Source organism: Nannospalax galili, unplaced genomic scaffold (assembly GCF_000622305.1).
Source record: "Nannospalax galili isolate Female #2095 unplaced genomic scaffold, S.galili_v1.0 scaffold10, whole genome shotgun sequence".
Classification (NCBI taxonomy): Eukaryota; Metazoa; Chordata; class Mammalia; order Rodentia; family Spalacidae; genus Nannospalax; species Nannospalax galili.
Window position 1 is genome coordinate 3,965,797 of NW_008331140.1, and position 72,089 is coordinate 4,037,885.

General features: G+C 35.8%; 1 protein-coding gene across 1 annotated transcript; it reads right to left on the reverse strand.

Annotated features, from left to right (window-relative positions):
- Positions 1 to 33,958: 33,958 nt before the first annotated feature.
- On the reverse strand, positions 33,959 to 34,420 carry LOC103725549 (ubiquitin-conjugating enzyme E2 D2-like). Its single transcript, XM_008822844.3, has one exon. It carries the CDS (start codon positions 34,400 to 34,402, stop codon positions 33,959 to 33,961), a length of 444 nt encoding a protein of 147 aa, XP_008821066.1. The 5' UTR covers positions 34,403 to 34,420.
- Between the last annotated feature and the right edge of the window lie 37,669 nt (positions 34,421 to 72,089).

Here is a 72,089-nt window from a genome sequence, read left to right on the forward strand (position 1 = left end):
TTATTATACTATTTTCTTTCAGCAATCTCTTGGATATACTCATTCCTATCTTCAGTTCTTTGTATTGATTTGAATATCTTCTGCAAGGCTGGTTTGGTGGGCAAGAATTCATTCAGCACATAAAAGTCATGGGAAATTTTCCTTTCCCCTTCTACTATGATGAATAGTTATGCTGGATAAAGCACTTGGGGTTGGCCATTTAGAACTGGATGGTCATTTAGAACTGGATATACTTTGGTCCAGGTTCTTATGGTTTATTTGCATTGAAAAATCAGCTGTAATTATGATGGGTTTTCCTTTACATGTAACTTATTTTTCTCTAGTATATTACAGTACCCTCCCTATGTTCTGTACATTTAAAGATTTTACTGTGATATGCCATGGGCAGTTTCTGTTCTGATCATGAGTAGTTGGTGTTCTATTTGCTTCTTGAATCTGCATAGGCAAATAAGTCTTTACTTAATTTAGGGAAGTTTTTTTTTTTTCTTTTTCTATAATTCTGTTGAAGACCTGATCAATGCCATTGGCCTGAGAATTTTCTCCTTCCTACTATGTGAAAATTTGGTGTTTTCATGTTGTTCCACATTTCTTGAGTATTCCATTCCTGTGTTTTTTAAATTATGCACCTAGTTTTCCATTTTATTCATTCAATTTGTGAGGTGTTCTTCTTGTTGTTTCCAAATGGCTTACTGAGTTTTTCAGTTCCAGGTTCATTTCAGTTTGGCTTTTCTTAAGCATTTCTATCTTTTTTGTAAATTCAGTTTTCTTCAAGTCCTGAATTGTTTTTGATATTTCATTAAGCCACATACTTGTATTTTCCTGAGCTTCCATCACAAGTTTACTCCTATCCTCTTTGAGTTCTTTGAATTGTTTGTGTTTTCTCTAAGTTATTTTATCATATTTATGTTTGTTCTTTTAAATTTGTATCCTGGTGTTCCTCAGGGTGGTTTTCATTGTAGTGCCCTTCTATAAGACTAGTGTTTTTTTATTGGTGACATATTCTCTTCATTTTTTGTACTATTTGTATTTTTGCACTGCAGTTTGTGTACATGGATGTTCATTGTTGGTTGTGTGTCCTGCAGAAATTGTATTCTGCCTTTGTTTAATTGAATTTTGTTTCTGTTTATATTGTTATTTAGATTTGTTGCTTTTTGCTCATGTATAAAAAGTAAATCTGTATGTGTTTGAGGTCCTTGCAGGGTAGTAAGCTGGTCCGGGTAGTTGGTGGGATGACAGTAGGCAGGCCAGTCAGGGTAGTAGAAGGGCTGGTGTGTGTCAGGCAGATAAAGAGCTAGGGAAAGAGAGTGGTGGGGACCACCTAAAGAGGAACTTAGCAAAGTCTTTTAGGGGTTTAGTTCATCTTGGTTAGGAAATAGTCCATAGATCTGAGACAGAGGACTTGGAGAGGTCCTGTGTCCAAGGCTAACAGGCGACAGGGTGGAGGTAGGGGTAGATTGGAAGTATGGAGGCTGTAGAGGAGCTGGCCTACCCTGTAAGGCAAATCAGGAGTCAGGGGAAGATGGGGGTGGGGATCCCCTAAGGAGGATTTTAGCAATCTAAACTCAGCACTTCTCTAGTCTGGGTTAGGAAGCTAGCCCAGAGATCTGCTGCAGAGGAAATGGAGTGGGCCTTCATCCAAGGCTATCAGGATGAAGGGTGGGGATGGGTAAATTGACCACTACTCTAAATTACATATCAGATGTTTGTATTAAGACAATATTGCTGGGGCTGGAGAGATGGCTTAGCAGTTAAGTGCACTGGTGTGTTCTTTCTGGGACTTGACCTTCCTTAGTATCATTAATGGTCCATTTATTTATGCATTTATTTATTCTGGGATGCTTGTTTAGGATTCTTTTGGGGGAGAGGTGCTTTAAAATTGTTTGTTTTAAGGTATCCACTTTGTGTACTTGCTTAGAAAACATTTGATTTGTTATTTGTTTGTTTTTAGACTTCTGAAGCAGTTTGGTTTCTGACTATTTGGTTTGTTAATTTACTAGGATTCAGTCTATATTTTCTTGTGGCTCCTCCAATATATAATTTATAGAAACAAAAAGTGGAGGAAAATATATATTTTGTTCTCTAACACATATTATATCATTGAAAGTGTTAATTCAACTTTCAAGTATGTTTTTGTCTTTAATTGGAATATCTAACTAACATTTCCCTAAGTGGGAAACCTTTACTGCCCCTAAATTTGTTTGTTCTGTGAACCTAAACAAAAGACCTATGCAATAGAAAAAAAAAATTTAAGTGGGCAAGCGACTTTACTTGGAATTTATAAACACCTAAAAACTGTTAAAATTGGTGATTTACAGAAATTAATAAAAAACTCTATAAAATTATATCTAAGTTAAAAAGATGTTTAAAATAAATAGGCATTAGCAAAAATCATTAGATCAAAACAAAAATATTAAAAATAATAATTTTTGACCCCCTACACTTCGTCTATTAGTAGTACAAATTCTGTCTGTATCCAAGGACAAGATTGTTATGGCTGCTCTTAGTCTATAACCTACTGGGAAAAGACTACCCATATTTTATTAAAAGTTACCATTTATAAAAGTGGCTATCTCTGCTGATTTGCTCTTAAGCAGAGAAGATACTAATCTAATTCTGCATGAAAAATATCACCTTTGATTTTTTTGTTTCCTTTAACCAGGTTTTTCTTTCTTTTCTTTTTTTACATTTAGAATATTTTTATTATTCCAAAAAGAGGATACTTTTAACACATTTTTCCAGAAATAACTTGAAGCACGTTTTATACAAACACAAACACACACACACACACACACACACACACACACACACATATATGAAGTTTAAGGGCTTAAGCGGGGGGGAATAGGAATAAGATCAAAGGATTTGCCAACATGGGGTCAACTCTATTAGCTCTGTTCCTCTTCTTCTTCTTTTTTTTTTTTTTTTTTTTTTTAAAATTTTTATGTGTATGTGCTGCTAACAGAGCATATGGTGGCGGTTTATTTACAGAAGGGTGCCCCCCCATTTACGGCTGTGCTGGAAAGTTGACACTCAAATATAGATCACGTGACTTCCCTACAGCTGCACAGAATGGCAAGAGAGGTGCCTCATGGTGTTCTCAGCTTGTATATTCTTAGCTGCTCTCACACATGCAGCTAAGGTCGACTGATTGGGTGGGAGGGGTAACTGACTCTCCCCCGACCCCTTGAGAAGTGCGGGAAGGAGGTATGACTATAGCTTGCTAGCATAGTATTCAGAGGACACTTCTGGGCAACATGCCACACATTCCCACTGGCTCTTATATTATTTCTGAAAACTTCTTTTTCAAAAGTCCCTGAGATTTGGAGGGGGTGATAGGTGTGGGACAATCTTCATCTTGTTGTGGCAAGGCACTGAATTTTCAGGTCTCTGCATCACCTGTTTTTCATGGGCTATTTGCCCATTTCACTGGGATTCCATCTACTATAAAAAAACAAACAGCAAGTAGCAAAAACATCTAAATAGTGGCTTTTATAATAACTTAACCTATGGGTGTAAACACCAGTGCTTGGACTATATTTTAGCAGGTGAATCACATCCACCTAACAAACAATTGTAGTGGCTTCGCACTGGGGCTTATATTCTCTGCTGCCACAGGGGATTGACCTTGTCTACAGTACCAGATGTGTGTTCCACTCCTAGGAGTTGGCATTATATCCATTCTAAAATTTGCTGGTTGTATATAAAATAGATGCACCACTATTGTACTAGCAGGAACATCTTGTTTGGCATGTTAATAGTGCAGCACGTGGGGTCCATCATTGAGCAGAATTATAGGGGACATTTCTCCCCCAGCCATCTGCATATTGCCTTCTGGCACTATGAAAACCACCCATCCAGTGGCAGAGCATTTCCAGCTTAGTCCAAGCTTGATTTCTCCCTCTCCCACATTCACCAGGTTTTTCTTGCATTTGAAAAATATAAAAATGTAAACGTTATACAATGTTTTACTGTGCTATATGTGTTCAAGGTAGTTGTTTTCATGTAATTTTGCCTAATTGTGTTATAATTGTGCCTAATTTTGTGTTATAAAAACAGAGTAACAAAGCCTGTGATCACTTCTTTGTTTTATTTTGCTTTGTTTAAACAGTCACACTGTGTAGCCCTGACTGGTCTGAAACTAACTATGTAGACCAAACTGGCCTTGAACTCACAGGGATTTGCTTACCTCTCTCTACTCAGTCCTGGGATCAAAAACGTTCAGCTATACCATGTCTGTCTCTTCATTTTTATAACATTCATTTCTATTTTATGCTGCAGTTGATAATTAGTCATGTAAAAGTTGGCATACTCAAGTAAAATACATACACATGTACTTGTGTACTGTTACACTATGAAAACCCAAATGTGCATGTAGTTTTAAATATGGCTATTTTGGGGAAATAGTAAAAGACCTAAAAAGTGCATACTGCCATATAAACCTAAGTTATCTATACTTCTTTAAACTATAAAATGGTGTAATTATATCTTTGAGTCTATTAAATAATTTATAAAGCCATAAAATATTTGTTTATATAAAGCAGCATTCATTGCAGTCATAAGGTAAAATGTTCATTAGGGTGAAAAATGATGTTTCAGTTATTTAGGCTTTGAAAAGGCTTTTTATTTCCAAAATAGATTATAAAGTAGAAAATTAGTAACTAAAAATTTAGCTAATTTGTGTAATAGTCAGGGATCACATAAAAATAACACATAGATATTTTGTTAATCAAAATACCTCTAAGTAATGTAATATAAAATATTTTATTAGTTTAAATGAATATTTATTTTTCAGCAATATACTTAATATGCAAAACATAAGCACAAGTTTTTAAGTCCCTAATTTTTAAAAATTATATATATATAAACCCATATATATATGTTTCTGTATGTGTCAAAGGTCTTTTTTATTAAATGTGCATTTCACAATGAAATTTATGTGATATAATGCCAACAAATAGCAATACTCAGAGTCTAATTAACCTTACTTTGTATGTAATAAAATGTCTGTTAATAAGTATTAAAAATTATAAAGAGTCCAATTTTTAAAATTATTTAATAACCCCATGATTAGAAGAAGCATTTCATTACAGCATTAACATACTCAATAACAATTCCCAGAGCAAAGACGCATCTCTTTCAAAATTGGCTGCAAATTTTTAGGTTTACAGTTGAATTAATACAGTTATAAAATATTGAACTCAGTAAAAACCCTATAAGACATAAAATTGAATGAGATTTTAAACTTAAAAAATGATCTCCATTTCATTTCAAAATACACTGTTTCATACAAAAACTCATTTTAATGCTATTAACACTAAGATATTTGCACATATGTCTCTAATCACTAAGTATCCGATTATTATTAGTCACAGTTACTGTCTGAGATCCACTTGTGCATGGATATAAATTCATTGGGTAGATTTCAGTGGTAATATGTTTTACCTCTACTAATTAACATGGAGCAAATTTTTGTGTTTCTTCCTCAAATATAACTCTTTTTTTTTATTTGTTGATTTTTTTGGGTGTATTTCATATAGAACATTCAAAAAAACCTTATTCATCTATATAGCCACATTTCAAATGGCACCCTCACATAGTCTCCCTTACCCCCCACTGGAGCCCATATACTCTGTAATCATTATTAACGTCCACTGCGTTTTCAGTGCTCCCAGATGTTCTCCAGTGCATGTCCATCCACTGCATCTAGTCAGCCTGTCTAGAGTTTCTTGCTTTAGGGAGTTCTTCCTCATCTAGCAACAATCAGTTGCCAATATTCCTTTAGATAAGAATGGGGTCTGCTGTTCATTTTCCCAGTTCTATCCTGGGTTACCCATCTGGGAGGCTCTAGGGTCTCCCTGGCCAGTAAATCAAAGGAAGGTATCTCCTGTCTGGCATTTTTCTTGTTATGCAGCGTTTAGCTATACATATGGACTCTTAAAGAATTATATTGATCCCTTTAATCTTTGGTTATACTTTCTTTTTTGGTGTTTAAAACCATACAGTTGGCCCATAAAAACCAATTTATTTTTACTCCTAAAGTCATTTGAGGATCTGTTCCGCAGGGGTCAATTGGACTTGGGAGGATCCCCTGGCTTCTTTCTTCTACAAGTTCCTTCTTTATGAAGATAAGTCAAAGGTCCTACTTGACCATGTCTGGCTTCACTTGGAAGCATGAATGAGATGTTTCCTCTGAGTTGACCCTCCTCTTTGTAGACCAGACTCTGGTTCAAGCCCATTTGGTAGAGTCCCCATGGTCTCTTTGATCAAGAGGACGGGTGATGCACCAAAGTTACAGGACATTTTGAGAGATTCTCATAGCCCCCTGGAGGTTAGCCAACCTAGGAGGACAATTAGCAAAAATTGTCCTTTAAGTCCCTCTGACCAAATTAGTATAGGCCTCAAAGTATGGCTATCAGACATCCTAAAAGGTTAGTTCCACCAGTTTGGTACTTTTAATTACCAAGTGGTATATAGATAAAGCTTAGGCAGTGACCGAACGTTCTCAGATAAACCTTGCCTAGACATGTATTGTGTTCCGTGAGCTAGTTGTATATATAATTTGTCAGTATTAATGCCTATTTCCTACTGTTCTTCTATTTCAGATTCTTTTCTTTTCCTTTACCTCCCTGGCTCCTTTTCATTATCCTGGTTCCTATAGTTATGTCTGGATTTATACCCACTTATCAGGATTTGGGGCTAGGATCCACATATTGAGGGAGAATATGCGTAGTTTTTTAATTTTTTTCTGAGTCTGTGTTGCTTCACTTAGTATAACAGTTTCTAGTTACATTCATTTACTTGCAAGCTTCGTGATTTCATCTTTCTTTACTGCCGAGTAAAACTCCATCATATAAATGAACCACATTTTCATTATATACTCGTCAGTTGAAGGACACTTATTTGCTTTCATCTCTTAGCTATTATGAAAAGAGCAGCATCAAACATGGATGTACAAGTGTCTCTACAATAGGATGAGTTCTTTGGGTATATGCCAAGGATGGTATAACTGGGTTAAATGGTAGGTTCATTTTTAGTTTTTTTTTCTCCACACTGCTTTCCATAGAAGTTGAACAAATTTACAGTCCCACAAGCAGTGGATTAGCATTCCCCTTTCCCCACATCCCCTCCAAAATTTGGTATCATTTGATCTCTTGATGTTAGCCAGTCTAAATGGGTAAGAGGACATCTTAAAGTGATTTTAGTTTGCATTTACCTAATTACTAAAGATGTTGAACACCTTTTAAGATGCTTATTATCCATCTTTATTATTTCTTTTGAGAGCTCTCTGTTCAGCTCCTTAGCCCATCTTTTAATTTAGTTACTTCCTTTCTTGACTCTTTTATGTTTGAGATTGTTATATATTCTGGATGTTAAATCTCTGTCAGATGTGTTGCTGGTGAAGAATTTCTCCCATTCTGTGGCTTTTTACTTCACTTCCGTGGTTGATTCTTTTGATATTCAGAAGCTTTTTAGTTTACTGAGGTCCTGTTTGTTGATTCTTGACCTTGTTGCTTGAGCAACTGACACCCGGTTTAGAAAATTCTTTCCTACACCTATATCTTGTAGGTTATTGCCAATGTTTTCTTCTAACAATTTCAGAGTTTCAGGCTTCAAATTGAGGTCTTTGATCCATTTGGAGTTGACTTTAGTGCAAGGTGAAAGATAGGGGTTTAGTTTCATTCTTCTACAGGTGGAGATCCAGTTTTGCCAGCACCATTTGCTGAACATGCTGTCTTTCCTCCAGTGAATGTTCTTGTCCCCTTTGTCAAATATCAGGTGGTTGAAATTGCATGTACTCATATTTGGATCTTCAATTTTATTTCTTTAAACTATGAGTCTGTTTTTGTGCCAGTACTATGTTGTTTTTATGACTATAGTTCTGTAATACAGTTGAAAGTCTGGTGTAGTAATCCCCCCAGTGTTGCTCTTAGTGTTTTGGGTTGCTTTGCCTATCCGAGGTCTTTGGTACTTCCATGCCTATCTTAGGATGGTTTTGTCCAACTCTGTGAAGAATGCTATTGGGATTTTGATTGGCAATGGATTGAATGTGTAAATGGCTTTTGATAAGATGGTCGTTTTCACAATATTAGTTCTTCCAAGCCATGAGCATGGGAGGTCCTTCCATCTTCTGATGTCTTCCTCAATATCATTCTTTAAAGATTTAAAATTTCATTGTAGCAGTCTTTAATGTGTTTTGTCAGGTTTATTCCAAGATATTAAAATATTTTTTGCAGCTATCTTGAAATGGAGTGTTTCCATGTACTCAGGCTACAAACTTTTTTAGATTAACTTTGTCACCTGCCATTTTACTGAATGTGTTAATAATTTCTAGGAGTTTCCTGCTGGAATTATTGGCATCTCTTAAGTATAATATCATCTGCAAAAAGAGATAATTTGATTGCTTCCTTTCGAATTATTACTCCTTTAATTTCCTTCTCTTATTGCTCTTGGAAGAGTTTCAAGAACTGTGTTTAAAAGGAGTGTAGATAGTTGACAGCCTTGCCTGGTTCCTGATTTTAATGAAAATGCTTCCAGTTTTTCACCATTTAGAATGATGTGGGCTGTGGGTTTGTTGTATACGGCTTTAATTATGTTGAGGTATGTTCCCTCCAGTCCAATTCCCTCTACGACTTTGAACATAAATGCATGTTGAATTTTGTCAAAGGCCTTCTCTGCATCTATTGAGATGACCATGTGTTTCTTGTCTTTGAGTCCATTTATATGATTTATGACATTTATTGACTTATGTATATTGAACCATCCTTGCATCTCTGGAACAAAGCCCACTTGATCATGGTGGATGATCTTTTTAGTGTGTGTCTGTATGCAATTTGCAAGTATTTTGTTGAGAATTTTTGCATCTATGTTCATTAAGGATATGGGCTATAGATTTTTTTTTTTGGTTTTATCTTTACCTGACTTTGGTGTTAGAGTGATGCTGACTTTATAGAAGGAATTTGGAAATTCTCCCTCCATTTCTATCTCTTTGAATGAATTAAGTCAATATTGAATGTAATTCTTCTTTAAATGTTTGGTAGAATTCTACTGTCAATCCATCTGGTCCTGGGCTTTTTTCAGCTGGGAAATTTTCTATTACTGTTTCAATTTCCTTTTGTTATAAGGGTCTGTTTAAGCTGTTAATCTCTTCTTGGTTTAGTTTTGGTGGTTTCTATGCTTTTAGATACCTGTCCATTTCTTTAAGGTTTTCAAATTTAGTAGCATATAGGCTTTTAAAGTATTCCCTTATAATATTCTGGATCTTTTTGGTATCTGTTGTGATGTTTCCCATTTCATCTCTGGTTTTGTTGATTTGGCGGTGCTCTTTCTTTCTTTCTTTTGGTTAACTGGGCTAGTGGTCTGTCAATCTTGTTTATCTTTTCAAAGAACCAGTTCTTGGATTAATTGATTCTTTATATTGTTTTCTTTGTTCTACTTCACTAATTTCTCCTCTGATTTTTGTTATTTCACATTGTCTTCTGGATTTGGGTTTGATTTGTGTTGCTTTCCAAGCGTCTTGAGTTGCAATATTAAATCATTTATTTCTGTTCTTTCTGATTTTTTTAAATGTAGGCACGTAGAGCTATAAACTTCCCTCTTAGGACTGTTTTCCACCTGTCCCAGAGGTTTTGTTGTGTTGTATTGTCCTTTTCATTTAGTTCCAGAATACTTTTATTTTTTTCTTAACTTCTTCTTTGATCCAGTCATCATTCAGGAGTCTGTTGTTTAATTTCCAAGTGTTCGTGTAGTTCCTAGGGTTTCTTCCAGTGTCAATTTTAAGCTTTATTGCATTGCGGTCTGATAGAATGCATGGATTTATTTCAATCTTTTTGTGTCTGTTGAGGCATGTTTTGTGCCCCAGTATATGGTCGATTTTGGTTAAAATTCCTTGAGACACTGAATAGTATATTCTTTGGTGCTTGGGTGGAGTATTCAGTAGATGTCTGCTAGGCCCATTTGATGTGTGATATTGTTTAATTCAGATTTCTCTCTGCTAATTCTTTATCCTGTTGACCTGTCTAATGGAGACAATGGGGTATTGAAGTCTCCCACTATTTAAGATGTTGGATGCACCAGAGTTTGGTGAATATATGTTGATGATTGTAATATCTTCTTGGTCAATTGTTTCTTTGATCAGAATGAAGTGGCCATCTTTATCTCTTTTGATTAATTTTAAAGTCTATATTGTCAGATAGTAGAATTGCAATGCCTGCTTTCTTCTTAATACCATTTGCTTGGTATATTTTTTTCCTTCCTTTCACCTTAAAATAGTACCTGTCCTTGAAAGTGAGATGACTTTCTTGCAGACAACAAAAAGATGGGTTTTGTTTCTTAGTCCATTCAACCAGTCTGTGTCTTTTGACTGGAGAGTTCAGTCCATTGATATTTAAAGCTATTAATGAAAGATATGTATTAATTCCTGTCATTTTCATTTCTGTTCACACTCTTGGTGTGGCTATGCATTTCGATAATTATACCTTCATTAAGTTTGTTTCCATAACCCCTTAGTTATAGTCATTCTTTTCTTCAGCTCTCTGTATTGCTTCAAGTACTCTCTGAAGCGCTGATTTTGTGGACATGAATTCTTTCAGCCTATTTATGTTGTGGAAGATTTTTCTTTCCCTTTCAACTGCAATAGACATTTTGGCTGGGTAATCTGGGTTGACATCTGTGGTCATTTATAACTGGGAATACTTTGGTCCAGGCTTTTCTGACTTTCATAGCTTGCACTGAAAAATCAGCTGTAATTCTGATGGGTTTTCTTTTATATGTGCCTTAATTTTCTTTTGCAGCTTTCAGCGTTGTCTCTTTGTTCTGTGCATTTAGTGTTATTATTATGATGTGCTGTGGAGAGTTTCTTTTCTTGTCCTGTCTGTTTGGTGTTATATATTCTTCTTGTATTAGTATGGGCATGTCTTTCTTTAATTTGGGGGGATTTTTTCTACAACAATCTTGTTGAAGATCTGGTCCATACCATTATCCTGAGATTCTTCTCCTTTCTGTATGCCTATGATTCATAACTTTGGTCTTTTTATGGTGTCACAGAATACCTGCATATTCTATTCTTGTGTTTTCTAAATTTTTCATTGTCTTTGCTTGAGTGGTCTAATTTGTCCACTTTATCTTCCATTCTTGATATTCTGTTTTCCATTTCATTCATCATATTGGAAAGGCTTTCTCCTGTTGTTTCTAATTGGCTTATTGAATGTTTCACTTCCTTCTTCATTTCAGCCTGAGTATTCTTCATTATTTCTAACTCTTTTCTGAATTCATTCAGAAGTTTATCCCTATCTTCCTTCAGATCTTTGATTTCTTTGTTTGTTCTTTAAATTCACTGATTTCTTTTATCATGTTTATAATTGTTCTTTTGAGTTTCATATCCTGCATTATCTCTAGGGGGTTCCCATTGTACTCCTCTAGAGGACTATTGGCATTTGTTGGGGATATGTTATTTTGGTTTGTGTTGTTAACCGCTGAGCCATCTCTCCAGCCCCTGTATTCTTTTATTGTGTTTATAATTGTTCTTTTGAGTTCCATGTCCTGTGTTATCTCTAGGGAGTTCTCATTGTACTCTTCTAGAAGACTGATGGGTACTTGATGGGGATATAGCATTTTGATTTTTCATGTTATTGTTTTTTCTCTGTGCCTTTGACGTGTGAATTTCTTTTGTAGATTCCAGGTCTTGTGTAAGACTCACTCTTTCCTTTGTTGAGTTTAGGTCTGCTTCTTTTTCTAAATGTTTTATGCCTTTGTGGTTTATTTGTTGAACATGAAAAACTGGTTCGTCTTGCCTTCAGGTTGTCTCTTTTAATTTTATATTGGAGTGGCCAAATTGCTTTCATCTTGCTGCTCAGGATTTCTCACAGAGGCCCAAGTTGGATGAGAATCAGATGTTCTCAGGCTTTCTCCTAAAGTCTGGATGCCTCCAGGAAAGATGCTGGCATCAGGAATTTGAGGGCTGGCTTGGGAGCAAGGCCCAGGAAAGATGCTGGCCCCTAAGGATGCAAAAGGAGGTGGGGGTGAGAAGAGGCCCGAGGTCTCCTGGGGACTACAGGGAGGAATTGGGTTGTTCTGGATGCAACGGTTCAGGAAACAGTGGGGATTCTAGGCTAAGAGGTCAGTCCACAGATCTTGTGTGTCATGATAAAAGATGGGCCAGTGCCCCTGCTAGGAGGAGAGATGGGGTGGGGAAGCTAGGAAGGTAAATGAGGCTGGGGGAATCAAGGTACAGTGAGCACAGTAGCTAAACTTACCCAGGCAAGCTGCTGGGCCCAGGACGCTGTGGGCTTGGGCTGCCCAGAGAAGCAGTGGAGACTAGAGGAGGAACTGGTTTGGTCTGGATGCAAAGCATCAGGAAGCAGTGGAGAGTTTGGGCCAAGAGTTCAGTTTAGAGGTCTGGGGTGCCAGGACAGGAAATGTGCCAGTCCCCCTGCTAGGAGAAGAGATGTGATGGGGGAGCTGGGAGGGTGAATGATGCTGGGGGAGTCAAGGCACAGTGGGCACATTAACAAAACTTACCCAGGCAAGTTCACAATGTCCAATATTTTGAAGAAAAATTTAAACCAACATTTGTATCATTAAGATATCAAAAGCCATTACTTATCAGCATATGTTCTTCTATTTTAAAAACAGACTTTTCAATACCTTTATTTTGTCTATTTAAAACAAAGTATGGTCATTTTGAAACAAAAGTCATAAACGCACAAACTACCAAAATACTTATCAATAATCAGATTAGGCTCTATGGATTTAATATTTAATTCTAGAGACTTACTTTATTTATATTAATAAGGATTATTAAGGTGTTGTGTATGAAATACACAAAAAAATCAATAAAAATATACAAAAAGATTTACACTGCCAACTGAAGTTATATTTTTGAATGGATAGACTTGAGATTAAGGATGGCACTATGCTAGAAAAAAATAAATCAACTACCTTAAACTGAGAAGTGATTCAAAATCTTTACTTCTTTTCAAATCTATCTTTATGTGTAACTATGTATATGTACTTAGTCTTCATATGCTTATAATATTATATTGTTTACATGGTAACACTTAAGACAAATGAGTGCTCATATATAATAATATTGCTCATAGTGTATAGTGTAACTAGAGTTTCTTTTTCCCCTTAGAGATAAGAGTTATGCAATTTGGGAGTCTTTTAGATAGACTCACTGAAGTGTTAACCCAATTGCCTCACCCTGCAGCCCTGTTCAGCATGGAAGAAGCCAGAGTGGTCTGTATCCCTATTCTCTACTGGCAATTTGGGTAACCCCTTCAGAGGATGGTGTCATAAGAACAGGAGATAAGAACTGGCTAAGCAGTTAGGGTAAAAAGACCCCAAAGAAAAGTAACCAGGTTCTTGACTAAAAGTCAAAATGTCCTTGGGACTGTTAGCAACATACTCTGTTCGAAAGGCCAAAAATGTCAAATGTATTTGGGAGCTTGTCTCTAATCCTTAAAAGACTTTAGGAGTACCTCCTCAGAGGGGGAATGTTACAATACCGAAAAGCCCATAAAAATAAACAAATGAAAGAAGAAAAATAAGAGAAGAAAAAGAAAAAAGTGATGGGGACATATGGGAGGTGTTGGAAGGGAGGGAGTGGTCATGGATTTGATTTAAAACACCTTATATGCATATAAAATTCTCCATAAAGTTTTTGTAAAAGTTTTTTTAAAGAAACGTAAAAAAGACCCAGCTTCAGCAGCTCAATAGTTTAAGCTTAGTTGTTTGTATTTACAGTCTAAATAAAGAATGGCAAGTACCACAAAAGGAGATTTAGTCAATGATTCCATGTTGGGGAAATGGAAATATCCAGTGCATTCAAGTTCAAATTTAAGACACTAGACTTACATTTAAATTTGAAAAAAAAATGGTACCAACATACAAGAGCTATATAATTGAACAGTTGTAGTCAAACTGGTGTTTTTCTAAATCATTTTCTTAGTGTTGTTTTTTCAGGAAGGTCCAAAGTAGTCTATATTATCTAAAGAGATAAAATTCTCAGTAAATGTTTGTTCTTTGCAGCAAAGTACAGCATCAACTTCAAGATAGTTGTCTTCATCTGCAAATGGTCTATTCTGAAATGTTTTGCTGTTCTGAAGTCTAAGCAAACCATGGATGCAAGAAACATATCTGTGCTTTAATGTGTTTATTTACAAAATTACAGGGGTAATCTAAAGGAAAAATAATTATCATGAGGTTTTATTGGTTTTTTTTGTTTTTTTTTACAGAATAAAATGACAAGTCAGCTGTTTAAAGAAAATCATTTTTTAGGTATCTGTCACAATAAGACTTAAAATCTCTAATAAATTGGTTAATAAATGTCTCCAAAACTGTTGACGTATTTTGCCTGTTTTTGAGTTATGTCTGCCTGTGTTTGAAATAAAATATAATTGTTTTATGAGAAATAAAGTTTTTTTTCAAAATTGTGTATTACTTATGATGATAATGAATCAGAATGAAACATCAAGTAAGACAAAGAGATAAGGTTTCTAGATATAAAGTGTATTTTTGGTAAAGAAGATTAAAAAAGAAGATTAAAGGAAAAGCCAAATGGTTTTAGTTGAGGAAGCATCTTTACTCATTATAATTTGGATGAAAAATTCTAGCTTTTTTATTTTGAATTTTATTACATTTTTATTAATGACTCTCTCTGTATGTGTGTGTGTGTGTGTGTGTGTGTGTGTGTGTGTGTGTACAAGCATGTGCCATGGCACCTGTGTGTCCTTCTTCAGATAACTTGTGAGAATGGATTCTCTTTCTACCATGGGGATCAAACTGTGGTAGTCAAGTCTGGTGGTCAGCAATTTTACCCTCTATTTCACAGCCCAAGAATCAAGTTTTCAAAATTAACAAAAGCTTACTTTAAATTTTCCAGAAGAACCTCAATTTTGGAGGAAGATATAATTTAAATCCAAACTCTTGTGGCCAAACCCAAACAGACTTCTACTCAGGAAATGGATTACTCATAGTAATCCATCAAATTGGGTTATTATGTTTCTACTGATATCAACCATGTCAAGAAAAAATAAATAAAAACTCCCCAAAGTGCTACATGTGTTGAGACTCTAAAGTGACTCTTAGTTCATTTATTCTAGATGGAAATACCCAAATATTTGGATTAAATCTTACCTAAACTAGTCAAAAGATATAAATGACTAATAACAACAGTATTCATTGACCTGAAATTTTTGATTTTTGATTTTTTGATTAAATGATTATTCATGCCATCCATTAGAATAGTTGGCCAAGACTGAAAAATGTGAGTAATATTTTACTGACTTCTAGTAGAATCCCATTTCTCTTTCTGACTGTTAAGAATGACTATAAAATTTTTATTTCTAATGAATCTGTGTTCTTGTTTCCATCACTGTTATTAATAATATTTGGTACCTGAGAAAAGAAAATTGTGTTGTACTATTATATGTCACCTGAAAATCTTATGACAGACACACAGGATAAAAATAATAACATAATAATGCCAAGTAGATTTTGATAATATGGTTGGAAAGTTTCTTCCATAATGCTTTACTAGATTTTCCTCTCTGATAGACTACTTTCCTGTGCTTACTGCTCAGCCTCATCCAAATCAGATCTTAGAAAGGAGCCATCCAAGTGACAAGGTATACTAAATAGTATTTATTATAATAGCATTTGATCCTCATGCATAAATATGATGCTTGGCCAACAGAGGGAAATATGAAAAAATGTTCCCAGATAGAAGTTGCAGCTTCTAGGCAACTTCTGTAGTTCTCATTAGAACTAAATGATATAAAGAGATGTTAATGATGTATCTCCTTGGCTCAGTTCCATATTATCTTAGTCATTGTCTTCCTCTGTGTGTGACCTAATATTCTCTGATTATTAGGTAAATTCATTGTAATGTAAGAACCGACTCCTTATATTCCATCATCCCAAAAGTTAATAATATTGCCAGATAGCATGATACCTATAAGCCAGGAGAACCAGTATTCCCCACTTTGCTGTCAACCACCTATTTGATGTTTCTAACAACGTATTTGAAAAGTGCTTTGATTTGTGGGTTCCTTTGCTCTTTTGCTAAGAAACTTCATAATATTTTCCAGTTTCATTCATTCCAGTTAACTCAGTTCCAGAAATATAAATGCCTTATATTCACACTAATGGGATCCTAGCTTCAAATATTTTGTTCGTTTTTTTTATACTTACATCGGAGCACAGCAGGCCAGAGAGTTGGATCAACAGGTAAGAACATTGGTTGCTCTCCAGATGACTTAGGTTCAGTTCCCAGCATCCACATGGAGGCTAACAACTATCTGTATCTCCAGTTCCAGGGGAATTCAACGCCCTCTTCTGATCCCCTCGAGCATTGCATGACACAGATGCACTTGCATATATGCAGGCAATACATTCATACACATAAAATAAAAATTATATATATATATTAAATTTAAGCAAAGAAAAATAGAAAGAGGCCTTTTGGTGGGGGAACATGATGAGTGACGAAGGATAATAGATTATAGGTAAAAGGAAAGTGGGAAGATCAGTGGGAGCAGAAGGGCTTAAGCAGGGAGGGGCATGGGAGGTATAGGGAAAGCCAGACTGAGGAGTGAAAGGATAAACTGTATGCTATGGCTGACTTTGGTTGTAAACTTGAAAAACATGGAAAGAGGGCCAGTGAATAATGGACTTTAAATCAATATAATTTTCTCAGATATGAGCTATTTAGTCAGAAGCAATGTCATGTGGAATACTGGAATGTGATTAGACATTTTGTAACCACATATCAGTTTTGACAGAAAAAGCAAGTGCAGGTAAATTTAATCTGTATCCAGAGTAACTGTTCATTCCAGTGTTAAAACTTCTTCCCCTGAGATGCTTAAATGGTTCAGACTGTAAAGTTACTGTCCTCCAAGTTTGAGGACCTAAAAAATCCCTGGGACCCATATGGTGGGTGGAGAGAACTTACTCCTATAAGTTATTCTCTTACACTTACATGTGCATGAACACACACACACACACACTTATAAATAAATAAATAATAAACAAACAAACAAATATAATATTAAAATCTTAGAAGCATATCCTGCAACTTTCATGACTGAAATGACCTAAATCACATATTTGGGATACTTTGATATGATGTTAACATCTATAGATGGGTTTTATGGCATTCATAAAAGTCCTGGGATGCATGTGGTCTGCAGGCTACAGGTTGGGCATACTTTGAAGATGGCAAGTGGTGGGAAATTGGTCTCGGTTGCATTTCATTTTTTCTTCATATATTATTAAATCAGTTTTTTCTTAGAAATCAAATGTCTATATTTCTGAGCCCTTCTAACTGCCACACATCTGTCCATAACTGCCACATATCTGCCACGTAACTGCCACATATCTTTCTGAGCCCTTATAACTGCCACATATCTTCCAGTTACTATTAACTCATTTGGATAATGACAGGAGTGACTGGGGAAAGAGAGTGACATATCCACAGAATAGATAACACTATTTTAAAATATCTTCTTGTGCTGAGTTAATGTTTAGGTGAATATTCACATAGAATGCAAATGCATTAATGTTTTCACTCCTTCAGAGAGAGGGAGAGTTATATGCCTCTAAGATCTACTAGATCAGTTTTCCAAACACTGTCATTTCAAGTCCACAACAATAAAGCCTAACCAGCCTAGCCGATATCCATACCCAATGGATTATTGTACAGTTTCACACATGTACATGTGTGAGCAAACTTAACAATCAAGAACATTTTCTGAAATTTTACCCACCCTCTGGACTCTTCTTGGCACAATCATTTGGTGATGTCCCAGAAAAGTGTTCTCATGTTGGAGGTCTCTGCTTCAAGTTGGTACTTGCATATCATACTGGGTTTTCTCTCCCATGGTCAAGTGACATAGGAATTCCTCATTAGAAATCAATGCTTGGAGAAAGTATGGCATCAGCAGTTGGGAAATTGTATTTAGGTTACTTCAGGTAACTTGAATTTACATTTGGGACTAATCAAAACAGATCTCATCTTTGCTATATAATTTACATGATGGAGAGCTGACACTTACATTGAACTTTAAAACTGTGTAAATCGAACATCTAAGGTCATTTGAAAATGATATTTCCTAAGCATACATTAACTCCTTTCTAAAGTGCTAGTAAGTCAAAATGCTGTTTCTCAAATTTAGAGTGGAGATTTAGTCAACTGTCACCTTGACTAAATATTTGATGTGGCCAAGATTAAAAAAAAGAGTTAAGGATTATTTTTGCTAAAAGTTTTGGGAAGTTGGGTCCATGGCAAGTTGGGCACTTGGCCAAGTACGACATCATAGTAGATGTATATGGTGAAGGAACCCTGCTCACCTCATGGCCAAGAACAAGTATGAGGGAAAGAAAAGAGTTGAGGTCCCATTATCCTCTTCCAGATCAGATCAGAATGTCTCCCACTAGGTTCCACCATGTAAGATTCCTAAAACTTAAGTGACCCAAGTTATAGATTAAATCTTCAACACCCAGGACTTAGAAGAATATTACAGATGAAAGCTCTACCTAAGTACTCACCTACCAATCAATTAAGGCTTTGTTCCAAAATATAAAAGGTACACTTGTGGCTAATATAAGGGACTATCAAAACAAAAACAATCCAAGAGAAACAAAAACAAATCACAACTCTTTTTTTCTCTTGGGAACCATGTGTTGTCACAGTGACTGGGAATGTTTATGCTTCTGCGGAGATGGAGGTTGTAGTAACAACCATGAAGGCAGACTTTTTGACAGCAGCAAACACAAAAATTCAGGCACAGATATTATTTTACCAAGGAGACACCACCAAATCAATCTGTCTCTTAAGATCCTATCAAATACAGCATTGCACGGTCAGATACCTGCCATTCTCATAGTGATAAGAACATTTAACATGAAATTTGGCTTTTAGGATATGATGGCATCTTTATTTGATGCAATGAATTTTTGTCAACATGCTTTAAAACTCCAGGAAAAAGTCAAGTATCTCCATATGGGATATGTAGTTCATTAATATCTGTCTCTGTCTGCATCTCCAGACTTAGTTTCCACCCTGTCCTTTCCCCCATTTATGGTTCGGGTCCTTTATGTACAGAGTTTCTCACATTGATGGAGTTTCAAAAACAAACAATCAAACAAACAAACAAACTCCTCCTCATCTTGCTCTGGATTTCACTTTGAAACAGAAGTTGTATGATATGTGAGAAATAACCTTAGATGAAGATTGTTGCTTCCACTATCCAAAGAGGCCTACTATGCATTTTCCATCTTTTCAGATTATATCAGAGATCAGATACAGTAGTGAATTTTTCATCATTTGACACACTAATTACACATTTATACATATACCTTACAGCTATATTTATAATATTATATATATATTACTATATAATATTATTAGATCACTAATATAACTGAAGTACAGTGTTAAACTAAATAAAATTTTAAATAATATATGCCTATGAGTTATTTTTCTCATTGCTATGAAAAAATATTACCAAAAGAAAATTGAGGAAGAAATTTTGTTTTGGCCCACACTCCAAAGATATAATCCATCACTGAGGGGAAGCTTTGGCAGCTGGGGCATGAGACAGCTGGCGACATTGCAGCCACAGACAAGAAGCAGAGAAATATGAATTCTGGTGTCTGATGACTTTCTCTGTTTTATTTAGTCGGGAACCCCAGTTCACGTGCTTATGCAGCCTTCATCTAGAATTGAGTTGTTACTCCTGAATGAAACATCCGAGGAATCACACTGGCCGCCAGAGAAGCAAAGAGGTGTGCCTCCATGGTGATTCAGTAACCAGTCGAGTCAACCAAGAAGATTAACTAGAATGCCTTGATTATTAGAATCTATAAATAAAACATAGACTACCCTGTCACGAGCCAGAATACATTAGCATTTGAAGAAATGCAGTAGCAAGTAATTAACAATTCTGAGGCAAGAGGAGTGAAATGCTATAATCAACATCACTGAAATGAACTGATATGCCAGGATATTGAGTATAAAGATTTTGAGTTTCAATAGTTATTAAGACAGGAAGTGATGCTTTAGAGTTCACCACCACAGAAATATAAATTTTCTTTAAATTTTGGTACAGCATTTATTTTACCTGTCCCAAAGTATCAGTTTATACATAGTCCAATTATGACCAAAAATTGAAACATTGGAATGACTCTTAAAGCATAGCGTGGTAAAGCTGAATAAAAAGAAATTCTAATATTCAGTGATATGTGTGATACCACTAGAAGGAAACAGTTTACAATGTTAGGTCAGTCCCAGCTGCGAACATGCTCATCTGGCAGTCAAGTTCACAGGTATCTTAATGTAACTTTTCTTCAAGGGATTTCCTTCTTTGGGTTTGCCTAATCCAGTCCAATAATTTAGTTCTTGGACCTACTGCCATGTAGGTTGTGTCATAAATGGGAGAATGTTATTAGAAGCAAACTGCCAAAAATATGTGAACAGGAATTAATATATTTTTATAATTTGTATAATACATGGTCTTAATCAATAGTATACATTGAAGTAGTTAGGCTAAACCCATAAAGACACTAACTGTAACCAGAATCCAGGAAAACCTTGTAGATGGGTGAGAGGCCCTCATGCAATAAATTTACCAAGAATACCCTCACCTGTTGACTTGGGAATCTATGCATGACCAATTTTTTTAGCTTCAGCCAGAATCTAGAAAGTAGGAGAGCCTTTCATGCTGATTCAGTGGCTTGTGGAGAGAACAGTACACATATGCAAGCATGTAATATCATAATGTCAGGATTTCTATGGACCATCCTTTCATGGATCCAGAATGTGACTGATTGCACATCTATTTGCCTTTTGATGGGGGAAAATTTATACATTTAGCTGTCAAACATAACGTGATAATTTCTGGCTTTATAATTTTTCACCATGGGGTTATTCTGTTGAGCATCTCCTAGGTATCAAAAGAGTTCAGTAGGAGCAAAACTAATATGTAGCCAGATCCTTATCGGCATTTTGAAAGGTTTTATATCTGTCTGTAAATTTCAGAGGGCCATGTCAAAAGCTATGTTCCATGAGTCAAAACTATAATTTTCTTTGTGTCCCATTATGATAGCCCTAACTGGTGACAATTCCCATAGGATAGCAGGGCAAATGTTAACAAAGGAAACATAAATCAGTACCGATAGTAGATACTAGGTCACATAAAACACAATAAAGTTTTTAGGGAATTAAAATGACTACCCATAATTAGACTTGGGGAAAAAATCCTAGCCATAATTGCCTTAAATTCAAACACTACTTTTCCTCTATTGATGCTTGGCATTGCAGAGTTTAGAATCACCTGGGCATACCTACCTAGAAAGTCAACAAATAGAATTTAGTTTTGTTTTTATTGAACTATAACCTCAGCATAGTGCTTATAATCACTATTGGAAATGAGAAACAGCTTTCCAAATCTCAGTCTTGTTTATTCCGAAATCACAGAGGTCTATGTAAAAGCCAGTCGGTATGGTAAAGCTGTAATTAAATGCTTCTTCTAAAAAAAATTCACTTCAGGGGCTAGAGAGATGGCTCAGTGGCTAAGAGCACTGGCTGCTCTTGCAGAAGACCTGGGTTCAAATCCCAGCCATATCCTTAAGTCTGGCCACATGGGTAATAAAGGATAGGATCCCTTGTCAGTCACCTCTATTGCTGGACAGAATTTGCTCAAAGATAAGTGAAAAATTCCATAGCCAGAATAGATATATGACTTAGACTCCCAGAAAGAATTGCACTGATAGACCAGTTTCAGCAGAGTATGGATTTCCCCAGATAGGGTATTCTCAGAAGGCTGTTAGTGCTGTTGCTGCTCCTGCTACTTCCAGTCAGTTGCTATGGTAACATCTGATGTCAGGGAATTTTGAGAAGAGAGTGGGTGGTAAAATGCCCCACACTGTACATTTCCCTAGTACCATTAGGAGTTTATCTTCATAGGTCAAGTATTTAAAATATCAGAAATATTTATTGTAGATTTAGGCCAAATAAAATGAAAATAAACTTCAGAAATACTTTGAAGGTCACTGTCAACGGGTTTGCTGTGCAGCCATGAGAACCTGAGTTCAGATCCTCAACAACCACATGAAAGCTGGATGCAGTGTCCAATATCTGCAGTTTCAGTGCTGGGGATGTGAAGACAGATGATCCCTGGTACTTGCAGGATTCACAGCTGTCCATCTCCTGATTCTTCAAAAGAATCTTACAAAATAAGATGAAGATGTATTTAAAAAGAAGCCCAATATTTATCTTTAAGCTTCACATGCAAAGATATGAATCTGTAGATTCCCCACATATGCACACAGCCAAACATTCACACTCACAGTGAGCGTGTGTATATATTCATTACTTTTCTGTTGTTTTTATTAAAAAATATATCTTAGATAGTTTATAGAAGGAAGAGTTATTTGACTCAGGGTTTCAGAGGGATGAAATTCATCATAGCAAGGGAGGCATGGGAGGATGCAGTCAGAGCAGAAAGTTGAGGACTCGTATCTTCAAAAAGGCACAGGAAGCAGAGAGAAAAACAGTAAGTGGAACAGGGCTTCCAATTCTCAAAATCTGCACCCAGTGACATAATTCCACTGGCAAGATCACACCTTGTGGAGGTTCCATGATCTTCCCAAAACAGTGCCATCAAATGAGAACAAAGTGTTCAAATACTTGGAGCCTGTTGGGGATATTTTCATTTCTCATTCAAACCATATATATTTTTTTTTCTTGGTCTTTTTTTTTGAGATAGGGTCCCCCTGTAGCCTCAGCTGGCCTGGAACTCACTATGTAGACCAAGCTGGCCTTTAACTCAACAGAGTTCTACCTGCCTCTGCCTCCCCAGTGCCAGGATTAAAGGCATGTGCCACCATGCCCGGCTACAAATGGACTCTCAAAAATGAGATGAGAGTCTTTTTCTTAATTTTATCTGAACCTCTATTTGTTAGATTGCTAATTTGAGTCATTTGAGACTGCAAGGTCCAGGGTTGGTGCATGATAAGAAAATGGAGTCTTCCTGGCTTCTGGGAACTTGCTCATATGAACGTACAGCAATGATGTCAGAATGTACAAGACCCTTCAAAGCTAAACAAAAACCCAGCATAGAACTGGGTAAATGGGCATCAGGCCCCAACCTTAGTCAAAGAACTATTGGCAGCTGATTACTTCTGGGTGAGGGAGAACTGATCTTTAATGGACTGTCTCTAGATATGCAGACTAGACTCCAGTGGATGAATTTGTACTGAGGGACAAAAACTTGACTTGACTGGCCTTAACATTAATAACAGATGCATGAAATCTGGTGATGGGGCTATGGGAGGACTGTGGATGTATGAATGGGAGAGGGGATATAAAGATGATTAAAATGTTTTATATGAAATACACAAAAATTCAGTAAAAAATGAATGTTAAAAAGTTTTGACTTACTAACTGGGCCATATAAGGGACTGAATGCTTGCTTATCATGTTACTACATAACCTGGACTGTTCACCATGCATTGTCTGTTTCCTGACTTTCAGTTATGGTTTGAAAGTTTTTACCATTCTAAACTCACATTGACATTTAACTGTTATAAATAAGAGGTGATGATGTCTCCATTCCTCAGTGTGAGATTGGCACTTATAAATGAGCAAGTTATGTTCCCTGTCAGTCTGCACTGCCTGCCTATTTATGAATGAAACAGTAAGAAGACCTTTTCCCAAAAAGTAGCTCCAGATCTTAGCTTTCCTCAATCTCCTCAACAGTGTAAAATGAATTTTTATTATGTCTTGCCCAGCACGCACTGCTCTGCTATATTACAAAACAAAGTCATAGCACATCCACTCATCTACACATTTCTTTATGAACAAAATAATCCTCCAACATGAGCTTGAAATATATTTATTAACTAATATATACATGTAATTATATATAAAATCTGGATCAAGAAAACTTTGAAGCAGACATAAGTTACATGAAAGAAAACATAAATTCTCATCATTTCTGCTCCTCCAGCATTACCTTCTCTCTTTCAACTTGCAACTACAGGGTCATGGGAAATCTCTGAAATCATTTGACAGAGAAAGAAAATTCTGGCATGTGTTGTGGGGCTATCTTTGTGTGATATGTAGGCTCTTCATGGACATTGATCTAAGCAACCCTATATGCCCTTTCTGATACATTTAGAAACAGTGCTGAAGGGAAATCTTCTCGGTAGCCAAGACTCTGATTAGTGCACATAGCTATTCATTTTGCTCTTTAGGGTAGATGTAGAGAGTTAAGAGTCATTAAATTATTGGTTGAACCCAAAGGGTTGACTCAATTATCAGGGACACGGGACACAGGAAAAATAGAAAATTAATAATAAGGAGCTCTATCTCAATAGATGAAAAATTTGAAGTTATTTATGTTCTATGTGAATGGCCTTTAAAGGAAATTCTGAAAAGAGAAAAATTCTAGTTACATGTTGGCTTTAGTAACCCATTTTTATAGCCATAAACCTTTTTCCACATCTACCCATCACATTTAGCAATGGGTTTTAAACAGATGATGCCTAGTAACAGCTAAGGAGTTTATTTATAGACTCTGACATGTAGACTTCATTCAGCTAACTAAAGCAATGCAATATAGTCAGGGATGAATGCCAAATATGGCAGCAAAAGAAATCACGACTGAATTTTTGGTATCACATTTCTTTTTTAAATTGAATTTTTGCGATTGTTATGCAATATAGTTTGATGTTATTTAAATCCCCTCCCCTATCCTCACCTCCCCCCTTATGATGATCAAGTTAACATATTTTACTACTTTCATCATGATAAAGGCAATATTTAATTCTTGCTTCAATTGACATTCTGGACATGGATTTAGCTTTCTGGCATGTAATGATTCTGCCATAACTACTATCTATATATTACAGAATGCCTCATAAACCATAATGTTATTCAACAGAGCATTGCTTCTAATTAAGAAACTCACTTATATAGCACATGAACTGTGACAGTGGAATTTAATGATCTTACTATGTTTCTCATCAACCAGAAGCAGCAGCACTGATGGGATGGTGAATGGTCTTTTTAAAGAGTAAGTAGTAATGCTGGGTGGGCAGCAGAAACTTGTAGGGTTGGAGCAAAGTTCTCTAAAGGCTGTTTACGCTACATCTCAGCTTTCAGTGCATGGCTGTTTCTCTTATATCTATGATTTGTGGAACAATACTCCATAGCTTGTAATATGACTGATGATACTATTATCCCTAGCGACTCAATAGCAAAATCTCTGTTTTCTGTCTTTGTGACTCTGTTCTCTGAAAGCCTAGAAGTCTTACTCACAAAAGGAGAAATTATTCCAACAGAATACGCAACAAAGGTTTCATTCAATTAGATGTTAATGTTCAAAGCTGGGCTCCTTCAACTCCTTCTGCTTTTGAGTAAACAACCAAAGACAGGAAATACTTTAGTTACTAGAGTAATTGATCCTGACAGCCAGGGAGACATTTCAGTGCTACTCCCCAGTGGATACAAAGAAGAATATGTCTGTAGTTTGGAGTGTTTCTTAGTATTACCACGCCTTGACAATAAAGTCACTGGAAAACTATAACAGCTTCATTAAGGCAAAGCCAGAAATGATTCAGATCTTTTGTTGTTTGACTACCAGACAAAGAACCAAAGTCAATTGAGGTACCCAATATGGGTAAAGAGAAAACCAAAGAATATGAGAAGAAATTGTTTCTATGCAGTAACAACATGACCAGTTGCAGAGCTGATGTCTGAATTTATCATAGCATTCCTTTCTTATGCTATGAAAATATAAGCATATAATTGTACATTTTTATAACTACCTATATATTGACCTATCTGTCCTTCTTTCTTTTATCTTGTAAAAAGATATCCTTTTTATGAATTCATTGGTTTTCTATCACTTTATAATTTAATATTGCTGATTTAAATCATACCATTTTAATTCTAGGATATCAAAGACAATGGAAATCTCTCAAAGCTACTTCATCACCTTCTTTGGAAAGACAGTGTTTGTGAGCTAGTAAAGGACAATTTGATTATATTATTATCTTTATTTGGAAACTAAGTATTGATTGAGTACATATATATTTGTGCTAATTTGATAATGGTTGGATTTGACATGGACAGTTGTATTTGTCAACTTGACTAGGTCATTATTGGTATGAAATTTCCTGGTAGAAACAAGCTAATGCCCATTTGCCCCAGATATGGCACCAGTGAAAGACCAAAAAGATTATGCTACCCAATTCTAACTTGACGAACCAAAGTGTTTAATTATGCTTTTTTACAGAAACATGAGTGAGGGCTTATTAGCAGCAATGTGGACAAGTTATGGGTGGTTATACTACTGAAGAAAATGCCTTTCCCCCTCAGCAATATTTAACTGTCTATATATCTTCAGGGAGGGGTGGTGTCTCAGGAACTCTCCCCCCTACCAAGTGTTAAGTAGCTATAAATCCTTAGAGCAGCCAGGGGCCTCAGGAACCCCTCCCTCAGTAACAAATAACTTCCTACAATTCATAGAGTGTAATGGTGCCTTGTCAGCCCCTCCCACTAGCAGCAGTTAACTATTTATAATTCCTCCAGGAGAGGCCATGTCTTATGAGACCTTCCCACTTGCACAGCAAGCCTATAAATTCCAAGGGATGGGTGGTGTCTCATGAGTCCCTCCTGCTGGCAACCATTAACTGCTTATAAAGCCTCATGGAGGAGTGGGGCCTCATAAACCCCAGCCTCATGTGTTTAATCATTCCATTTCTTCACTTCATAACTGAAGTAATAAGAAGAGGACATGTTGGGGAACTACTAGTGCACACTGTGAGATGAGTTTGTGCTAAAACTCTGCTTATGACATTGCCTCTAAAAACTCCTGATATGTTGGCTGAACCACTGGGATATTTTGAGTTTGGTGCAATGTCATCTTACAGGCCAAGTGCAGTGATCTCTGGGGAAATAGTTATTTTGACATCCCACTGAGCTTGTAAAATTAATACTCACCTTTGTAAAAGGCCGTTATTCCTTTGGGATAACAGCCATGAGATTAATATTATGAAAGTTGGAAAAAGTATCAGTGTCTTTCAGTCAGAGTGATCTCTGAGTTCAATGGTAGCCTGTTCTACAAAGGGAGTTTCAGGCCACCCAGGACTACACAGTGAGACAGTGAGATCCTGTCTCAAAAATCAAAACAAACACAAAACAAAAGACAAAGCAAAAAACAGTGAAAGACTCAAATAAAACTTCCTGTTTGGGGATAACTGAGACAAAGTAGCATTGTATATTTTGGGTAATGTACTAGCATCTTTTCCTTTATTGAACACAACATCGTCTTCAATTATTTGGTACTGTCATCTAATCCAAGTTTTAGAATTGTTTGTGTTTCTCTGACTTGGTTTTGTGACTGGGACTTTTTCATTTGACATAGAGCTATTCTGCATATATGAATCCAGGAAGAATTAATATACTTTATTTATTTTATGTTTTGAGGAATACTGCTATTAATAATTCAGTTAAATAGGTATCATTGTCATACTGATTCTGCTTTGAATTTGATGCTCATTCCAGTATGTTTTGGAAATTCAACGGCCTCACTTGCATAAAATTCAGGCATCCAATTTCACTGGTGGCAGTATCTTCTTTGCTTGTATGATTTGATACACAGAGAAAAATGACCATAGAGATTAAAAAGATACTGAATCTAAGCATATAAATTCATATACCGTAATGGTGGATTGTATATGCTATAGACCTGTCTCAGAGTGAGGAGATCTCAAGTGAAAGTCCATTCTAGAATTTCTTTTTCCAAACCTTAGATCACTTTCTCTGAAGTTAATTAAGGAAAGTATGCATTCAAGTTTGTTTAAAAGACATAATGTTCTTGTCTATGTTTTAGAGAGCTGCAGTATAAATATACAAATTTTACTGATTAAGCTTAAATCAATAACTATAGATATATCTAACCTGTTTTCCCGCAATCAGAATACAACTTTAATACACATTTCCACATATATTTTATTATTTCTGCTCATACATGTTGAGAAATAATCATTCAGTATTTTGGAGCACAGCATACCATCTCGTGAATCACTTCATACTTCACAAATACAGGCATTCTATAACTTGATTCTCATTGAAGATCTGATGACAAAAATGTGTTAAGATTAGAACTTAAGGAGAATTCTCAATGATTTTTAATGTTATTGCACTTAAGTAGATCATTGGGGTTTCCTCGGCCAACAACATTAATCTTTTCTTTTAGAGATGCAAGTTGCTCAGCAGTAAAGAAAAATAATCAGAATTGAATATTTGAATATTTCATTGTCCACAACTATGTCAGAATCTTTCTAAGTGTCCTAAGAGTAAGTTTTATAAATATTTTGTTTCCCATTCAGTGCCCTCACTTTAGCAGTACATGCTCTGCTAGGGTGGGAAGTTAAATTTAATTGTATTTCAGCCATTCACATTGTGACATTATGTGTATGAGTTTTTTTTTGCAATATCAGCTCTGAGGGTACCAGGAATGATAATTTTATTCAGGGATGTACTAAGTACTTTTAGGGCACTGTGACAAAATTCTATACAGAAAGAACTTATGGAAGAAGAGATTTATTTTGGCATATAGTTTAAGAACGGCTCAGTTCATTACTTTTGGGAAGCATGGGGGAGTTCATAGTGTCAGTAACCTATAGTAGAGACTCTTCAGACTGTAATGGATTAAAAAGCAAAGTGATCACAACCAATAGTCTGTGCTAGAACTTTAAAAAGCCTACCCTTAGTGACATATATCTTCCAGTTAGACTCTGTCCTCAAGAGTCTACAACCTCCCCATATACTCTCAAACAATAGAGAATAAGCATTCAAAACATTAAGTGTGAGAAAATTTTAGGATCAAACTCTAACAACAGAAGAACTAGAAATTTTAAACTAATTGGCACAGCATCTCAGCTGGAAAACTGAGTCCCTGAGCTCATTCATTTCTTTCTTCAATTTGCTCAGCACAATTAAGAGCAACCAGTCAAAATCATTACACACATTAGTTTGATAAAAATATTTCAAGGGTAAAATGCCCATATCTATTCAGGACTTTGCATTTTGTATTTCATTAGGACTATATAATAATATATTTTATGTCTCTCTATTGCCACATTGTGCCATGGACCACTGATGCTCTCTTTATTACTGGAAACACAGTCATTCATTCATGCCCTTACAACTAATTAGAAACTTACAAAGTGAAACCCCAGAAACAATTTAGCAAACTTTTTCTAGGACACTTCCTCAAGAGGTGCTTTCAGTACCAGAATTTATATTATTCATAGTTCTCCAGAAAAATATAAATGATAGTGTGTGTATGTGTGTGTCTATGTCTGAGTCTCTCTCTCTCTCTCTCTCTCTCTCTCTCTCTCTCTCTCTCTCTACGTATTGTCAATAAATATTTCATGAATTTATGGGACTGTTATGTTCAAACTTTCTATGTTTGTATGGCAGAGCAGCTTTCATGAACACAACAGGAATCACTGACTGACAATTTAGCTCAAGCTGAAGTTTATTTAGTAAGTAGAAATAAAGTTTGCCATTAACCACACACTTGCCTTACCCAAATTCTATTGATTAAAGTTTTATTATCATCTATAAAGTACATTAACAAAATCACGTAGACTTGTGTTTGACCAAATATCTAACAACATGGAGTTAAATATAGGACACATTATCTCACGGGCCATATACTTTGCCAAATGTTCTGGCTAAACTTTTCTTACTATTCTCTACATGCATATATCCCAAATTAAGATATGATTATCTCTCTATCCACTACATAAATATTTTCTTTATTTTGAACTAAGTCATTTTTAGTTTTCTTAGAAATGCATGATTCTGATGGGTTTGGAAAAAAACTCAAGAATATTAGGTTAATAAAAATCAGATTGGAAGAAATGATATATTTAAACTCAATAATATATTGAGGTGGAACACATGTATCAGCACTGTTTTTAATTTTAAAAATTATTTATTCTTCTTTATGCAAACTTCCTTACTACTTCTACATGCTGCATATGGCTCTATGGTACACATTCATGTACCTTGTTTAACCTTCATGAATAACCTGCAATCAATAACTTTGTGTGTGTTTGATTTGAAGAACTATTTTAGAATTTATTTGAGTATGCATCCAGGATGTTTACCAAAATTAAATGTTTCTCTATACAAACAGAATTTGAAGTGAACAGAAAAGGGTTTAGTTACTATTGTGGTTCTTTAAGTGAAACTATTTTTTGTCATTATTGCCACTATTATTAGTACAACTGGTAAAAACTAATGACAATCTATTCATTAATTGTAGGTGAAAAATCAAAAGTCACTTACAGTTTCAATCCTGATTTTTTTAACAGTAATTTTTATCTGTATAATCCATGACAGGTGAAGGATCTAAAATATTGTCTTAATTGTAAGAAAAGCATGTTACTTATGGCAGGTTTATAGAGTTTAATGAACACCACAACATTTCTAGGTTAGAGTCAAATAACTTTATTGATTATGAACAGCATAAACACTATTTTTGCACCAGTTCCCTTTGTTAACAAATCCCATGGGGACGATATAGAGCATAGATAAAAGCTAAATGCAATGTGTGTTTATGTTATAAATGAGAAACTAGGAACTTTGGAATATCACCAGATTTAAACCTGTCCTATATTTACCCCTGAGGAAGACATAATATATATTATCCTTATCAATATATGAGTACAATCTATCCAAAAGAAAGATAGTGTATTACATGAACACTTATTATATGGTCATAATTGAAAAGATAGTTCAAACTATGACCATAGAAAAATGAAAGAGATATAGAGAATTTTTTTATCAGTCATGTCTTGATAGTTCATACGATCTCTTTAGTGGGTCGTAAACAGCACATAACATTGTGGAATAAATTATATGAAAACATATTGAGTAATGGTTATATGTTTGGGATTATAATTATACATGTATGCACATGCAGTTCATGGATTATGATATGCTTCTATTTCTTACTTAAGGCCATGATCAGTGAAGTTTGAAATTCAATACCTTTGAAAATATTTAGTTGTAGAATGTATAAATGGGCTAAAAGTTTATAAAAGAAGTAGGGATCTAAAGTTTATATTTTCACCTTATTTTTTTAGTAAGATACTATGAAATAATGTTAAATACATATTTTTTTTATGAAAAGCCTACAATTTCACGAATGTCAAGTTGAAAAGTGTTTAGTTAACTTACATTCTCACATAATTTATGGTGGATCAATAATAACTATTATCTACTTGTACAAAACATACTTTTTATCGACACAATAGCTATTCAAGTATCAAGTATCAAGGTTTCAACTGCTTAACCCAACTGTCTTAGTTTGTTCTTCATTGATGTGACAAAATACTCTGACCACTACCAACTTGGGGAGGAAAGGGTTTATTTAGCTTACATATCCCAGGTCACAGTTCATCTGGGAGCCCAAGGGCACGGACCTGGAGGCAGGAGCTGGAGCACAGGCCATGGAGGAATGCTGCTTACTGGCTTGCTCCCCTGGCCCCTGCTCAGCCTGCTTTCTTATGCAACACAGGCCCACCTGTCCAGGGGTGGCACCACCCACAGTGGGCTGGGCCCTCCCACATCACTCATCAAGAAAATGAACCTCAGACATGGCCATAGGCCAGTCCAATAAAGGAAATTCCCCAACTGAAGCTCCTTCAACCCAGGTGTTTCAAGTTGACACTAAAGCTACCCAGCACACCAACTTAATATTAGTTTTCATGGTCTCATTTTGTTTATCTCAAGAAGAAAACTGAAAGCTCAAGTAACAACCTTATAAATTCTTAAGAATGCAGAAATGATATAGCTGGAGAGAGTCAGCAATAACATTTTGTTTGTATTGTTCTCATGGCCGATAATTTCCCTTTACATTGCCTAAAAGAGTCATGTGTTAATGATGCTAGTCTTTAATTCAAATAATGTATATTAATGGATCAATATTGTTCTCAATTACAAAGTTGAAAAATACAGATAAATAAATAAAATGAGAGATGGAGAACTGGCAGTCACTTATTGATATTATAAGATATTACAGATATTAATGCTAATTAATTAATTAATTAGATTTTTTTAGACAAGTCCTCTCTGTAGCCTGAGTTGTCCTGGAACCCTTTATGTAGAGCATAGATTCAGAGATTCATTTGCCTCTCCTTTCTAATCTTAATTTTCCTGCTAGCGAAATCTCTTGACATGAGAGAGCCACAGTTTTTCTAGAGTCATAAGACACATTATATAATGCCCGTAACTTATTTTTTACCTGCATGTGCCTAACTCCCGATATGCTTAGCCTTCACCAAAGTAGGTCTTGTCCTTTGAATGTATTTACATTTCCATTGCCCTGTCCTGTCCTGTCCCTGTTCCCCTTCCCACTGGGACCCTTTCTCTTCTGAGATACTTTCTATTAAGTGTGTGTGTGTGTGTGTGTGTGTGTGTGTGTGTGGTGAACTCACATTGAGAGGAAAGATGTGATAATTGTCTTACAGAATCTGGCTTATTTCACTTAGATGAGCGTTTGAAAGTTCAAAAAAAATATAAACTCATGGCATATCCTCAGTTCATGGATGAAGAGTGACTCATGAGCACCCACTCCTTGTCAGGAATATTGACAGTTAATTGTTCCTATGGGAAGACAGAGTTATTTTCTTCAGTGCTCTAGTCACTAAAAAGTAGTGCATGTTCTAGTAAAATGAACCTCAAGATCATGTTCATTCAAGCAACCCTAACCAAAATCAATGGGTCATACACCAAAAATACATGAAATTATTGTCAATGGAGCATTGTTCAGAGATGATGCTATTTGGAAGTGAGCAGATCATGAGATATCTGAATTAATTAAATGACCAATCAGCTGAAGAGTTATAATGTGATGTCACAATTTGAGAGGTGCTACATATTTGGAAATGAGGCCTAATTGGAGGAAGTAGGTCACTGAGAGTGTGCCCTGGAAATGTACATCCTGTCTGTCCCCAGCCCCTTTGTGTCTGTGTCACCATGAGTAAACTGTTCTATTTCAGCACATCATTCTGCCAGAATACATTATGTCACCAAGTTCAGACAGTTGATATGTACTGAAACTTCTGAACCTGAATGAAAATAAGTCTTTCCAGGGCTTCAGAGATGGCTCAGTAAAGGGATGGTTGTGCAAGCCTGAGGACCTGGGTTTAAATGCCCAGCACCCAGATAACTAGCTAGGTGCAGTGACACCTGCCAAGTACATTTAGCTTATAACAACTCCAATTAAATATGCTCTTCAAAATAAAGTTTCCATAGTCTACATGGAAAGTCTTCCTAGTATGGAAATGGAGGAAGATATAATATCACGCCTATAATCCCACCATAGGGGTGAGGATGATTTAGAAGGATCCAGAATTTACCGCAAAGAGTGGTACCAAATGAGGTTGAACATTACATTATCTACATGTTGAGACTCAAAAGCATTGGAGAGAATAGGGGATCAATTGGATTGTAGACAATGTGTAGTGAGTTTTATACAAAACACATTATATGTTTGTATGTGATTCTCAGATAATTTTTAAAAATTGCTCCTTCACTACTGGTTGGTGGACTTGCTTGTCTTTGAAACCTAAAGCCACCACTTTTCCTTTTATTTTGTTTTCTAATTCGAAATAAAGAAATATAAGCTGAAACTGATTTTATATTCTTTTCAACACCTCAGTTTGCCCCCTCTAACATCACCCCTCACCCCACATTTCCTATACCCCATGCATCTGCCCCTCTCTTCCATAGTAGCCTTAATATGGAAGCTCTACAATTCATGATTAGAAGGGCTGGGGAGTCATCACATCAATGATTCTAATAAAAACACGATCAATTAACTGAAGGATCAGCTTCGTTTTATTTTGGCCATGGAATTATATGCTGACATCACTTTGCAAATCTTTCTGTCCACTCTCGGGCCAGTTTATCATACTTTCTAAAGTCGTTGCAATAGACCTTCGCAATTTCAGGAACCAAAGCGTACTCCGGGTTCGGATTGCACAATAGGGAGCAGATAGACAGGAGAACTTTCGAAATTGTAAATGCTGGTGACCACTCATAAGTCAAGATATCTAGACAGATGTTTCCATTTTTGCCGATATTTGGATGGTAAATTCGTGTAATGAATGACACCTTCGGGGGATCAATAGGATAACTGGTTGGAAAGTGTATGGTTAGGAAAAAAACCCCTCCTTCGTAGGGACTGCCGTCAGGCCCAATTATAATGGCTTGCCAGTGGAACATATTTTCTCTTACGGGGGCTGCAAAACACTGAGCTGGAGGGTCACCAGTGAAGGCACAGAGCTCCTTCTGGATTCGTTTGAGAGCCATGGTCCCCAAATTATGATGAAGGATCCCCTGCACTGGGCGTAGCAGCTGGTAGATGAATCTGGTGAACAAAGTACAAAGAGACGTGAGAGCTGAGTTACCGGATATTAAGACGGAAGGGTAGGTCAGACTACAAAAACATTACTCAGGGAAAGTAGATTGGGCAGAGAGAGGATCAACGGCTAGAGACATTTTCTCCTCAAGTATACCTGAAAGACTTCCGAACACCTGTGGCTTGAGGCTTCAACTGATGAGGTGTCTGAAGCTAGAGAATCTGCTATAGTCCTTTAAAGGTTGTGATGGCCAGAGATTGCACAGCTGTTAGAAGTCACAGCTGCCCGGAGAGGCCTAAACTAAGCTCTTGCTCCAGGCAGCCTGCCACTGGCTGTGTTCCCAGATGAACAGATGTAAGTCTTGTCAACGAGCAGGGACATACTATGAGGTCACAAAAGGGTGCAATGACAAGGACAATATGACACCCTTCTCGGGTAGAATGCAAGGACAAGGGGAACTCAGGATCTGCATGTGGATTAGTGTTTTGGGGAATGTAGTAGAGGAGCATGATGGACTAAATGGAAAATGCTGGAAACCAGCCTGTGCCTCAGGGCCTCAACCAAAGCTTGCTCTTTGAGCTAGTAAGTATGGTCACAGTGAATGTTCTCTAAAAAATAACAGAATGTATTTTGTAATGATCATATTCTCTAATGAAAACAAATTTAGGATAAAAAGAAAGGAGGTGGAACAAATAGGGGAAGAGATCTAAATATGATTAAAATGTATGAAGTTTGCTAAAACAATAAATAAGTCAAAAATAAAATTAAAATTCAGTTGTCAGGGTTATGCTAGTTACTTATGAAGGCTATGCAAGAATCTGTAATAGCCACTCCTCACCATGTTTATTTTTACTTTCTAGTGAATGAACCCAGGTCCTTGGGTTTACTAGAGAAGTCCTCTACCACTGATGTAAACCTTACCTTACACTTTCTATAGCCTCTGTTAGTCTCTATATCCCTGATTGCGTTTATAAGGTCATTGTTTCTTTATGTTGAAGAATGCACATGCACCTAACTTAAATGCCCATGTCATCCACAAAGCCCTATGGTCTTCCTTCATTTTTTGGGGGGGGTTGTTGTATGTGTGTGTGTCTGTGTGTGTCTATACCCTGTAGTTGTCAACCTAATTTGTCTACATGATAGGTGGTTTGATACATAATGAGAGGAATCCTTCCCTTTTCTGGAAATAATTTCCAAAGAGTTCCTCAAGGTGTGTGTGTGTGTGTGTGTGTGTGTCTGTGTGTGTCTATACCCTGTAGTACAAAATCAAGTATTATTTTCTTTGTTCTATTACTCTAAAGCTTTATGAAATTGTTACTAGCTTGGAATATGACTTTAGAGAAAACTATTTTGCACTGACATTATATACTTCATTGCATAAGCTCTTAATCTCTTGAATTTTCTTAAAAATAAATAGCAAGTTAAAATTGGGCCTTACATTCTATACAATGCTTTAAAATCTCAGCTAGATAAACAGTCTAATCATAAGTTCTATTTTATTTCCAAAAGCATAACACAAGTAATTGTTCTGCCAACTTGCACAAGTATCACATTTTCACCAATGCCCACTGTAATTTTCTATATTTACTTCTTGGCTTTTGCCAAAAGAATCTTTAAAGTATTTCTAGCAATAGTCTATTTATATATTCCTTGAGATAATAATCATACTCGCTACTGTTAATTTTCTTCTGAAACTTCATCATAATGATGTTTAACATGTATGCTCCCAACAATCTATTTTTTTTTCTTGCATATCACTCAATATTATTTCAAGTTCTACATAATAACCATTCCAAAATTACTTCCACAGTTTGAAGTAAATAGATAGCAAGCAGATAATTATGGTTTTGTTAATAGTCAAATATAATCAACTTGAAGGTTGATAGATTTTCTCTTTTTGTGCTCCCTAAAAGTTGCTTTTTAGGCTTTCTTTTCAAGTCTACTATCACAGAAGTAAATTGACTTCATACAAATAACAAAGTGAAAAACAAACAGCAATGAAAGAACTGAACCAAGATGATGAATTATTGGATTATACCCAATGTTTGATAATAAAGGTAGTTAAAAGACCTTTTAAAACTGATTTTCGAATGAAATATTTTTTAAAAAATTATTGAAGTTTAGTGTATTTCCTAAAGAAAATCATCTTTATACCCCTTCCCCTTTGGCACCTTCCCATACCTCCCTTCCACTGGAGTTGGTACCTTCTGTCATTTGTGTTAAGGCTTATCATGTAAAGCTAGTGTCCCCAGATGTTCCTCAGTGCAAGTTCATCCACTGGGATCTAGTCAGTCTATCTAGAGTCCCTCTCTTTAAGAAAATCATACCTTTCTCACCCAGCAGTTAAATATTTTAAATAATGTGTGGTTCTCCCTATTAAAACATTATGCTCCCAAGGCAAAACTTTACAATACTTTTAGCAGAAATACAGTTAGGCATATATACCTGAAAGTATGTGAAATATTTATCAATCAAAACACATTTCAAAAACTTTATAATACTTCTAGTAGAAAAACAGTTAGGCATATAAACCTGAAAGTATGTGAAGTATATTTAGCAATCATAATACATTTCTCTTTTAAAATTTATGAAACAACTATATCCATATTAAATTATTGAACATAAACTTTAAAAATGGCTATAAGCATACTTAATGTAATTATAAAATTATATTTCCTATTTTTCACATTTCAATCATTCACAAAATGTATTAAAATTCATATGGTATATACTGACAAATTAAGGTCTAAGCAATATCTGCCCAGCAACAAAGAAAAGAATTTTCAGAAAACATTTTTACTTATTCTTCCACTGTTTGAAAATGTTGCCCTTTCTCAAGTTATTCTTGGCCATTTCAATTATGTGTTTTATTTTGTGATCATATGAAAAATTGGCCTTTTTCCAATTTTATCCCTTCATGGGCTTTTCAGGTAATATTAATAATACTAACTAGCCTTGATTTTAGAACTGGACATATGTATTTAGAAGAATATAAAAATTCAAAATATTGTGCAATTAATCGAGAGAAAGCATTTTCTAAAGGCATCTTTAACTTACAATCACGCAGGATTATAGTCATATAATATCAATAATATAATGTTTAGTCTGTGTTCTTTTTCTCTATTTGGTACATTATTATTTAACTATTGCATTGACATCTCTTCTCCAACTCGTGAAATTTAGTTACCATTGCAAAAGTATTGGCTGGGAAGTCCTATGGAATTTGATTAGGTTATAGAGCCATTGTGCTAATGAACTGATTAAAGGTGTCATTGAGAGAGTGTTTTATTTAGCTCAGGAGCATGGGAGTTCAGCAGTGTTCATTACTTTCAGCTCTCAAGAGCATTGATTTCCATATGATGCTTCCTGCTACAATATGACATGGTAGAAAGTCCTTCATCAGACGAACTCCCTTAGTATTTGTATTCCCCACTTTTAGGACCATAAGCAAATCAAGTTTATTTTGTTACTACCCACATTTTAAATGAATTATAAATTATCTATTACAGTAAAATAATAACTAATGTGATAATCCACATTCTTTGTGAAATTTACTAGATTTACTATCACTTAGAAGAAAATACCTTTAAAGGAAAACTCTAGGATGTAGTTCCTTATAATTTATTACTATGTAATGTGTTCCATTTACTCTGCTCCCTGCCAAATATTTTAGGTACCTATGTCAGGACAACTTAAAAATCATGTGGCAATGCTGAGGAAGTGATCACACCAATCATGACTGGTGAATGACCCAGTCCTCCCCACTCTCCCACAGTGTCCCCATACTCTCAGACTTAGCTAGAATTAACTTCTGAGTGAAATCCAAGGACACAAATATATTGCTGAATGAAATGACGAAGATAATAGAACATAGACTCTAAAAACTCAATAACTCAATTAGAAAACTCAGGGAGATCCTACAGGGATAGCTTAACCTTTAATCTCAGCATTCCAGAGGCAGGAACAGAAAGGTTTTGGAGAGATCCAGGCCAGCCTGATCAAAATAGTGAGCTGTAGTCCAGCTGGGTCAATAGGGAGACTCTGTCTCAAAAGATGGAAAATGGATGAATAATGAAAACATGGTACATTTGCACAAATTAATATTATTCAGCTCTTAAGATAAATTATGAAATTTGTTGGCAAATGGATGGAATTAGAAACAATCATCTTAAGTGAGGTAACCCAGACTCAGAAGACAAATGCTGCATTTTTTCTCTCATAAATGAGATAGTTTTGAATCCTTAGATACATGCATTTCAATTTGAAAATCCATGTAGTTAACGAAACTACATGATGGGGGTAGGCTTCATGGGAAAGGTGATAAAATGCAGTGATATCAATGGAAAAAAAGAATAATGGAGTAAAATATTTAAAGTGTATGAGGAATGATCATAAAAGGAAGAGGGGGGACTATGTGGTGGAACAACTAATACTAAAGGACTTTAGAAAACTATCACATTAACACCTACCACTATATAAGCTTCTTAAAGTATATACATATACACTATTAAAAGAGACTAAAAGGATTGATCCTATAACCAGGGAACAATGCCACTATCAGAGAACCATAGGGTAGAAAATAATGCCAGGAATGGACTCATTCTTTGGAAGCTGTTGAACACGGAGAGGTATCATAGTTCTTCAAACAGTACTGGCCATTATTCCTGTTATTGGATATCGAACAGAATATAATGCTTAGACCCTATTGCTGAAGACACTGCATACGTGCGTTATAGAACAAGGAGAAATCAAGCCTGTGCTGATCTCAAAGTTTCACCTCTACAGGCTAGCTATCATAGTTCTGTAAAGTGCTATGCATTCTACTGGGGAAAAAAATCATCTACCTTGCCCACCTGAGACTCCTGAAAGGTACAAGACAACTGTTCTGGTAAGATATGCCCACTGTTGCAGTCACAGTACAAATTTTATGAGAGTAGCTGACTACTTTCTGATTGCATTTCAGATGTGCCTCACAAGATGGAGCCCATATCTGAAACTGATAATAGGTCTAAGAACCTCTGACTAGAAAGTTCACTTACTGCTATTTTTCTTCTAAGTGAAAATAGTATTAAATTCCTAAAGATTTTTTTTTGAGACAGGGTCTCCCTGTAGCCCCAGCTGTCCTGTACTTTATTACGATACATTAGAGTATCACTCTCACTAGAGAAACTTCCTTATGCAGTAGGTGATTAATACAGAGCTACCCACAGCTGGCCAAAATGCAGAAAATAAAAGTCTACATAATTTACAGCCCTGAATAGAACATGTGTATCAATCATCTGACTCCAAAGACTCTTGGATAATTATCCAAGAAAGAGCAGAAAGAGTATAAGAGCCGCAGGTGGTGAATGACCACAAACAGTGTTTTCCAGAGAGCTAGGCAGCTAGTCATACAAATTCACAGCGATGGTGACAGCATGTAGAAGAATTTCATAAGCTGAAGTCAGAAAAAAAATCACACCATGGTAGTGGGGAAGTGGGGAAGAAGTCCCAACCCCAGATGAGGCACTATTTTCACTATGGGCAGCTGATAGCTCATTGGAAAAGGAGAGTCACTTTTCTTAGGGAGATATTCTGAATAGGTCAACCACTCTCCAGTGGGTGGGCCCACATCAAAAGGCATTTAGGGACAGAAATTTGACTCTACAGGTATTACAATAATATACCCACACACAAACACACATACATGCACACACACACACATATATATATACATATATATATATATATATATATTACATAAAATCAGGCAAGATGTATTAAGTCGGTACAAATAGGGAAGAGGCTTTAAATATGATCAAAATATATGATATTAAATTTGCAAAAATTCAATAACATTGAAAAAACTCAGGAGAAAATCTTGCCGGTAGAATGGATCAAGTAGAAGACAGAATAGAAGGCTTTGAATTTAAGTACAGGAATTGGACCTCTCAATCAAAGAAGAAGAAAAAACAGGAAAGAATATGCATGAATTTTGGGACACCATTAAAAGACCAAATCTATAAATTTAAGGCATGGAAGAAAAATCCTAGGTCAATGGCCCAGATCAGGTCTTCAATAGAATCACAAAAGAAAATTTCCCTAAATTAAGGAAAGACATACTCATAGACACAAGTAACACACAGAATACCAAATAGACAAGACCAGAAAATAAACACGCCATTGTATATCATAATTAAAACACTAAATATACAAAACGTATTTATGCAAGATGCATGAGAAAAAAAATCACAAGTCATATGTAAACAAAAACCAACCAGAATAGCAGATGGTATCTTAATAAGAATCTAAAAATCCAGAAGAGTAATGAAGTCCAAGAACTAAAAGATCAGAGGTGCCAATTCAGAGTAATTTACCCAGCAAAACTATCTGTCATAGTTGAATAAGAAAGAAAAAATTTCTTTCATATAAATAAGCTGACAGAATTCATTTCCACCAAACCAGCCCTACAGAAAATACTAAAAGCACTATTTTCAGCTGAAGCATAGGCAACAGGCTACAAAAAGAAAATAAACGAAGTCAAAATTATTGAACCACAAAGTACACTAAGAAGTTAAACAGCAAATTAAATTACATTTAAAAATAAAACATTACAGCAATCAATACGCACTTTTCAAAAATAACTTTACTTATTAACCACCAGTACTCTCCAATTAAAAGACACAGATTAGTTTAATGGATTAAGAAACAAAACTATTCTTTCTGTTGTCTATAAGAAAGTCATATTATCTTCAAGGATAAGCACCACTTTGGAAGGAAAGGATGGAAAAAGTATTCAAAGTAAATGGGACCAGGCAATGAGTAGGCATTAATATTCTTTATTTAATTTTATTTTATTTATTTAGTTAGTTTTATAAAAACTTTATTGAGAATTTCATACACGCATATAAGGTGTTTTGATCAAATCCATGACCACTCACTCCCCTCCAACATTCCCCCCTCTGAAGAGGTAACCCTATAATCTTTTAATGATTAGATACAAGCTCCCAAATACTTTTGACATTTTTGGCCTTTGGAACAGAGTATGTTGCTAACAGGCCCAAGGACATTTTGATTTTTTGCCAAGAAACTGGGTACATTTCTTTGGGGTCTTTCTACCCTAACTGCCTAGCCAATACCTACCTCCTATTCTTATCACACCATCTTCTGAAGGGGTTACCCAAATTGCCAATAGGGAATAGGGATGCAGCCTGCTTTGGCTTCTTCCATGCTGAACAGGGATGCAGGGTGAGGCAGTTGGAGTACCCCTTCAGTGGGTCAATCTAAAAGACTCCCAAATTGCATAATTCTTGTGTCTAAGAGGAAAGAAATCCTTGAATCATGAATAGGAGATGTGAAGGAGACGTAAAGCAAGAGTAATTAGCATTACAAGTTCTAGACAGGAAAATTTCCCCCCACTTTATCTAATGTACTCTCTCATTTCATACAGATAGATACATGATATAGAGAGACGATAGATAGATAGATAGATAGATAGATAGATAGATAGATAGATAGATGATAGATAGATGATAGATAGATAGGTAGATAGATGATAGATAGATAGATAGATAGATAGATCTCTTTAAAACCAAAATGTTGGGGGGATGGGGAGACGGCTCCGTGGTTAGGAGCACTGACTGCTCTTGTAGGATAGATGATAGATATGTGATAGATGACAGATAGAGATAGATGATAGATAGATAGATGATAGATAGATAGATACATGATAATTAGATATATGATAAATAGATAAATAGATGATAGATAGATAAATGATAAACAGATAAATGATAAATAGCTGATAGATAGAGAGATAGAGACATAGAGAGATAGATAGATAGATGATAGATAGATAGATAGATAGATAGATATGGATGACTGATGATATAGATGATAGAGAGATGGTAGATAGATACATAGAGATAGATAGATAGATAGATAGATATAGATAGATAGATAGATAGACAGACAGACAGATAGATAGATAGATGGTAACCATTGCCTGTACACTCTGACTTGTATCACCAAATATCCTTCAGTATACATTGAGCCACTTAGGCTCACAAAGAGTTCCATCCTTTAAAACACTGTCATTACCCTTTCCAGTTGCGATCCATTTCCCAAAGTTCCTTAGGACATATATATGCTTAATTAATGTTTCTTTTTTTCACATGAGTGGAAGTATAAAGTATAAATTTTAGGAAATATCTACTAAGAAGTAGAATGCTCACATCTCCCTATAGCTTAGGTAAGCTGCTGGCAAAGAATCAAAATGAACTTTCACTTCAGTTAATCCCTAGTAATCCTTCAAAGCTGAGCTAGCTCATTTTTCAATTTAACTTGAAATCCTCTGGACAGAAGGGATGGAAGTCTACTAAGACTGAAAGAAACCAGCAAGGGGCCTGGTCTGTGATGCTGGGGTGGGCACTAGATTCTTAGCATATTGTGTGCAGCCTGAGTCCTGGAGGACCTGGTCTGCTCTAATGGAACTGTACCATGGGATATTCTATGCTTTCTTTGTCCCTAATGTGCATGGTTCATAACAGATGTCTCCCAAACCATCCTTCACCTTCCCGTATAGCAAAACACTTATATTCATGATCAGACAACAAAGCCCTCCGCTTAAAATTCTACGTTTTTGTTTTAAATTTTTTAAAATTACTTTTATTTTATGTGTATGTGTGTATTGCCTGCATGTAGGCAAGTGTACCCATGTTGTGCAATGCCCGCAGAGGTCAGAAGAGGCTGTTGTATCACCTGGGACTGGAGTTGTGGACAGTTATTAGCTGCCATGTGGGTACTGGGATGTGAACCCGGATCTTCTGCAAGAAAATTCAGTATTCTTAACTGCTGAGCCATCTCTCCAGCCCTAAAATTCAACTTTCTAATCAGTGAAAGTAGTTCAGACGTTAGCTTTCCTTGTATATTTGGAGCAGGATAAGTTTGAAGACAATCCAAATTCTCAAGGACTGAAATATCAGATTAAAAACGTCAGAGTCAGAACAAAATAGAATGAGCCTCCTATTACTTTCATGAATTGACTGATGAAATTTCTTGGTATAATCACTTTTCTACATATAAAACTAGTAAGAGAGGATCAGGAGACACTAAAGATAATTTTAATGAATTATCCAAACTATATGCTAATAGTGCTGAGACCTATATCACATAACTCCTTAGGAGTTAAATCCAATACCAAATTTAAAAAGGCAATAATCACTGACCTTTACTGAATAATTTTCTAAGTCATCAAAAGGAATTATGTGTTCTCATGGTTGCTCCTAAAAACAATCTTAATGTGACAGGGATTCTACGCTATTCTGGACGAACATGTTCCTCCAGTTTTGGCAGGATTAATTCATCTCATAAATCTCACTAGAGAAGTTGCTTTATTTAAGATACAATGACTCACACAGAAACCCACAACAGGCCAATGTGCAGAGAACAGAATGCTGCAGAATGTTTATCCATGAATAGGACACCTGTATCAAACGTCTGCCTCTGAAGACTCAGGTAACATTGTGGAAGAGAAGACAGAACGACTGTAAGAGCCAGAGGTGGTGGATGACCACAAGGAAACAGAACAGAGTTTTCCAAACAGCTGGTTAGTTACTTATATAAACTCACAGCAACAGTGACAGCATGTAAACCAAAAAATTCCCAGCATAGACATGAGAGAGTGGGTAAGAAGCTCCAATCACACCTAAGGAAATTTTGGCAACATATGGCTGTTGGAAGGAGCAGAGACAGTCTCTTTCCAGCATTGGACTCTTGGTTGGTAGGTTAACTAGGCTTCAGTGGATAGACCCATACTTAATGACATTTGTAAACACAAATTAGACTCTATAGGTTGCACACACACACACGCACACTATACATATATGTATATATACATATATAATAGAGTACATTAAATTTGGCAGGGGGCAAAAAGAAGGGGAGAGAATCTAAATATTATCAAAATATATTGTATGAAAATTACAAAAGTTCAATTAAAATGAAAATAAACAAACCTTCATATGACTATTTTCTTTAATTTCATATCTTCCTTTATGCATTACATTATCTTGCTTTGATAGCTTTATGGAGAAGTCATATTTGCAAATTATCACTAACCTAAAAGCACAAATACAATGATAGTTAACATATATTGTGTGACTTAATTATAGCAGTTCACTTGTTCTATTTAATAAATTTATGAATAAATAATTTCACTATCATTTTACATCTAAAGAAACCAAGATACATGGACACAAATAGCATTACTTAAAGTTTCCCAAACATTAAATAATAAAACTTGAATGTTTTCATAATTCTAGATGCAGCCCTTATGCTTTTTGGATATTCTCATTATCTTCAGAGACTAGGAAATGACTTTCACACTTTTCTATATAGTCATCATCCTGGATAAATCATAATCTAGGAAATTTATAATCCTCTATCTTATTCATAAACAAACCATTACAAACACTGAAATAAGCCTAAATATTAGAAATTGTCTATTATTTTTAAGTATTACAAAAATATTTTGCTTCTCCTAAAACACTGGAACTTTCTTAAAGTATAGCTCTAACACATAATTAAGTACATTAGTTATATTTATGTTTGAGTGTTGGGAGCCAAAAGGCCAGAAGAGAAACATCTTTATGGCTTTGAGAAAAAGACAGCTTTATGGTTTCCTGTAAATTTTTATGGCCTTGAGAAAAAACAGCTTAATGGTTTTCTGTAAGTTTCTATAAGATAGCACTTAGTTAAAGAATGTAGAAAAACAACTTTGTGACCCAGGCTAAGTCAGCCTTGAGAAATGTTTTATGCTCACCATGACAGTTAGCAGATGTTCCTTTAGGAAAAAAAATGCCCCTTGAATAAACCCTCCCTAGCTATAGCATACAACAACACCAATTAGTGTCTGCCCAGCACTTTCCTTCTCCTCACCTCCCCCCCCCTTTCACTACCAGTATATATATCTGCTGCTTTCAAATAAAATTTTGGAGCTTGATCAGAACACTGTCTTGCTCCCTTTCTTCGTGTTCCTTGTTTGTCATTCTTTCTAGGACCCCCACTCGTCGTGCCACTGTAGAAGTGTCCTGCGGGTCGGGACATTTGAGGACATTTGTTAATGATTACATATCTTTGAATCAAGTGTGCAAATACTAAACTTTGAAAGAAATTTTAAATTTTTATTTATTTCACTTTATGTGTATGAATGTTTTGCCTACATGTGTGTAAGTGCACCTGTGTTGTGCAATGCAAGCATACACCATAAAAGGGCATTGGATCTCCTGAAACTGGAGTTACGGATAGCTGATATGTGGGTGCTGTAAATGAAACCAAGGTCTTCTACAAGAGCAGCCAGTGATCTTAACTGTTGAGCTATCTCTCCAGCATATAGAAAAAATTTTAGAACTTTCAAACCAAATAAATTAATGGGGCAAGATGTTTTCTGTTATACATTTAAACAAAATGTTTATAGATATATTTCCTACTTTAGTATTAGAGCCATTATAATCTTGTTGTTTTTTGCAATATCTCAAAATAAGCTTTGCACATAAAAATACCTATTTCCTAATAGTCCATAATGGATCTCATTCTTCCTCACTATATATTCCGCAATAGCATCCTAGTTTACAGTTTACACTGCCATTACTCCTACAGCTCTATTATCATAAGACTTAAGCATGAACTTTGATCTAAAAATATTGTTTCAAATTTTGATTGAGTTGTAGAAACATAGCATGAATAATTGTACTGCCACTACTAAAATTTTCCAGAGAACATCTAAGCCACTGTCCTCAAGAGGAAGTCACCAATATCACTAAATTTTCACCAAGGATGCAGCATCCAGAAAGCAAATATGCATTGCAAGTTTTATAGTGTCGAGGGTATTAGTGCCATGTTGTCAATTTGTAAAAGTGTCAAGTAATGATTTTACAAATAATTGACTTTAAAGCAAGAAATAAATTTATGCCCTTATTGCTTTTTAGATGCATGTGATGACAGATGTACTAACATGCAAACTTGTTTTTAGGTACATACCACCTCTTAATGTCCCAAGAAAAATGAAATAGTACGTGTCAGTAACTGATCAGTGACTGTGTAAAACACATTAGTGGTGTTTATTCTTTAAGCTATTTTTAATCAAAGCTCATTCATCACTACTTGGAAAAAGACAATGTTTTGTTGCCATTCTTTCTGAAAAATGACAACTGACATTTAAAGTCAAAAGGATAATGCAATGATTTCAGATTAGGAGAATTGTTTTTATAATAATTAAGAGTTCCAGATATGTTGTTTCAGGCCAATAATTCCAGTTCTTGAGAGATGTAGGCTTTAGAATTGAACAACACTGGGAACATAGTGAATTCAAGATCTGTCTGGGCTATAGGAAACTTATCTCAAAAAAAACACAACAAAATATCAAAATATGCTCTTTATAGTCATATACATTTGAATGATTTCCATTACCTCTCTTCTGAATGTGTTCCCTAAAGACCAATTAGAAAATAATTTTATTTAGACAAGGAGATAAGGTATATAATAAATAATAAACAATAGATTTTTAGTAATAAATAAAGCTTATATGGTGTGAAAAGTCAGAGGGAAATATTTTTCTAAACCTTACTGAAAAACAAAGATACAATATATGTATATCAACGCATATGTAAAGCTGAAAGTTATATAACAAGAAACACAGTGACAGACAGGAGAAAGCTTCCTCCAAGTTTTTAGTTAAAGTAGTCCAAGAGACTCTCAAAGTAACACAGGCTATGCCCAAAGCCCTTGAATTACCTCCAAGAACTTGAAGATGTGACCCTATTGCCAAAGACAGGACATACTTCAGACACAGGACTTGGAGCAATGTGGGCTGGACCTGACCTGGAAGCTTCAACCCTAAAGACTACTTTCACAGTTGAGAGGACATTTTGCAAGCTGCTAAGGGGGAAAATAAATGAATGTCCCAACACCAGTTTTAAATTCTAATAACCACAAGAATGACCAGAACAGCAAACTATTTCTATTGGTGTAATAGTGGCAAATTTATCTTGAGTGTAATCAGTGGGTATATAATTGAACTTAAAATCTATTCAATGGGAGGAAACTGATGTAGGGCACTATGAACATAGATAAATGTATATGACTGGAGAAGTCATAGATCCTAAAGAAAAACCTATGTATGTCATATCCCTAGACAAACATAATTTCTTACAATATGCTGATTTACAGGCAAGTGTACTAGTCACCACTCATCAAAGAGGCTTCTTTTTGCAACAGATGGAAGAGAATTATAGATCTTAACAGCTGGTCACACACAGAGAATAGGTGTCTATGAGATGCCTAATCATAATTCACATATTTACAATGGAACCTCTAAACCAACAGCTCATTGAACATAGCAGTAGAAGGGGTAGAGAGAATATTAATGTATCTCTAAACTCTCATAAGTGAAACTTCCTCATGCAACAGATGTTTCATAATACAGAAAACCACAACTTGCCAAAATGTAGAGAATAAGAGAATGCAGAGGTGGGTGTCCCTGAATAGGACTCCTGCCACTCATGGCTCAGGGACTATTGTGGAAGAGTGGTCAGAAAGACTGTAAGAGCCAGGGGTAGTATAAAACCACAAAGAAACAGAGTTTTTCAGGCTTCTGTGGACTTGTTCATATGAACTTAGAGCAATGGTGACAATATGCACATGACTCATACAAATTCAAATCAGACAAAAATCCAGTATAGAAATATGGAAAATAGTAAGAATACCCAACCTTAGCTGAGGAACTAGTGACATGTAATGTCTAGTGGAAGAAATAGTGTTTTATTTAAATAGTGGTTCTAAGAGGTGAAATTGGATTAATTGTCCAGGCTCCACGAGATGGACTAATATTGAGGGAAATTTTGGAATACAAACTTGACTCAATAGACCTTAACATATATCACAGAATACATGAAATCTGGTCGGGGATTATAAGGATGTAGATAGGGAAGGGGATCGAAATATATTTAATATGCGTTATATGAAAGTACCCAAAATTTATAAAAATATGTATTTAAAACATCATTCTGTGATAAGCATTAGTTTATATATGTTCTTTATATGAATATTTACTTAAATGCTTTTAAATAATATATTTTGACATTCATTTTACTGATGTAAAATTTAAATTATAAAATCATAAAATATTTATTTGTTTTCATTTTTGTTTGATTCCTATAATTTTCTCCCTGATTATTCTATGATCTATAGTTTTGCTATAAATATTTTACATATTTCAAAGAAATAATAACAAAACTTATGAAATAAATATCATCCTAGGCCAAATGCTTGATAAATTCTAAAGTAAAGTAATACATTTTAGAAACTCTCTTAAAAATTTGTACTGATAAGTGCTAGTTGATATCTTTAATTAGGAAAAATGTTGAAATCCACTTATGCAATTTAGTGTGCTAATATTTTACAGCTGAAATAGTAAAATATAATATTTTAAGGACATAAAGTTTTTTTTTAATTTCTAAATATGAATGTGTACTACTCTTTTAAATAAGATGTTTCTCAAAGTAGATCATACTTGTAGACATAATTTTTAATTTTTTAACCTACTTTAAGAAAGTTGTACATTGAATGAGAGTATTAATGTATTTTCAAGATTCTTATTGCCAAAAATATGGCATTTTATGCAAAGAATTGTAATAATCATTTATTTTGGAGTCCATAATTTTCCTGGGACAATAACACCATAATATTAACTAATGACAATTACTGAAAATTTTAAATAAGCAGAAAAGTGAGCTATGAATATAAGACATTGTTTTACATAGTTTTCAAGAAAGAGTTCACTGATTAAAGAAGATGGGAGTTTAGCCTCAATAAGGTGAGAGAAACAAGTCATGCATTTATAGAGGCAGTTTTCTAGCAACAAAGTAGATTAAATGGTAGGCACTTGCCAGAGGTATTGAAGGAATATCAAGGAAGTCAGTGTAACTGGAGCAAAGGAGCATGGGGTGTGGGTATTATGAGATGATAACAAAGGGATGCAACAAATGATGATGTAAGCCTAGAATCCCTACACTCAGTAGACAGAGCTAAAAAGATCACTAGTTCAAAATCAAATTTGACTACATAGTGAGATCCCTATCTTAAACAAGAAAAAAATATAACAAAACAAAATAAATATTAGCAAACAGATAACATTGGTAGTGAGAGTGTTGAGGGACTGCTTATAGGTTTGTAGGTCTTTTACGGACTTTATCTTTGACTCTGGGTGACACAATAAGAAGTTACTAATACAAACAATAATGTGACTTCCTCAAAGATTATGTACATGACTACTTCAAAACTTACAAAAGATTGTTTTCTTGAACAGGTAATTATTATTGAACTGTATCTGATACCAGGTATTTTTATCTTTTTCAAATATGCAAGTTTCAGCTGATATCATTAAAATTTTCAACACTGAAGTTTTTCATACAATGATTTTACTGTTACACAAAGACTATATTTACTTAAACTGTTCATATAAAGTTATATGATTTTTGCTCCCATTTCTCATTTCCAATCTGTCAGACCATCTTAGAATATAATTAGTCATACTTGACAGAACTTCAAAATAACTACTAACAAAGAAATAATTCCAACAAACTGATATATACAGGAATGATTTTATTCTCTAATATACATATGGCACCTAGTTGATGGATCAAACTAAAAGATTTTTTTTCTAATTCAAAAACTGTAAAAATCACAAAAATGCAAGAGTGTATATTGTTAATTTCTTAGGTTCTAAAGATAATAAAGGAAAACAGTTGTATGCAAAGTAAACAAGTGTATGGAAAAGCACAAGTGTTTTTTTCAAATATTATGCTTATAGTGCATTATTCTCACACTTACAAGTTGCCCTGTACTCACTTCCCCCCCAAAACCATGAATTTTGGATCTTAACTTCTCTTCGGTTCATCTATTTAAATTTATCATTTAATTTATATTCTACTGGCAATATAACCACCCTAAAAGTATTTCTCAAAATTGAAGTTATCTGAGACTCTTGCTACAAAACACTGACACTTTCACTGTGAGTATGAATTTTTTTGGAATGGGTTAAAAGTATCTCATAGCACATTTCACATTGGATAAACCTTGCAACAAGAAATAAATCATGGCCAAATTTCCAGCCTCCCAATCAGGAAGACAGACCTGCTCAGCCAGGAATCTGGTAAGGCAGATCAATCTCACTGCCTCCCTACTCCATTTCTCTAATCCATCCTCACCCAGTCCCCTGCTGGCCTCTCTCATGGGCAGGCTCCAATTCATTCACCTCAGGAGGACTAGCTACCCCATGTCTCTCACCCATCCCCACTCTGTCCCCTACTGGCCTCTCTCACAGGCAGGCTCTAATTCCTATAACTCAAGTCCCAGGACTAGCTTCCCAAACCAGGTTAACTAACCACCCAACCATAGATCCCATAGATCCTCACCCAGGCAGTCCCTTCATTGCCAAATTCCCAGCTTCCAGATCAGGCAGACAGACCTGCTCAGTCAGGACTCTACCAGTCTACTACCCAGCAAGAACCTGAAATGCCCACCAGCCTGTCTTCCATACCCAAACAAAAAGTTACTAAGCTACATAAACAATATTAACAGAACCAAAATTATATTAAACAAAAGCTGAGTAGAAGTTCCTGGTGAACACATAACCAACAAAGGACAATATGAAAAATCAGGAAAATATGTCTCCAACAAAAGCCATGAATCCTACAGAAGTGCACAGCATTGAGAACAACCCCATACAAGCGCAGGACGCAGAATTTAAAAGAATCATAAACATGATTTTTAAAACTACAAGAGAACTCAAAGAACTCTCAAAGAGGAAAGGCATAAACGTTTGATGGAAGCCCAATAATGCACAAATATGAAGCTTAATGAAATATCAAAGAGAATGCACAACTTGAAAAGCAAATTCATTAATGAGAGAGAAATAGTGAGGAATTCACAAATGGAAATGAATGTGAGATTAAAAATCTCAATAAACCAATTAAAAACAACAGAAGAAGGTCTCTTAAGCAGAATGAATGAAATGAAAAACAAAATATCAAGATTAGAGAATAAAGTTTAAGATCTGTATTCCTTAAGAAAAGACTATGCAAAATTAAAAACAGAAAAAAACAGGAATGGAACACTCAGGAAATGTAGGACAGTATGAAACAACCAAATCTACATATAATAGGCATACAGGAAGGAGAAGAAACTCAAACCAATGGCATCGAACAGATCTTCAAGAGAATTATAGATGAAAACTTCAGTAAAGAAAGATATACATATAGAGATTCAAGAAGCACAGAGAACACCATTAAGACATGATCAGAACAGAGTCTCCGTGACATATCATAGTAAAACCGTTAAATGTACAGAACAAAGAAATGGTACTGAAAGCTGCTAGGGAAAATCCACAAGTTACAACTTAAGGAAAACCCATCAGAATAGCAGCTAACTTTTCAATTTAAACTCTGAAAGTCAGAAGAGCCTGGACCAAAGTATTCCTAGTTCTAAACAACCATGGATGCCAACCCTGAAAACTTTGTCCTGCAAAACTATCTATCAAGTTCAAAGGGGAACAGAAAATTTTCTATGACACAAATAGGCTGAAAGAATTCATGTCTTCCAAACCAGTACTAGAGAGAATACTTGAAGCAATTCAAAGGACCAAGGAAAGGAATTAGCGTGTCTAAGAGACTACAGAAAGAAAATAAAGTATAACAATGGGAATACAAAATAGGGTCAGAAACACAAAGAACTTAAAATGACAGCATATAATACACATGTTTCAATAATAACACTAAATATCCATGGCCTCAACTCCACTGTCAAAAGACGCAGGCTGGTGCAATGGATCAAAAAAGAAAACCTATTTTTTTTGTTGTCTTCAAGAAACTCATCTCACCTTCAAGGATAGATGATATCTTAGGTGCAAGGATAGAAGAAAATATTCTAAGCAAATGGGCCTAAGAAGAAGCAGGTGTTGCAATTCTAGTATCTGACAAAATAGACTTCAAATTAAAACTCATCACAAGAGATAAAGAGGGTTACTTCATTCTAATCAAAGGAACAATTGACCAAGAAGATATTACAATCATGAATATTTAAGCTCCAAACTCTGGAGCGCCCAATTTCATAAAATCCGTAGTCCAGGACCATAAAATATAGATTGGTACCAATTCAGTGATAGTGGGCGACTTTAACACCCCACTTTCTTCAATAGACAGGTCAACTGGACAAGGTATAAATAGACAGACATCTGAATGAAATGACATACTGTATAAAATGAACCTAACCTAACAAACATATACAGAATATTCCACCCAACCACCAAAGAATACACTTTCTATTCAGCAGCTCATGCAAGTCATACTAAAACTGACCACATTCTGGGGCACAAAAGAAATCTCCAAAAATACAAAAAATATGGAAATAATTCAATGCCTTCTATCAGAATACAGTGCAATAAAGCTTATAATCAACAGCAAAAGAAGTTCTAGTAAATACATGAACTCATGGAGATTAAACAACACACTCTTGAATTATGAATGGCTCAAAGAAGAAATTAAGAAATTAATAAAAGTATTCCTGGAACAAAATGAAAATGAGAACACAACACAACAAAACCTTTGACTACCCTAAAAGCAGTCCTAAGAGGGAAGTTTATAGCTCTTAGTGCCTACATTAAAAAATCAGAAAGAGCACATGTAAACAATTGGACAATACAACTCAACACTCTGGAAAGGCTAGAACAAATCAACAACAAACTTAGTAGTCGAGAAGAAATAACAAAACTCTGAGCAAAAATTAATAAAATAGAAACAAAGAAAACAACAAAAAAATCAATGAATCTATTAGCTATTTCTTTGAAAGGTTAAACAAGACTGATAGTCACTTATCCCCGTTAACAAAAAGAAAGAAAGAGCAAATCCAAATTAACAAAATCAGAGATGAAAGGGGAAACACAACAGGCAAAAAAACCCAAAACACTGTAAGGGAATACTTTAAAAATCTGTACTCCACTAAATTTGAAAACCTAAAAGAAATGTATGAATTCCTAAAGTTTTGGCCATCACCAAAGTTAAAATAAGAAGAGATCAATAGCCTAAACAGACCCATAAAAATAATGAAATTGAAACAGTAATACAAAACCTCCCAATTAAAAAAAGGCCAGGCCCAGATGGATTCACAGCAGAATTCTACAAGACAGTCAAAGTAAAACCACAAAAAATACTTCTTAAATTATTCAAAAAGATAGAAACAGAGGGAGACCTCCCAAACTCCTTCTATGAAGCCAGTATCATTCTAATACCAAAACCAGATAATGATACAACAAAAAAGAAAACTACAGACCAATATCTTTAAATGAACATGGATGTAAGGATATTCAACAAAATACTTGCAAATTGCATACAGACATACATCATAAAGGTTATCCACCATGATTAAATCGACTTTATTCTGGAAATGCACAGATTTTTCAAGATATGTAAGTCAATAAGTGTAATAAAACATATAAATGGACTTAAAGACAAGAACCACATTGTCATTTCAGTAGATGCAGAAAAGGCATTTGACAAAATCCAACATGCATTCAGGTTACAAGTCCTAGAAGGAGTTGTTCTTGAGGGAACATCTCTCAACATAATTAAAACTATGCACAACAAAACCCCAGCCAAAATCATCCTATATGGAGAAAAACTTGAAGCATTCCCATTAAAATCAGGAACCACACAGGGCTGTCCACTATCTCCACTCCTTTTCAATATAGTGCTTGAAAATCTTACAAGTGCAGTAAGATAAGAGAAGGAAATTAAAGGAGTACCAATTAGAGAAGCAGAGGTCAAATTATCCCTCTTTGCAGATGATATAACATTATACATAAGATGTCCCAAAAAATCCACTGGAAAGCTGTAAGAATTGATAAATGCTTTCAGTAAAGTGCCAGGATACAGAATCAGCCTACAAAAATCAGTAGCCTTTCTATATACCAGTAATAAGCAATCAGAAAAAGCACTCGAAGAAACCTTCCCATTCTAAATAGCCTTTAAAATATTTAGGAATATACCTAACCAAAGACATTAAAGATCTCAAGAACAAAAATTTCAACACTCTAAAGAAAGTAATAGAGGAAGATACTAGGAGATGGAAAGACCTACCATGATCATGGATTTGTAGAATCAATATTGTGAAAGAGACCATTTTACCCACAACAATTTATAGATTCAATGCAATCCTAATCAAAATACCCATTGCATTCCTCACAGAGCTTGGGGAAATTATGCTAAAATTCATATGGAATCACAAAAAACCCTGAATAGCCAAAACAATCTTAGGCAAAAGAAACAGTGTTTAGCAGAATCACCATATGAAATCTCAGACTATATTACAGAGCTATAGTAATAAAAACAGCATGGTACTGGCACAAAAATAGACACCTCAATCAAGGGAACACAATAGGAGAATCAAACATGAGTTAATTAAATTTCAGCTTCCTGATGTTTGACAAAGGTGCTAAGAATACCTAATGGAGGAAAGACAGCATTTTTAACAGGTGGTGCTGGCAAAACTGGATCGCCACCTGCAGAAAAATTAAACTTGACCCTTATCTTTCACCCTGCACAAAAATCATCTCCAAGAGGAACAAAAGCCTCAATGTAAAACCTGAAACTCAAAAACTGCTAGAAGGAAACATAGGTAGCACCCTCCATGGTACAGGCATAGGAAAGGACTTTCTAAATCAGGCACTAGCTGCTCAGGCTCTAAGGTCAACAATCAGTAAGTGGGACCTCATTAAATTTAAAAGTGTACAGCAAAATAAACAACTAATGAAGGGAAGAGGAAACCCACTGAGTGGGAGAACATCTTCACCAGATACACATCTGACAGTAGATTAATATCCAGAATATAAAAACAACTCAAAAAAGAAAAAAAATTCATATAATTTCAGTCACCTGATATTTGACTACCTTGCCGAGAACACACAATAAAGAAAAGATAGCATCTTCAACAAATAGTGTTGGCAAAACTGGATCTCTACGTACAGAAAAATGAAACGTGACCCTTATTTTTCACCCTGCACAAAAGTCAACTCCATATGGATCAAAGACCTCAATGTAAAGCCTGAAACTTGGGAACTACTAGAGGAAAATGTAGGCACACCCTCCAAGATATAGGTGTAAGAAAGGCCTTTCTTTTTTAAAAACTTTTAAAAATTTATTTATTTTTTATTTTTTGTTTTTTATTTTATGTGTATGTGTGTATTGCCTGTATGTAGGTAAGTGCACCCGTATCATGCAATGTCCGTGGAGGTCAGAAGAGGCTGTCGAATCCCCTGGGACTGGAGTTGTTAGCTGCCATGTGGGTGCTGGGATTTGAACACAGGTCTTCTGCAAGAACAACCAGTGTTCTTAACCACTGAGCCATCTATCCAGCCCCAGAAAAGGCCTTTTGAAATCTGACACGAGCTGCTCAGGCACTAAGGTCAACAATCAGTAAGTGGAACCTCATTAAATTGCAAAGTTTCTGTACAGCAAAATAAACAACTAAGGAAGGGAAGAGGAAATCCACTGTGTGGGAGAAAAACTTCACCAGCTACACATCTGACACAAGATTAATATCAGGAATATACAAGAATTCAAAAAAGAAAGAAAGAAGAAAATAAATGACCCAATAAAAACATGGGTGATAGACCTAACAGGGAGTTCTCAAGTGAAGAAATAAAAATGGCTAAAAAGCACCTTAAAAAGTGCCCATCATCCTTAGAAATTAGAGAAATGCAGATAAAAACTACTTTAAGATATCATCTTACCCCAATCAGACTGTCAAAGATGAAGAGAACAAAAGATTGCAAATGCTAGAGAGGATGTGGAGAAAGAGGAACACTTATTCACTGCTGGTGGGGTGTAAACTTGTGCAACTGCTATTGAAAGCAGTGCAGAGAACCCTCTAAAAATCTAAAAATGAACCTACCATATGATCCAGTGATACCAATCCTCGGCATATACCCAAAGGACTCATTATATTGTAGAGATACTTGTATATCCATGTTTGCTGCTGTTCTCTTCACAATAGCTAAGAAATGGAAAAAAAACCTAAATGTCCCTCAACTGAAGAATGATTCATGAAAATGTACATCTACTCAATGGAGTTCCTCTCAGAAGTAAGAAAAGATGAAATTATGAAATTTGTAGGCAAACGGATGGAGCTAGAGATTGTTAAACTAAGTGAGGTAATCCTAATGCAGAAAATCAAGCACCGTATTTCCTCCCTCATTTGTGAATTTTAGCACCAGTCACTTACATGTGAGTATATAAATTCTGATGTAACACCAGAGCCAGGTAAAGAGGAAGGACACATGGAGGTAAAGGACAAGAAACAACCTGAGGGAGGTGGAAAAAGTGGGAGTAATCGGCAGGGAGGAGAGAAGGGAGGGACATGCAAGGGACCATGGAGTAGGGGAGGGAGGGAAATCAGGAGAGGAAAGATGGTGGTGGTTGGGAGGTATTGGGGGGAGTGTGAGGATAATGTGGCCACTGTGACTAGGGAGGGAGTGGGGAGGGAAGCTGGATAGGAGAAAGAAGAGTGGAGATGAGTGAATCTCAGAGGGCTAGGAAACCTAGAAAGAAAAGTGATGCCTTAGAAACCCTATGAGAAATGCACATAGTGTCTGAACATTAATGCATATGTATATGTGGTAGCTGTTTGTCAGGGAATGCAGGCCAGATAGAAGATATCCACCTTAGTGTGACAACCATGCCATACAGCACTCATCAACTCCTCTTTTGCAACAGATGGAGGCAATTGCAGAGTTGCACATTTGGTTAGGCAAGGAGAACACACACCATGGAGATGTCCGGTACTAGGTAACAGATCTGTAGTAGAGCCTGTAGAACTAAGTCTCATGGAACATAGTGGAATAAGGGGTAGAGAGAGGGCTAATGTATCCCTCAACTCTCACCAGTAAGGCTTCCATGTACATCAGAGTGAGATGCACACTGAAGGCCACACATGGCCATGTTTTAGAGAATAAGAGACTGTAGAGTGTAGGATGGAATTTTTATATGATACCTCATCCACCCATGGCTTAGGGACCTTTGTGAAAGAGGACGGAGAAGTATTGTAAGAGCCAGGGCTGTGGGATGGAAATCATATATGAAACCTCATCCACCCATGGCATAGGGACCATAGTGAAAGAGGGAGAAATATTGTAAGAGTCGGGGCTGGTTCGTGAACACAGGGAGGTGGAGGCCTCCAGGCTACTGGAGGCCTGCTCATGTGAGCCTGTAGCAGTGGTAGGACCCAAAAGGGAGGTGAGAAATAGGTGGAAGGCCAACACTAGACTGTGAACTATTTGAGACTGATTGCTGCTGAGTGAGGGAGAGTATGACTTATATATGACCACTGGGTGGGTTGACTAGACTCCAGTGGATGCATTTACACAGAACGGCATTTGGGTATAAACACCTGAATGAATGAGACTAAGCATGTACAGCAGAGTGCATAGGATATGGTGGGGGAAAGGGGGAGGCATGTATGGGAGAGGGTGTCTGGATTTGAGTGGGAAATGTATGAAATTTTAAAAGCTCAATAAATAAAAAATATGAAGTCATAAAATGAGAAGAAGTTTAACATTGACCCACTGGTGCATATTTATTATCGTGATTTGCATGCATTTAACTTTTAAAACATCAGTTTGAAATTAATTATATCCCCATATTTATAGATGAAAAGTAGAAGAAAAAAGAGGTTGACATGGTCTCTGTGTTACTTTTCTGTTGCAGTGATAGAAACAGCATGCCCAAGGGAACTTATAAAAGAGTGAGTTTATTTGAGCTTAAAATTTCAAAAGGGCAAGGGTCTATCATGGCAGAGAGGCATGGCAACAGAGGTTGTTGGAGGAGGAGTGGAAGCTGAGCTCTCACATCTTCAAGTGGGCACAGGAAGCAAGAGACCTACTTGAGATCCAGAAAGGCTTAAGGATTCTCTGCACTTGCCCCCAGTGACATGCTTCCTCTAGCATGGCCACACCTTTTAAGACCTTCCAGAACAGTGCCACTAACTGGGGACAAAAATGTCCATATACTTGGAGCTTAGGGGGGAATATCGTCATTCAAAGCACCACATTCCACTCCCTAGCCCCCATAAGCCTATGACCATAGAAAATTCAGAATATATTTAGGACAACCTTAAAAGTCCCCATTAGTCTTCACCAGTCTCAGTACTATTCAAACTTCACAGTTCAATGTCTCTTTTGAGAATTAGGGAAAACTCTTAACTGTAAGTCCCTGTAAAATCAAAAGACAAAGTACACTCTCCCAACATACAGTGGAATTGAATACATATTCCCATTCCAAAAGGGAGGAATAGAGGCATAGTGAGGAAATACCAGACTGAAACAAGACCAAAAATCAGCAGGGAAAACACCAAATTTTGTAGTTCCACATCTGACTTCTGGAACATTACTTACAAAAGGCTTAAATGGCTCAGCCTCTCTTCTTGGGCTGGTACCACTCCCTGTATGCAGGTCTTCTTGGCAGATGTTTCACAGATCTGGCATCACAAATGCCTTCTTGGGGTCTCCACTGCCAACCAGGTTTCACCTTTACAGCTTTACACAGTGGCCTATTGGGGCCTTCTTTATGCAGGGAAACCCCTGATGCACAATGTCTGGCGTCAGCAGCTTTCTGAAACATCAAACTCCTTCACTCTTGCATCTTTCGTGCTTCTAAAGCCAGCAGCAGGTGAACAACACTGCCACATTTGGATGCAAGTTTAGGATGGACCCCAGCCAGCTTTATCCATTTTAGCTTTTCTCTTTAGTGATTTCCTGGAAACCATAGAGAGCCCCTGCAGCATTTTCCTTTCACAAGTTGGAGGTTTAGCTGGTGTATTCTTGCCCTGGAAGCACTGTCTCCATTATTAAAAGGCAAATCTCTAGGCTTCTTCTCAATCACTTTAACCTCCTTATCAAAGGGATCCTCTCCTTCAGCACATGCCTAAGCTCCAACATTAATCTTCCTAGTGTTCTTTTTCAATCCAAACTGTATATTTTGTATTTTTCTGCCCTATTTGCTTTTTCACTGTAGATTTTCATAATATTCACCATTAATAGTCACAACACCATTTTTATGTTAGTTAGGCTGTCCTGAAATCTCTTCTAGCAGAGATGTTAGTCCACTGTTTTCAACTCAGCCTCAGGCAAGCTTTTGAGCTGTTGGAAGACTCCCATCAGGCTATTTGCCAAAATATCCCAGTTGCTGCTTAAATCCTTATTTCTCTCTGAAACTGTACAATTTTCTCAGCACTATTTTCTTCCAGGCACCTACTAGAATGATCTGTTAAGCTCTTTTTGCAGCAATCAATCTTTTTTATCCCAAACTTCCAAAGTCTTCTACATTCCTCTAGAGCCCCAATGGTCATGTTCTTCACAACAAACAACCCACTCTCTGGTACCAATTACTATATTATTACTTTTCTGTTGCTGTGGTAGAAATACCATAACAAAGGGAACTTTTAAAGGAAGAGTTTACTTGAACTTACAGTTCCAAAGGGACAAGAGTCCATCACAGTAGAGGTGGTTGGAGGAGGAATGAAAGCTAAGCTCTCACATTTTCAAGTGGGTAAAGGGAGCAAGAGGGCTACTCCAGATCTTGCAAGACTTAGGAACTCTCTAAGCCCACTGAGAAAATGTCCCCCAAAGGCTCCAAGAATCCAGTTGTTGTGGGAGGTCACAGAAAGTGTAGCCATGCTGGAGGATCTATAAGCTAAAAAAATCTCTTCCTTTCCTTCTATAATTTTCCTTGATCATGGTGTTTCTATTACAGCAACTGAAAAGCAACTAATACAGTATCCACTTTCTTTTTTATTTTCTTTCTTTCTTTTTTAATATTTTGTTTATTATTTTTATTTTATGTGTATGCATGTATTGCCTGCATGTAGGTAAGTGCACCAGTGTCGTGCAATGCCCGCAGAAGACAGAAGAAGCTGTCAGATCCCCTGGAACTGGACTTATGGATAGTTGTTAGCTGCCATGTGTGTACTGAGATTCAAACCTGGGTCTTTTGCAAGAACAAACAGTGTTCTTAACCGCTGAGTCATCTGTCCAGCCCCTACAGTCCCCATTTTCACACAGAGCCTGGATATGATTCCAGGGTTTTGTGATATAGAACTGCACTTTTTTTGTCTTTTGAGACAGGATCTCTCTGTAGCACAAGCTGACCTGGAACTCACTGTTTAGACCAGGCTGGCCTTGAACTCACAGAGATCCACCTACCTCTGCCTCCCGAGTGCTAGGATTAAAGGTGAGCACCACCATGCCTGGCCTAGAACTGGACTTCTAACAAAATTTCTCATATCTTTTGTTGCTATTTTATGATGTAGTATGAGCAAGACCACTGAGATGAAATAAAATTAGGTTTATGAGAAAACTAGATACACTAATTTCTTACTCAAATCAAAACCAGGATTTGTAAAGTCAAACAAGTCTCATATCACTACGTTCTTTTAATATCTCAGACAGCAGAAACAGCTACAGGGATGAAAGAGAGGTAGTATACTTTCTCATTTCCTAAAGAAATTCTTTTGTCATGTTTGGCCACATAGACTAATAAATTTACGTCATTCAGCTTTGTTATCACCAAAGTGGTTGCCAGAAAAGGATAATCAGTAATTTCATTCAAGCAAATTGTTGCTTGATCTTTACAAATGAGGTACTTGATAATTCTTTCCTACATGTCAGAATATATGATTCCATATGTAAATATCTAACAGAATTTCCATTTTAAAACATTTTTTCTGCATAAAAATCTAAAATTGAGTGTAATGTAAATTAGTATATGTAAACTGAATCAAGATGAAAACAAAATTCAGGAGATTAATCACACTTCCTCAGCATTAAAGTCTTAAAATATAAAACACGGGGAAATGCATTAAACCACCTGAAATAAATAGTGAATTACTTAATTTTCACAACTGAGTAGGAGAAATCAGAAAATGTATAATAGGAAAATGGGTGATATACTCCAGAAGATTAGAATTTTATCCAGTTGATATTTAAAAGTTAAGGACCATAGGTCTAGAAAAATTGTTATTTGAGTCCTGAACCTAGTGAGATCAAACTTTCATAACAAAATACCCAATGAAATGAATGGCTTATTGGAATACTTGTCAGTATTGGAAGCTGGAATTCCAAGATTCAGTTGCCAGAATGGTGGCTTGTAGGTTTTCTCTAGGGGTCTCTTTCAGGCTTGCAAGGAGAGGGAGAAAGTGAGAGACAGAGGCTGGGGGTGGGGAGTGAGGAAAGGGGAAAGAAACAAAATTTGGAAATATACCAGAAGACATAGTATCCAAAGCAATATACACACAAATAATAGCAGAATACAGGAAAAATGAGAAAGGAAGGCAACATAACTCCTGCAAAAAATAACATTACAACTCTTGAATTAAAAAATGGTGAAGTAACTAAAATGCTAATGATGAATTCATAAGTTTATTTATAAAAATGTTCAATAACCTCAAAAAGCAGAAAGGAATCAGTATAAGACCTTAAGATAAAAACAAGCAAGACAAAGAAAATTGGGTTCCAAAATAAGCAATATATATGAAAAACCAAAAATTTGGAAGAGAAATTCTGTAAGGAAATTGAGATTTTGAAGTAAAATGGAAATATTAGAAGTGAAAAATGAAAATCAAGTACAAAAGAACATGGACAGTACCAACAATAGACTAGGCTGAATGTCAAGAATGGAGGATAAGGCTGAAGAAACACTAGATTACAACATAAAGAATTAGATAAAGAAATGAGCATGAATATGATCACCACATACTCCAGAGACCCTACATATGAATTCATGTGTTACAAGGACAAGAGGGAAAAAACAAGTCTTAGAAAATATCTTCAATGAAGATATAACAGAAAATTCCCCACTGGAGAAATAAATAAGACATCCAAACAGAAGAGGCATTAGAACTTTGAATAGACTTGAACATGGAAAAAACTCTTAAAGATCAATTACAGTCATCATACCAACAGTAGAAACAAAAGCACACTGAAATCTGTAGCTGAAAAACATTAGTTATTTTTTTTACAAAGACAGAGATTTTGAGATAACATAAGACATAATTGCCAAAGCTCAAAGACTAAGAAAGAAGTACATCAAAAGGGCAAGGAAATTCGGACAAAGTGGAAAGAATATAAAGAACAATAATTTACTAAGCATTTGGAGGCAAAAAAATAAGTAAGTTTAACTATTATTCTAACTGTTAACCTAGATTTCAAATCAACATGTGTCACAGAAGTTAGAGAGCCATGATATATTAACGAAGGAACTAATTCACCAAGTACATGTTATAATTATAAATACGTATATACTAAACACTGTCTCTCAATTTCATTGAACAGTCACTACTGGATTTTAAATAATATAACAATCCTGATTAAGAATAAAAACATGAATTAAAAACCTTCAAAATTAATCTACACCATAGATCTAATGGGCTTAATGAACATTAATACTCAGTTCAACAGTCGAGGAATATAGATTCTCAAGATCTCATGAAATTCCATGAAAATATGTAGCATCTTGGCCTTAAAATTAGTCTTCATATATACAAATAAATAACATAGTAGTGGACAATAACTAGAAATTAATAACTAAACATAACAAAATCCACAGAAACTATACAAGTCATTTGAGACTGAGCATTGCACCCTTCAACAACTAATGGGTAATTGAAGAAATCAGGGCAGAATTTTAAAAAATTTCTTTAATCAAATGGAAATGAAAGCACAATTTTTGAGCATCTTTCTGATTCATCAAAAGTAGTTTGATAAGAAAAGCATATGGTTGAATATTTACATAAAAAATCAGACATAGGTCTGAGTAGATAAGGGTACTTGCTTTACAATCATAAGGAACTGAGTCAAAATCTACATTATTCACATAAGAAGACAGGCATGGCTGCACAGACCTTTAACTGCAGCACTATGAGGCAGAGACAGGTGGATACTCATGGACTGGGCAGCTAATGGAAAAGGAATTTATGCTACAGTAAGAGACTCTGTCTCAAGGAAATAATATGGACAGAGTAGAATATGCCCACATCTTTCTTTGGTGTCCACATGTGTGAATAGAGGCATGTACACCTGCACAATCAGGTGAATGCACCACCTACCACACACATGCCATTCTTAAAACTCCTTCTGGATGAGGAACTTTGTAAAAGAGAGCCACATGTGGTCCCAAGATCCTAAAGACAAACTAAGGTATAGATCCACCAAAATTAACCCTGGGAAACCTGTGAGATTAGTGAAATTATTTACAGAGAAATTATGGAAATGTTACTCACAGGACTGTAGGTGCTTCCTTCACTTAAGATTGCACTAGAAATTCTTCACCCAGAATGGATGATGGCCTCCCCATAATGGTATAAATGGAACTCCACTCTCTTAGCCTTTTTTTGTCTAGACGTGTCCTCCGAGAGAAGTAGCATTGAACCCCAAGAGACCCCATAGATAGAGGGTGAGACAGTAATCCCCCCAACCCAATCAGTCAGCTTCAGTTGATTGAGGGATAGGATATAAGGACACAGGCTGAGGAAACCAGGAAGCAGCAGGGGAATCGCAATCTTGGTGGTGCACTAGAGGACCGCTGGTGGGCTGCTGGTGGCAGAGCTAAGAAGCTCAGCCAAAACGTAGGGGGAAAGAGCCCAGGGGTGTTCATGCTTTTGTAAATGACCACATCCAGAATAGCATACGTTTTGTTGGCAAGCCCAAATGAATATCCTTTTTTTCCCAAAAACTGTAACTTAGAGGTATATTGTGTTGTTCTTGCAGGTCAGGAATAGTGACACTGGAGCCCGGGAGCTGAGAAAATGCATACAAGGATCTCCCAGGGGAGAATTTGGCATTACAGACTTCACCAGCCTGTATACTCATTAACCTTTCCCTGAAGCCACGTGAAATTAGGGTTTAATTGCCCATGACCTGTTGAGAAGCTTGACTGGATGATCAGGTAAAAGTCCCATGACCCACCACCCCCCACCTTCCCTTCAATGCGGGACTGTTGGCTCTCAGAAAGCCCCAGGTGTGATGGTGTTTTTCAAGCTTGAACAGCTTAACTCAGGAAGATGGCATCTGTCTAAGAGGAAATTCCTAATACAACACATACGGTAGTGTGTGTACACACACACACACACACACACGCACACACACACAATCAGACATAACTGAAATAAATAACTTAATGTTCTCCAAGGTCTTAGAAGCACAAGAACAATCCAGAGAAAAAGAGTCAGAGCAAGAAAGAAATAATAAAGATCCAAATAGATTATGGGGGGTAACTTGTAGGAAGAAGTGCAGCCTAGGCAGCCAGAGCGTGCTGTAGCAAGTGCAGTAAAACATCTGGCTGAGGCAAGCCTGTGTTCTGCCAAAAGACATAAAGACGGCTGACCCGAAAATGGCCTGATACAGAAAGCCAATGAGGAACAGACACGACCTATCAATGGACCAATGGGACACTGGGAGGGGGTGGATATAAGGGAGCCCCATATCCACAACAAATGAGGCTGCAGCTGCTCGCACTGCCTGCTTCTCACCTGACTCCGGGTGTCAGTGTCGAGACTCCGCAATGACTGTATCCGAGCCTGGAGGGCCCAAGGACACCGCAACACTTTCTACTTGGATTTGAAGCCCACTCCACAAGAGGGAATTCATGTCTGGCAAAGTAGACTTGGCCAAGAACCCATAGCTTGGGAGGCCACAGGTCCTAGTGGGGAACCTACCATTGTAATTTTGATAAAGAAACATGTTGCCAAATTTCCTTTTAAATATTTATGTTTATAAACATACAATATTGCTATCAACATGGGACAGAGAAGCTTCTTTTAACAGTTGATAGCAGTTAAGGCATAAACTGATAAACTGTCAATATTCTGAGAATAAACAACTGGTAAGTTTTCAGCCATATCAGACATCTATATCATCCTACACAAAAAATGATCAGGGAACATCACATAAGAGCAGAAGTGGGGGTGGAAAGAATGTAGGAACTTAAGGTAGAAGAGTGATGTGAAATGTGTTCTGGGTATGATATTGCTGTTGCACTCTCATCAATTACAGTTACTTCCGTAAGATCAGCCCAAGATAAAGCCAGTCAAAATTCCAACATGGATGAAAATGGACTCAGGAGGCCTCAACCCTAGCTGAGGGGTTATCAAAAGTGGATGGATGCTGGGGGTGGGAGTCATTTTTCTATAACAGTGTTGTCACTGGTGAGTTTCACGTGCTCCAATGAATGGTCCCACTCCTGTCTAGATGCAGGCAACACTAATCACAGTAAAAGGACTAGAAAGAAAAAGAGGATTTGAAGGCGAGAGAGGTATATGTGGGTGGGTATGTCTGCAGAGAATTGGTTTGAGGAGGTAGGGATGGTATATATGATCATATACGTTGAAGTCACACATCGACTTATCAAAAAATTAGTAACAAATATTTTAAGAAGCCAAATAGGAGGAAGAAAGAATATTAATGCATCTCTCAACTCACAGCAAAGTTTCTTCATGCACAGATGGTGAATAACAAAGAAACCCACAATTGGACAAAGTGCAGAGAATAAGAGAGTACAGAGTACATATGCTTTAATAGGACATCTGTATCAAACCTCTGTCACCCAAGCCTCAAGGACCATTGAAGAAGAGGGGGCTGAAAGATTGTAAGATCCAGATGTGGTGGATGACCACAAGGAAATAGAGTGTTCAAGGCCTCTAGGTGGTTACTCATATGAACTTACAGTCAAGGTAACTCCATGTAATAGACTCATGCCAGCAAAAGCCAGACAAAACCCCAACATAAAAGTGGGGAAGTGGTAAGAAGCCTCAACCTTAGGTGAGTAATTATTTATAAAAGATAACTAATGGGAGAGGGAGAGTTGATTTTCTTTTTTTAATATTTTATTTATTATTTTTATTTTATGCATGTGAGTGTATTGTCTGCAGGTATGTGAGTGCACCCATGTCGTGCAGTGCCACGGAGGTCAGAAGAAGGTTTTGGACCCCCTGGAAGTAGAGTTAAAGACGGTTGGTAGCCGCCATGTGGGTACTGGGAATCAAACCTGGGTCCTCTGCAAGAGCAGTCAGTGATCTTAACCACTGAGCCATCTCTCCAGCCCCAAGTTCATTTTCTTTAAACATATGATTCTAAATAGGTTAAACAGATTCCAGTGGATGGGTACACAATGAAGTATATTTGGATTCACAAATTTTGCTTGATAGGCCTTAATATATATAACAGAGTACATGAAATCCAGTGGGGTGCATTGCATCAAATTTGTAAAAATTCAGTAAAATTAATTAAAAAGAATCAAGGAAGAAATTGGTGAAATGGAAAGAACAATACAAGAAACAAAACAAGGCTTAGTTTCTTTTTGAAAAAAGAAGTGACATACCCTAGTGAAACTAACCAAAAGAAAGAAACGACCCCTAAGGACAATAATTTGAATTTTTACCTAACAAAAGAATACAGAAATCTAAAAGAAATTGATAAATTCTTAGAAATATGACCAATCAGATTAAATTAATAGGATATAAGCAACAGAAGTTGATACAAAAGAAAACAATAAAATTGAGTTATTAATTAATAAATCAGCTCAGCAAAGTCAGCTGTTAGATAGATTAAATGCTATTCTGCAAAACTCTTAATAACGAGCTAACACTAGCACTCTTCAAAATTTTCCATAAGTTAGTGAAGGATCATTACTAAACCTATTCTGTGAAATCAGTATAATACTATTATCAAAACCAAATACTATAGCTTTGAAACAATACCTAGGAACATATTTAACAAAGGTGATGAAAGACCTCTATGATGAAAACTTTAAAACAATAAAGATAGAAATTGAGAAAGAGACTAGAAGATGAGTAGGCCTTACATCTGCTTAGACAGCCGTTTGTTATCTCCAATAAAATTAGCCAGTACTGCACCATAATGGATATCTTACTGGACTGATCATTGTGTGATTCATTGGCTTTATAGCTGGGTAGGGATGTTGTTTGACCTTCTCCCTTGGCAACCTGCGTAGTAGATTATAATACTATGTGAGCTAGTGCTTAGGGAGGACGCTTTCTGGTCAGTTTCAACTAGACTCCTCCAAACCCTATGTCTGAAGTTCGTAGTGTCTTCAGGAATAGGGTATTACCTTCATATTCTGGGAGGCAACCAAGGCAATGGCAATAGCTCATACACTTTTGGGAGTCTCTTGGATTCTCCTAACCAGTAACTCAAAGGGACGTTTTCCCATACCAGGTACTGAGGTTCTATTTAGCTATCCTATGGATCTTGTGAGAATCATTGTCACTGTTTGTGACATAATTCCATTAAAATATGCATATGTATGTTATATAATCACACATATACATGTATGTCATAGTTAATCTTATAAAATACTGTTTCACTATGTTATTTTCAGGCATTCTTAGTGTTATTCAGATCTCCTTTCTTTCTCTCCCTCTTTATTAATTTTCCTCACCCACCTCCAAAATTAAAGCCTCCCTCACTTTCTCAGTTCTACTTTATAGCACCTGTGCCTTCCTTTTCCTCTCTATAGAGATTTTTCTCCTCCCTTTTTCCATGGTCCCTTTCTGTGTTTTTGTCTTCTGAGGTTACTTCAGGTTATATGTAACATCTAAATATTGAGATCTAGGATCTACAAATAAAAGAAGACAGGAGACATTTGTCTTTCTATTTCCGGGTTACCTCACTTCGAATATGGGCCATCAATTTATCTGAAAAGTTCAGGCTTTCATTTTCCTTCAGAAAATTTCAGGCTTTCATTTCCATTTTCCTTATCCCTTTGTCAGTTGAGGGATATTTAGGTTTTTCAATTCCATAGCCATTGTGAAATGGGCAGCATTGAATACAACTGTAAAACACTTTTGAATCCTTTGAGTGATCCTAAGAGTGATATAGCTAGGTCATAAAGTAAATCCACTTTTCACTTTGCTTTAGCATTCACCCCTCATCAAAGAAAATTCTCTTTGCAACATGGAGATTATTATCGATATCCATAGCTAGTAAAAGAAATGTGAAGAATCAGTGACCAAGGGGTGACCAGCCCTAACTCATATAGTTACAGTAGAACCTATAACTAAAGTTTAAGGAACATCATAGAAGAGGTGAGTAGAAAGTTTATAAGAGGTAGAGGACCAGGTGACCTACTGCTAGATATTATGTTTCATACATGGCAAAGAAGGTGCACCAAAGAAATCTCAACAATATTGTTTCATTGCCATGGCCAGTATAATGAAAACAAGTCTACATGCCAATATTGATGGGAGAAATTTCACAAGAACCTACCTCTAGATAAGAGCTACAGGAAATCAATAGCTATTGAGAGAGGGAGAATCAGTTTTCTCCAGGTACTTGTTCCCTGATACATTATTCAATCTCAAGCAGTCATCCCTAAACACGTGTACATATGAACAACACTAAATGAACTCTGTAGGTTGTTTGTGTAGATATACACATATGCAACAATAATAACTTAAGAACAGCTCAGGAAATTGGAATGGAAGCATGGGAGGAGTCGATGGAGTTGAAATGATGTACAGTACTCATGTAAGAATTTATCAAAAATATCAAAATCACAAACTGGAGCTGATGGTATGACTTAAGAAATTAAGGGTGGTGACTGCTCCTACAGAGGAACCGAGTTTGGCTATGGCACAGACATGAAAGCTCACAACCGTCTGTAACTGCAGGAGGAACTGAAAGGCCTCTTCTGGCTTCTTTGTGCACGTGGTACACTTATGTACATACAGACAAACATTCATACGTATTAAGCAAAAATGGATTAATTTAAAACCCAGAAACTAAAATATCTTATGATCTCAGTGAATGGCAAAGTTTATTTATAATTAAAGAATCTCATTTATTTGAAACTATGAATTTGTAAGTTAAAAATTTCTGTATAAATTCCTACAACATATTAACTTCTTGAGGAATTGATACTCTTTATGAAAGAATTGATGTGGCTTTATATTAATCTGATAATTAAAATAAAAATAACACAATTCATTAGCAAAATTATCAAAATAAAACTCATTTTTTAAGAAAAATATCTTTATTTGCAAAAGTACGAAGTAGTTTAGATTTGGCTCATGGTTATATTTCAATGAACTGTATTCTCAGCAATACAATGTGAAACTGACCATTTTTTTATAGTGTTTATGTTGTATGGCTATGACATGAATTGACCTTAAAGAAACATGGGTGTTAGACACATAATTTGACTGTGTTGGGACAGTACACTTTAAAACCCTGAACAAGTAAATGAAGTAAGTCAATGTTTATAATTAGAATTGGAACTGTGTTCAAAACGCTTACCTCTTCCTGACATAGGAAAAATGTACAAGAAAGATGACAACTTAAAAGAATGAACACAGTGTGAAAGAGAACAAAGTTTTGACATGAATCAGTGAAATGCTACACAATGAGATATCATAACACTATATTTATCTTCTCAAAAAACATTTAGATTAAGTTTCATAGGTTTTCATTTTTATAATGATGAAGCTGATGTCTTGAAATTTGCTTATAAATATTCAAATGTTCAAAAATTATAAATGGTCTAGTTTGGAATCAAATCCTGAGCTGTATATGCCAAAGTCCTTCTATTTCTGTTATTGAGAGACAAGGAATAATTGGCAATGAATTATTTAAATATACTTCTAGACATTGTGCAGTGTGTTTAAAATGTGAGACCAAATGTCTAATATGTAGAATGGTATTTAAATCAGAGACTCACTGATATCACAGTTATATTTTCAAGGAAAAATTTGTACTCTTAAAAATGTGGTTTTGTATGGTGCATATTCTCCGTAGTCCTAGTCTTGTGAAAAGTCTTATTTCCTACCCAAACTTGTATATAAGTCAAATCAGGTTCTTGTCAGTCTTTCAGTTTTGTCATATTTATTCATACATTCTGCTTGTTTTCTTATCTTGGCTGCTTCTGATCTAGTTACCAATTTTTAATCCCAACATCCTTTAATGGCTCAGCCAAGGCAAAGCACCTTTTGACACTCTCGTTAATTTTATCACCTCACATAGATCTTTATTCAACCTGCTCCAATGCAAAAATTTTACATTTAACTGTATCCCCATATACATTTTTGCAATCGTTAAATTGAAGTAATTACACTATATTTTTAAAGCAGAACATTTGTTTTCTGATCATTTCATTTCCCTCAATTTATTTGTATTCATGTTATTTAATATTTATTCATTGAAAATATATACAAAAAGTAATGCAATGAATTATAAGAAGCTAATAATTTTCTTCTATCAAACAATGTGGCAAAAAAATGAAAATGTGGGGACATCTCATTATCAGGATGCAAAATTAGTTTTAGGAACATTTTGTGTTGCCTATTACAGAAATAATCTTATAATTCTATCACTTCACTTGTTACTAAACAGATTTTATAATCCTTCTATTCTTTAGTGTTATTAATATTTACATTTTATGAATGATTTGAATATAAAAATGGTGGAATATTAATATGGATGCTAGATGAAAATTGTTACTAGTAAGAGTACACTGAAATATTTTAATGTAAAAAAGTCTATTTGAATTTCTTAGATTATCAATTCAGTTGTGGCCAGGAACATCTAAAATATAAACCCACTTTGTTATTATAAGCACATTTGTGTATGTATAAATTTCAGACTCTTAGAACATACAAACATATGTTTAAGATAGACATATTTCATAATTCATAGAAATATCTCATAACATTTTCCTGCCAGGGTTGAGGTCCATGTCTAAGGAAAGTTTTGCACTGTTCAAGTCCATATCCTGAGAACTTTCTATTGAACAGGAAAAAAGCAGCCATGTCCTAAAGACACATGTTGCAGAAGGAAACACTCTATAAATGTCAGTTATAGCCATTATTTTTCTCACTTCTTTCCCAAAATGATAGATCTGAAAGCCTTTTCAGGGTAATATATTTACAGTAAAAGTAATAGAACAAGAGAACCATGTCAGGATCAGAGGAGTGTCCATCCTTTATCTCTTTTTATTTGTTTTTATTGAATTTTTGTGTATTCTGTATGGAATATTTCAAACAATCTTTACCATCTTTATACCCCTGTCCCCATCGGCACCCTCCCATAGCCCCTCCACTGACATTGACCTGCCCTTTATCTTAACATGAAGTCAGTTTCCTAGAATTTGAATGTTATACAGAGTCAATATAAAACCTTAATTGTCCTGTCTTCCTACATGCTTATTTATAACTGTTATCTATATCGAGTATACATGGTTAGATCTAATTTTCTCATTATATTCTCCTATTGAAGTAGCCATCACTTCTTATATAAAGCAATTTTTCTTATTTATATGTTTGAAAATAAACATCAAATCAAATAAGCTAAGTGTTTGCAATTTTTATTGTCTTTTTCTTGCATCCCATGAAGAGTCCCTTAAAGAGTAAATCATGAATTTGTGGAATTAATGCTAATAAATAGATAGGTGGGAAAAGTAGTTTATATTTGAAAGTTCCTGAATATCAAAGCTCTTGTAAATCATGAAGCAAATCTTTTGAAATTTAATTATCATGACAGCCATTATGTA

Bases quoted from the DNA above. Each gene is read 5' to 3' on its own strand.
- LOC103725549 (XM_008822844.3), bottom strand. From the start codon at position 34,402: ATGGCTCTCAAACGAATCCAGAAGGAGCTCTGTGCCTTCACTGGTGAC.